The sequence below is a fragment of the Haemaphysalis longicornis genome, unplaced genomic scaffold, assembly GCF_048455015.1.
Source record: "Haemaphysalis longicornis isolate Haplotype H1 unplaced genomic scaffold, Haemaphysalis longicornis Haplotype H1 scaffold_9, whole genome shotgun sequence".
Lineage (NCBI taxonomy): Eukaryota > Metazoa > Arthropoda > Arachnida > Ixodida > Ixodidae > Haemaphysalis > Haemaphysalis longicornis.
In genome coordinates this window covers 45,455,330-45,516,277 of record NW_027526460.1, presented here as the reverse complement: position 1 = coordinate 45,516,277, position 60,948 = coordinate 45,455,330, and the positions used below count along the sequence as shown (strand labels likewise).

The 60,948-nt window shown below is 48.0% G+C and overlaps 3 protein-coding genes, 1 non-coding gene and 1 pseudogene across 16 annotated transcripts in view; 2 read left to right on the top strand and 3 right to left on the bottom strand.

The window, feature by feature from the left end:
* The first annotated feature begins 946 nt into the window (after positions 1-946).
* On the top strand, positions 947-3,390 carry LOC144152178 (uncharacterized). Of its 2 annotated transcripts, XM_077683403.1 has the most exons (5): positions 947-2,000; positions 2,099-2,227; positions 2,963-3,008; positions 3,068-3,200; positions 3,261-3,390. In XM_077683403.1, exons 2-5 carry the CDS (start codon positions 2,191-2,193, stop codon positions 3,372-3,374), a joined length of 330 nt encoding a protein of 109 aa, XP_077539529.1. In that variant the 5' UTR covers positions 947-2,000; positions 2,099-2,190; the 3' UTR covers positions 3,375-3,390. The 2 variants fall into 2 exon arrangements, with proteins under 2 accessions (XP_077539529.1, XP_077539528.1); XM_077683402.1 differs by lacking the exons at positions 947-2,000; positions 2,099-2,227 and adding an exon at positions 2,234-2,709.
* A 2,636-nt stretch (positions 3,391-6,026) lies between these two features.
* On the bottom strand, positions 6,027-31,108 carry LOC144152852 (uncharacterized). Of its 8 annotated transcripts, XR_013319240.1 has the most exons (9): positions 31,019-31,049; positions 28,973-29,134; positions 28,370-28,504; positions 25,791-25,878; positions 25,145-25,263; positions 24,605-24,773; positions 8,551-8,730; positions 8,235-8,395; positions 6,027-6,227 (listed from the first exon to the last, which is right to left on the bottom strand). XR_013319240.1 is itself a non-coding variant. In XM_077684347.1 (8 exons), exons 5-8 carry the CDS (start codon positions 21,962-21,964, stop codon positions 6,211-6,213), a joined length of 354 nt encoding a protein of 117 aa, XP_077540473.1. In that variant the 5' UTR covers positions 21,965-21,983; positions 24,605-24,773; positions 28,370-28,504; positions 28,973-29,134; positions 31,019-31,049; the 3' UTR covers positions 6,027-6,210. The 8 variants fall into 8 exon arrangements, 4 of the variants coding, with proteins under 4 accessions (XP_077540473.1, XP_077540475.1, XP_077540472.1 ...); XR_013319239.1 differs by lacking the exon at positions 25,145-25,263; XM_077684347.1 differs by lacking the exons at positions 25,145-25,263; positions 25,791-25,878 and adding an exon at positions 21,920-21,983 and having other exon boundaries at positions 8,600-8,730.
* Positions 29,747-31,023, bottom strand: LOC144152851 (peptidyl-prolyl cis-trans isomerase pseudogene; annotated as a pseudogene). Its single transcript, XR_013319237.1, has one exon. The product of XR_013319237.1 is annotated as a peptidyl-prolyl cis-trans isomerase pseudogene (transcript).
* A 7,230-nt stretch (positions 31,109-38,338) lies between the features above and the next one.
* LOC144154024 (U1 spliceosomal RNA) lies at positions 38,339-38,500 on the top strand. Its single transcript, XR_013319443.1, has one exon. It is a non-coding gene; the product is annotated as a U1 spliceosomal RNA (small nuclear RNA).
* Positions 38,501-43,647: 5,147 nt separating this feature from the next.
* LOC144153778 (uncharacterized) overlaps positions 43,648-60,948 on the bottom strand; it is a gene marked incomplete in the record, with an annotated part of 404,355 nt that continues 387,054 nt past the window's right edge. For all 4 annotated transcript variants that reach the window (XM_077685504.1, XM_077685505.1, XM_077685506.1 and 1 more), the window contains 4 exon segments: positions 43,648-46,968; positions 49,914-50,144; positions 53,381-53,731; positions 58,581-58,736. In XM_077685504.1, the coding sequence (XP_077541630.1) occupies positions 46,831-46,968; positions 49,914-50,144; positions 53,381-53,731; positions 58,581-58,736 (876 nt within the window).

Sequence of the window (60,948 nt, the reverse complement as noted above, 5' to 3'; positions counted from 1 at the left end):
CGTATTGTGGAAGTAATGTCGCTGTTCAAAGCGACACGAGACGTAGATCCCATGCTCAGGAAGCACCTTCACGAACTGCGAGCCGAATTTGACGCTTACCGCTGGAACCACGACCGGCTTTGCTCGAACGCGCCGCTGTAAACATTCACAACCACGGAGCGGCCTACGGGTGCGTAGTGTTTGCCAGGTGGGCTTTGACGATTGCGTTTGGAATTCTGCTGGGAGTTATCGCGCCACATTCCCTTTACATCATAGCGCTGTAACGAGTGTCCCATCAGCTGATAGGTGGTGCGAAAAGCTTTGGTTTCGCTCGCGTGCGCGTTTGCATTCATTCGCCTTATCGGTGCTCCGGCATGGTAGTTGGAGGCGATCGATGGCAACGCTGCGCAAAAACAAACGAGGGCAAATAAGAAACGAAAGGACAAGCGCACTTTCTTGTCGTTTCTTCCTTGACCTTGTTTGTTTTGCGCAACTTCGCCATCTATAGAAAGCCGCTGCCGCCGCACTGCGCCCTCTAGTTCCAGCTCGTCGAGTAGCTGCGAATACCTCCCGGATGAAGAGCAACTTGCCCGCTTAAAACGCCGACGTGGGGCAGTATTACTTGTTCAGGTTTCTTTCACTTCTAAGTCCGCGCACATAACCGGTTGCCGGCGTGCACGGCTTGGGGGGAGGGGTGCGTGCACGTGGTCCTTACTGATGGCGCCCCCGTTGTGCTGGCGGGAGGTTTAAACGCGACCCGCCGCGGTGGCTCAGTGGCTAAGGCGTTGCGCTGCTGAGCACGAGGTCGCGGGTTCGATTCCCGACCGCGGCGGCCGCTTTTCTGATGGAGGCGAAAAGCAAAAACGCCCGTGTGTACGAGATTTCGGCGCACGTTAAAGATCCCCAGATGGTCAAAATTAATCCGGAGCCCTCCACTACGGCGCGCCTCATCGCCTGCGTTTGCGTTGCGTCGGCGCGTTAACCCTACAATCAATCAATCAATCAGGTTTAAACGCGGACGTCAAACGGCCCAATGCGACTTGTCCGGTTTCCTCTCAGTGATCGAGCTGATTGGGTTGGTGTGTTACACGAACAGTGAGATGCCTACGAAGCGGGAGTCAGCTCCTATAGCTTGTCCGCGAAACTGAACCTTGGATCCTTCCAAGTTTCATTTAGCTAATTGGCTAGGAAGTATGCTCAATCGCTATTTACGAACAAACGTGTTTCCTTTCATGCACTCCGTGGACTGCGACCAGCTTTGCTGGTCATTTTTCTTCACAGAGTGGAAAGGGCACTAATTTTCTTACAGCCACGACTCGTACGCACCCGCCGCGATGGCTCAGTGGCTCAAGCGTTGTGCTGCTGAGAGCGGGGACGCGGGTTTGAGTCCCGGCCGCGGCGGCCGCTTTTCTAGAGGATACGAAGAGCCAAACCGCCCGTGTATATAAGAGATTTCGGCGCATGTTAAAGATCCCAGGTGGTCAAAATCGATCCGGAGCCCTCCACTATACGGCGCGCCTCATCGCCTTCATTTTGTTGGCGCGTTGAACCTTACAATCAATCAATCAATCAATCAATCAATCAATGACTCGTACGCAGTAGCATTTGTGTTCCCGCGCAGTCGACTGTTTCTTCAAGACGTGGCGTTTTTTATTCGGTTTCAAAAGCCGCGGAAGACGGCCGGTAACGGCCGCATGATCGATAGGACCGTGCAATCGCGCCAGCCGAAGCCCCTAGCCGACATGAAGAACCACCAAGCAAGAAGGTTATCTTGCTCCGTGACGCAGCATAAAATGCCTTGTCATGCATGCTCCGGTGGCCGCGCGGCTGCGACTTGATGCGATAACTTTTTCGTTTTGTTTTACAACTGCCAGAATGTTCTGGAAGACGATATCGATGTGAAAGAGTGGAAGGGTAGGCGGTAGCCCACCAATAGCAGCGCTGTGTAATGCCAGGATAAGCGCGTTGTTGCGCATCGGGCGCAGAGTAGCTGGCGGTGCGGTGACGGCGGCGATAGACAGGTGAGTTTTTTTTCCACGCGGTACACTGTCTATTGGGAAAGTTTGGTTCGCGCTAGGTGTTTTAATGCCATAAGTGTTGTCGTTTTCGTTTCCTTCAGTCGTTTTTCGTTGTGCCTGTGCCATCACCGCTCCCAACTGGCTCGCTCGGACAAGCAATACCCACGAGGTCCTCACGGACTTCCTTCGCGGTATGCTGCTTCAGTCTTCACCGACGACTCTTCCAAGTGGTGAGTTCCGTGGCTGAAGGCCCGGTGCGACGTGCGGCGTGCCCACGAAACCGGCTTTCGTATCATTTTTTTCGCAACGCTGAACGTTTGCGTATTTGAATTTTCCTTACCGAGCGCACATTAGCCTCGGAGCCGGACGTTTCCTGGGCCGCCGCGACGCAGGGATTCCGACTGTCGCCAAAGCTTTGCGGTGCGCGTTAGGCTGTAGCTTTCGGGACAGCGGCGCAGTGGCATTGTTGGAGCCCTTCGCCACTGCCTCTAGCGTCGGACTCGGCTCGAAAGCCCCGTTAGATTGTGGTGATAGTCGGTCTTCCTTTCCGAACGCCGCGGTAGCCGAGGTATATGCACTTCGATAATGCCTTCCGCTCGCACGTCCTCGGTTCGCGCGGCGTTCGGAATACAGTCGCCACCTTCAACGAGCATCACTGAAGCACGGAACGCAGCTCTGCGGTCCGCGGCTCCAAATTGGGGTCGTGGCAAAGGCGAGTGATGGAATTGGTGTCCTTGGTTCCTTTTCAGGTTCGCGTCCGGCACCGCCCTCCCCTTTCCCTGACCCTTGCGTCGTGTCTTATTGCACTTGCTCCTTCCCGCAAACATGCACTACTCTTTTGGCTAGGCAGGTACACGTCTCCATCTGTCCTATCTACTGAGCTCGACGACGCGTGTTTTGTACAGAGGTGTTTTCTGGTAATAAAAGTGGTTCTGTCGCTGTTCGTCTGTTACTTTGCCTTTCAGCGTCCCTTCCCGTTCCTGCCAGGCGTAATCATGGTCCCCGCATTCGGTAAGCCGTGATTACTTCGAAATTACAACATTTCTAACGTGCTTTGCCTTTTGTTCCAGACCGCCTCCTGCCTATGCGTACCGGCCACCGCCGAGCAGGACGGGGCCGTCATCGAGACGCCCAGAATGCCGTTCGAGTCGAGCTGTACATGGCTGCTCCTGTCTTGAAATCATTAAACCCTGTTTGCGATCGGTAAGTAATGGTGATCTCCCTAAACGTAACATTTTTAACGTGATTTGCCTCTTGGTGCAGACCGCCTCCTATCTTTGCGTCCTGGTTACCACCTTGGAGGACGGTGCCGTCATCGAGCCTTCACGGATGCCGTTCGAGTCGAGCTGTCCGTCGCTGCGCCTGTCTTGGAATTAAACCCTGTTCGAAACCGGAGTACTGCCTTCGTCGTTTGTACACAGTTGATGCGGCTCGCTGGCTCTGTCGGCTCGAGCGACATCAAGTACTGTGTCGGTCTCTTGTATCTCGTTTCGAACAGTATTTTAGCAAATCCTAGTTGTCATAATGGCGCTCATTAAAGTTGGGAGAGAAAAAAAAAGAGCGAACAAGTTAGTGAGCATAATTCCAAAAATGATTCGCTAGGAGTGCGGTTAGGGACACCCCTTGACCCCATGTGAACGTAGCACCGTTCATGAAGCGAAGTTCTTACTCGGGTACTTTGTCCTCTGGCTGGTGTGAAAGTGTTCATTCTAGGCAACGTGTCCTCCCAGGATTTGGCCCCGGACGGCGAAAAAAGGTAAACGGGCTGTTGTGTAACTTGTACAGGGGAGTTCGGCGTAGCCGCCGGCAAAGTAGCGTGCGGACAGAAGTCTGACCGTTCTTGTCGCCACTCGTAGAGTTGAGTGTAATACTCGGCGTACTGTTTAGTTTTCTCAGTGGCTCTAACTGCACCAATTTGTGCCCAGATAAACCATGGCGTGCCATACCAGAGTGTTGTCAGATGTAGCTGCTCAAAGATTAGCGATTCAGTATCGACAAGTGTTGTACGTAAATGTGCAGTGAAGGGCTCGATTATGCATGGTGGCAATGCGAAAAACTGTCGCAAAGCGCCTCAGTGACGCTAAGCCCCAAGCAGATCGTCACAGAGGAGCCTCGCAGCCCTGCCAGAGTGGTGCATTACCTGTGCGAAGGATGTGAGCCTGTGGGGAACCCCGACTGAGTTTTCACCTCCAGAGGGACGTTTGCTTCAAACTCACCAGAAATAAACATTGTGCGCGCGTTCCGGTGTTCGTAGTGACGGGGGCGTCAGTGTCTGTTGACGCTGCCAAGAGTCAAAAGACGTTTGGTTATGCCTCCCGCCTACTTGCTTGGCCAGCGGGCTCCTTCATTTCGAAAGCAAGTGTGCCCTGGCAGACAATATATTTCCTTCGTGGTCAATAAAAATGCATAAAAATGATTCACGATTGTTGTCCTCCCTTGCTCCACTCCCCAAAGCGTTCAGCACTAATCAGAGGCACCGAAAGCACAGCGGCAAACAAATAATGTTCACATACGGCCATATTTTCGCTTCAAACCAGAGGAGTCCTATTCGACGATAGAAATACATGTACTGAATTAAGTAAAGAAACAGTAATACGATAACAGACCAAGTAAAAGAAATGAAAGAGAAAGGAACAACAGTGAAAAAAATTGCTGAAAAGGTACTGAATCAGGCTTACGGCTTATGCGCGGTGCTCAGTCTCTGACAAGACGACGAAATCTGCCGGCCACTATCACAGAACAGGCCACTATATACCGCAATCACCCTCCACACGTCATTGGCGCAGAGAAACGCCCTCTCACGGACAGACTCCGCCATTAAATGGCTCTAATAATGTTCCCTAATGCGTGTGGAACTAAGCACATGAGTTATTTGCCTGGTCAAGCTAAGGCTGAAAGCTTCAGAACTAGCGCTACTAGCCACGGGTGTACTAATGGGGACGAAATACGTACGTCTCAACTCAGCCCGCATGCAGTCTTTGCCTCAACGGGCGCTTTCTAACCATTCCGACGGCGCCGAAAAGGGCAAGGAAGGCGCCAAGAGGCACGATTTGCGTCGTCGTTATCAGGAAAATCTTTTGCTGATAAGGGGGGTATTTTCAAGCATTCTTTAGCAAAACTTTTCACTCGAAGGTGTAACCTTGGTGTAACATTAGGCTGCGCGAAAAGGTGTACTTTGACTCCCTTGAGGGTGTACGTGCTGACTCTCTTTTGCAGGGCTATACCTACACCCTTTGAGGGAAAAGTTTCGCTAAAGAACACTTGAAAAGACCCCCCTTATCAGCAAAAGATTTTCTTGATAACGGCGACGCAAATCGTGCCTCTTAGCGCCTTTTGGTGCCTTCAGAATGGTTAGACAACGCCCATTCAGGCCAAAGATTTTCGGGACGCTCAAAATATACGCCCCTTCACATCCACACGCCTGCGAAGCTGTAATTAGCCACGCATTACCGAGTTTCGCGTAATTAATTAACGGAGACAGTAATTTAGAAATCCGCGGACCTTTCAGCACACTTGCCGTGTTTTGACCATAGTGCAGAATATTTCGGCTCGAAGGGTGAGAACTTTCATGTTATCGGGCAAATCTTTTGCTGATAAAGGGGGTCTTTTCAAGCGCTCTTTAGTTAAACTTTTCACTGGAACTGTGGAAGTATAAGCCCCGCAGAAGGGTGTCAGTCCTTGCACCCGAGAGAGAAAGAGAGTGAGAAATATGTTTATTGGAGAGGTTGGCCTAGGAAAGTCAGAATTTGCTCCCTTGCGTGCAGCGTAATGTTAGACCTTTTGAGGGAAGCGTTCACATCACGTGTGTAAGTTTTCTCTTTGACGTGAGTTTTCATGTGATCTTATTTATTCGTATTCAGAGGTCTTAGTGAGTGAGGGTTTGTTCTAAAACGTAGTTTCCCATCCAAATTCCCTTTTATATTCATATTTTTAATCTTTTCTTTTCGATTCTGTACATGCACGCCACTGTGCTCAAGCTGGCGTAGCCAGCGAGCTCAGGAGCCTTGATAGAGGCAGCAAATATTTAGAAAACTCTTTTATTTTCGCAATTGAAGCAAGGAGTATGAGCGACATGGAGAGATGCTACGACGTCATGTTTTGGCGGCGTGAAGGATTGCAAGCTTGTACAGAACACGGGCAGGCTTGGACGCGCTTCGGGTTTGGAACTTCCAAGAGGCGTCCTGACTTGTCGAACAAGGCCAGCGCGCTGAAGCTAAGTGAATGCAACATCTGAAAAACAAAGAAGAAGAAAAAGCCAAAGTTACACATATGCAGCAGTCAGGAACGGAAGCAGCTGCGGGCTGGCGACCCCGTTTATTACAGCTCCATAGTAGGGAAGGGAGCAGGCCGATAAGCATCCTTAGGCACCACAGATTACATGAAATTCGTTTTATAGACTTTCAGTCATGCTTCTACGAGGTCGCGGCTTCGATTTCCGGCCGCGGCGGCCGCTTTTCTGATGGAGGCGAAAAGCAAAAACACCCGTGTGTACGAGATTTCGGCGCACGTTAGGCGCACGTTAAAAAAAAATGGCAGCATCTCAACTCTGTGGATAATGGCGAGGGTGCGGAGTACGGGGGCCGTGACATCCAAGTTGCACCCCGAGTAAAATCCGATTTGCGCCCCGACCGTCATTCGATTTTAGTCACTTTGCCTCCGCTTGCCGCGGTTTCGTATTCGGGGAAGCTCGTTGTCTTCGTAGACGTTAGCAGCAGCGTGACGTGTCTTACGTTCGTTTCCGTCCATGGCGGGAAGAGGGTATAGGATTTTCATAGCCCGCTTACATGCATACGCGGTGCACCGCGGCGCCATCTCGTGTTTCCGCGTAGCGCCATTTAGCGTAGTTCGATGCAGTCACTGTGTATTACAACTCGATCACAACCTGACTACACCGGTGCTTTTGCGCGTTTTCTCGTATGGACACCAGGCCATTCTTCCCTCGAGAGAAACGAGGCGGCACACGCCGCTGCCCGCGCTCTTACATTCCGGGCGTTTTCGTCGACGGAAGAGGACCTTTCGGAACCCTCCATCTATCCCCCGGTCTCTCCCCGATACACTGAAATCTTGTATCATTATCGCCAACTGCAGCTTCAATACCCTCCTCCTCACCCATCCCTCAGCACACAGGCGGCTCGCATTTTGCAGACCAACACATTCTACAACACCACGATACTCCACTACATCTCTCCCCCCACTTACCCCTACAACTGCCCTTCTTGCTCCGTCCGAAACACTGCCTACCACGTGGTGTGGGAATGCCCCTACGTGCCAAACCCCCTCCCATCCCCTGAGCAGTGGGAGCGCGAGCTGGCCAGCTCACGGTGCGAGGACCAAGAACGCCTCATCACTCGCGCCCAAGCAGCTGCGCTAGCTCGCGGCTATCTGGACTGAGAAAGCCACCCACTTTTATGCTCAATAAATGTTTTCCAATCCAATCCAATCCAATCTCGTTGCTAGATTATGTTAGTGCCTGTTTTTGAGTATTTTGGAGTGCTCTTGTACCCTTTTAGATAGTTTCCGCACAGATTTTCGCTTAATGGTGGTGTGCGTACGGATTGACGCAGACGGACATTGGGAGGTCCTAAGGTACTCCGCACCCTTACAGGCGAGAGAGTAAGCCGTTTGGCTCTCGGTAACTAACTCACGGTCGTAGCCCAATGGGTAAGACGACTGACACTACCTCTGTCTGGTCTACCAAACACGGGCTCGAATCCTGCCGGTGCCTGTGTGATTTTTTGCGATTTTTAATGTTATGCGCACGGACGCGGACGGACATTGTGAGGTCCTAAGGTGCTCTGCACCTAAAAAACACGCCTCGTCGCCGGCATTGCGTCGGCGTGTTAAGTGATACAATCAATCAAGCTTTACAGCGCAGGGTATACAGAGCAACACTTCGCCTTCCAGCCAACCCCTCTACAATACACTTACTCTCAACTGGCACCGTTAACACGATCCCCCCAGCCCCTCGAAGACCACCGCCTTAGCCAACTTGCTTGTCTATCCACAACCCCCTCAGGTTCGTTCCTCCTGCATTAACTGAACCTCACTGCTCCACTCGACAAGGCCACTGAATTCTCATATGGATGACTTTTGAAATGCACGCTGGCTTTCTCTCATGCTACCTTTTACGGCCCTTACGAAAGAATTTCTTATGTCATTCGGTAAGTTGGCTTTCCGAATACGAGGTTGGTGAGCCTCACTACGTAGGAACTGGAGCGCATGAAAGGAGCATCGTACCTATGCGCCTCCTGGACAACGTCGAGAACGCAGAGAAGGGGCCAGCTGGCAGGCACCTCTGCAGCATCCCAGGAGGCTGTTGATGCGGCGACCAAGTGCCCGGCCTCGCGTGCAGGGCCTTCGCATATCGCAGTCCAAGTCTGACGCCCACGATGGAGAGCCTGTGTGTGCATGATAACCACAGAAAGGTGTTTTACGTAAGCTTTGCCATTGTCGCAACAGTGCCGCAAATGGCTATGAACCAGCCCATCTGGTCCACATCGCGTGCATCTCACAGGGAGTGAACCAGCTGCTGGCAAGGGCAGGGGGTACTCACACCAATGAGCCTTCTCCATTACCAGGCATGTACGGGCTACCAGCACTACCTTCTGGGCCGAGCAGTGAAAAGCCTGCAGTGCTCGCGATCCGACACGTCCGCACACGGGGCTCCCCAGGCACAGAACCTTTGCCCGAAACAGGCAGCAGGTACGCCCAGCTCCAAGCCCTCCAGGCGGCCCTGCGACATGTATATATAGAGCGACTTCAGATGAACCACGGTGTACCCGATTGTGACCAGCCCACATCCCCGGGACCATCGCCATACCTCGACTCTGAAGGTAACCCAAGAGAAAATGTAACTGGTCCCAGGTGGTGTATGGTTAAATTCCCATTTGGGCCCAGCTGGTCCTTGCTGGTCCCAACCGGTACCAGCTAGTTCCAGCTGGGAATTTGACCATAAAACAGTGGTACCAACTATTTTCTCTTGGGAAGGTCACAGTTCTGCAGCAAGAATGAGATTTTTTCATTTAGTTGTTCTTGTCCCAAATGCAAAAGAAAATTTTTGGCATATAAGCATTCTACGCCCGTACAGCAGCTTCCAGTGTAAGGCCAATGGAGCTCATTCTGTGCAGTCTGCATCGAATTTATGCACTTACGTTATAACATAATTTACGTTACTTTAGCCTCTCATTTTCTTTTTAAGATAAGACCTGCCCTACAAATATATGTGTAGCGCAGGTGCTTTGTTAAAAAAAACGACAGGCTATGAATCATGCATACAAGAAGCGCTATATCGCTAGCAATAATTTCAGCAAATACCAACCCTAAACACACAGATATAAGCACAAGAACAGCGCGGTTAATGGCGAAAATTACATGAACATGGCAGGATTACCCCTCACGCAAAGCGGAATAATTCAGCCATCAGTATTTGTCAAGCCATGCCAGTTGTGATTTCCGTTTCTGTTTTGAGTCTCTAACGCAGCCCATCTCGTAGCTTCTATCAGAGCTCTGAGCGAACATGAGAAGCTGGTCGACATTTCAGTACAGCCCAAATGTCGAGTCTGCTGTACTGAGCTTCCTCTTGGTGTTCTGAAATAGTTGCATTATTCTCTGTCAAGTGTTCAATGCTTCGTGCATAAATGCCCTATAGCCTACCTGAAGGCTCGTACTGTACAGTAACTTTTCTGGGGCGGCCATCCCTTTAAGTGTAAGAACCACTCCTGGATAAGGCATAGCAAGCCACTGCTAAGTTCATTATTCAATGCCATATCAAACATTAAATTTAGAAAGATAAAATAATAACACAAAGATGGCGGTGTCTGACCATGCTCTTGCGGTTAGGCATGTCCTGTGCAAGTCGAGCAAAATCTTGCCACATTTGGAATTCTGTCGTAAGATCTGAGGAAGGAATCATAATAAGGTTCTACCAGTTTGGTTTCAAACATTAAAAATGACAAACTTTTTAGCGCACTCATGCACTGCCACTGTTCAGCCGAATACAGACTGCCGGTTTAGTCTTTACAGTGTAAGAGCATGGACGGTTTTGGATTGTATAGGGCGCATAAGAATTTTGTAGTTTAAAAGGTACAAAAGGTACACTATAAAAGGTACATTGGCCGAACACAGAGCTGTTTTTGCTTGCCACAGCGATGATCTTGACCATATCACTGATATGAAGCTCCATGTTTACCTGCTAGCGCGTTGCCCTACAGTCGGAGCTCATACCGGTACGATGCAGAAGGAAAGCAGTTCCTGAAAACTCAGGGGCCCTAGTGAACCATGGCTCTCAAAGGGGAATGTAATGAGCTACAATCAAAGCCATCATCCGTGCCTTGCTCATCGCAGCCAAGCAACCGCTAACTCTACAGCTTCTGTGCGAATTCAAAAAGAGTAAAGGCCAGGAGCTTCCATTCAAACAGTACGGCTTCTGTGGCCCCCTCCGCTTCCTTCTGAGCCTCCCGGATGCTGTACGCTTGACGCGGGTGGGTGGCGAAACCAAGTTCTGTCAGGCCAGTTCTCACAAAGGAAGTCAAGCACATACAGAATTCCTTCAACAGCCAGAAAGAGTTCATACTGTCGGTGAACCACCTGCCAACTACTTTCAGCCCAGCCAACGGCAAGCCCAGCATGCTGAAAACTTTGTCCATGGACAGAAAAAGTGAAAAACGCTCGTGAGCCAGCCACCTACAGGTTCCAAGCCCGTCAACAGCGCCAACCAGCCGCGACCTGTGCAGCAGCCAACGCCCAACTCGAGCCATCTGTGGTACCATAAGAGACCAAGGACAACTTGTTCCGCACCTGGCTGACCACTTCGTGAGTGGCATCGATGTACTTCAGCTGGACAACGCCCATGCCCGAAAGTTTGGCAGCAGCATCGACCATTCAGCATTTGGCTACAAAACGAGCAAGGACTTCCTGCGTAGCAATTGTGGCATACTGTGTGCCACATGCAGCTTCATTTTAGAGGGTGTCGGCAACCTCCTGTCCAAGGACAACTGGCACGCCTTTCACGAACCTCGAAGCTAAGGCTAAGGCCCTTACCACGCTTCAGTGTGCATGAAACTGCCAGTGCAAGGAAGCAGGACAGTGTAGACTCACCTCTGCAGTCAGTGCAGCCACAGCTTAAACGGTACAATGCGTTTATTGGCTGTCTAGCCACCTAAATGACTTGGTGCACGAGTGAAGCGTGCGGCAGTGTTTCCCCCGCGTGTATGAGTGTTGTGCCTGTTGTGGACAATGTGCAGATATTACTGTCCGCGAGACGTGGTCAACCAAAGTGGGGCGGGGTGCGAGCAGCCAGCCTCATGTGCTGTAGTCATTGGGTGATCGCTAGCGTCACCTTCAGTGCCATTACGCCACGCAGCCCCAGGCCCATGCGAGGTCTGGGACACGCTTGCTTGTTTATGCTTCATCTGTGCCTGTTTCCGGTGTGGTCAATCGTGTTGTATAATGTTCAAATAAATGCTTTCCTTTAAATAACTCCCATTCGCCTCGCCATGCCACCTGAATGCCCCAGCCTCCACGCCCAGCCCTCACAGTACTGCATACGGTGCAATTCATGAATTGCGAGGAGGACCAGAGATAGCGCAAATTAAAAGTAATGTGGTTGAATGAACAAAACACAAGTTTTGTTCATTCAAAAGATTGCCTCGTTAGAATCATACTGACACCATTTTTAGTGTAAACTTCGCCCAAATAAGCTACATAATTAGGAAAAAAAAAGGGAATGGCCATGCGACTCACTCGCTCATTTCCCGAAACACAACCTATGATGTCATACTAGCCAGCTCTACGATTGGCGGAGGCCGGCAAAAGCAAACGCAAATTAGGCAGAGCTTATAAGTTGCCGAACGAGCTATTTGCGCTTAAATTTAGGGCATATTCTTTTGAAAACCCTAAGAATGGTGGGACGAACAGTGGAAGTTACGAGAGCACACGTAAACATAGAAGTACCGATGCATACTGCTGTTGGTACTGCACGCACTATGCTTGGGTTTAGCTGCACAGGACTGCAGGGCTTTCGGGTTGTTTCAGATGACACTGGCCGATTGACGCAAGCGCCGATGTCTTACGTTACCGTATTTGTCGAGCGAGCACTATGCTTCACGAAACGATTGTCTCCACGAACAAAACAAGCCAGGTACAACAACGTTCACAAACAAACCAAAGGCAGAAAATGGCTTGCCGCGGTGTGGGGGCGCCATCTAGGTTCACTAATGGTAAACACAGCCCTGTGATGTCATTGCAGAACACGAAACGCACAATTTGGCGGGACAATCAAAATTTTAACTTAAATTAATTTCTCGTTTGCATTCGGACAAGCGCTGGGGGCACTATAAAACACGAAATCTTTCGAATAACACCAACTTGTGTTTTGTCTTCATGGCTCTTTTAAACCTCATCATGATTATGATGATGACGTTTATTATTTTCCAACCCCTTCAGGCGTAAAGGACAAATCTTGGCCCACTCGGGACTACGTTCGATGAATTGGAGAAAATTACTCTTGCTCCCTTGTCCTTGACTGAGCATCCTGCCCACTAACCAGCTCGATTTTACTGCTAAATAATTTTCCCCTTCTCCTCATCCTCCTCTTGAGTGCAGTTTTGCTCTAACACATATCTGAATATTGGGAAGATATGGCTATGGGAAATGCACAGAAATATCCCTTCAGGTCTGAACAAACATAGTGTTACTGTATTTTAAATGCAGAGCATTTCAGTAACTCACGATGTCACCTGCGTTGACGTCCGTAGTCCGCACCGCCGTTGTCCCTACTATATAAAAAAGAAAATACTATCCGGCGCCAGGTTTCGATCCCTCGACCCTACGGGCGGAACGCAATGTACATGGTGCTCTAACCACTGCGCCACAAAGCCGACACAGAATGTGACGCTACTAACGCGCCTTATATTTATGACTCATTCAAATTACTCCTGACGAGCGCTCTCTCGTCAGCAGTTGCCACAAGTGCAACAACATTAACGTAACGCAAACTACTTAACGTCGTGCGCCCCCGGAAATGCTCTGCATTTGATCGTGCCCCTCGCGAGGGGGATGTTTATACAGGAACTCCTACTTCTAGCGGAATCCTGGCGCCCTCTTTCTGCCATTGTAGAGACTATGAGGCGGTCTTCCAAGGGCGCCAAATTTGAATTCTACAAAATCGATTTGACTACTCTGGGTGCGTTTGCGTGTATTTATCACGCACATGACTCGTTTTGCTCAATAAACCTCCATGCTGGTTAGAAGCCTGGTATAAAACCACCATGCGCCTAAAGGGCCCTGAACCTAGAGTTTGCCTTGTAACACTAGCACCATTTTTTTGCCGTAGTGGCGGAAAGCGGAAGTTGTGGGCGGGCGATTGATAATCTCACCCATTGTTGGCAGCGCATTTTTTTTCGCGTGCATGGAAATCCACAATGCGGTGGCTGCCGTGCGGCGTGTGCTCACACAGGCAGTCCCGCTGAATCGACGCTTCATTCGCTCTTGCGGCGACGAACACTTTGTACAGCAGAATCTCAATAAACGGAAATCGCTTAAACGTAACAGTAGCCTGTAAGTTGGTTGGTTCTGTATTCAGATAACGTAAAAAACTTTCGGTAATCAAAACTAAAATTTCGGCGTCTCCGTGTAAATGGAACAAAAAATAGAACTTCTCGTCAGACCCATTGCCATGAGCATCAGCTTCTTTTGGTTCCGGCTGTTTCACTTTTTTAGCCTTCTTGACCTCGTAAAACCAAAACTCGTCTCGTTAGTAGTCAACCGTGTTAGCGCAACGAATGCAACATCGCAGTTCTTGTTCTCGTCGTTCAGTCTCAAATCAAGTCGTCGAGGTTACAGGGCTTAGCTCCTGCCGCCTGGTTCGTGCCATCGTGGTGCTATTTGTGCTCCATTACCAAGTTGCTGTTTTCTAAATTCAGTGGCTCATCAGCACTCGCGAAGTTGAGGCCTCTAGCCTCTGTTGTTGCAATGGCGGCGCAGAAGGCGGCGCAGAAGGAAAGAAGATGGACATCATTCTTGACTTTGAAAGCGGCTCTTACACGAAGACGGCGCTTGGGACGAAGCACGGTGTCCCGAAAAGCAGCTTAACGAGGATCCCGCACAACAAGAAGAAGCTAGGGGATGCCTTCAAAACTCCGCGATTTGGGCACCAAAGGAAGCATCTGCGATGAAGAGGTGGATGTGGAGGATGAGCCGGAAGATGAATCTGAAGAGATTGCTACCGTAGAACATACCATACTTCAAGTATCACAGTCAGCTGTGCAGTATCTCAGAGATTTTTTTCAGAAGGTATGAGGATCTGAAACGTAGTCCAAAGCTTAAGTGTGTGGTAATCCGGCAATAGTGGCGGGGGACAATCCCACGGGATGGACATGTGCCGGCTGAGGATGAGGAGGTGGCGCGAGAGGAGCGACGATAGGACATGGCGGACTCGGCTGGGCGACGTGTGTGCAGCCGGATCGGCTGAGTGGTGTACCTTGGCGTAGCGGGACTCCAAGTAAAGGTGTGATCGAGGGGGCTCAGTGTCCTTTCTTGGGAACCGCGGCCGGGCGCAAGAACCCCGGTACCACATTTGGCGCCCTGAACGTGGGGCCGGCCGTGGTTCCTGGGAAGGGCATTGTGGTCTTCTTCCTCGTTTTGGTGTTCCGCGGCAAATGTGACCGACAGCTCGCTGAAGATGCGGTCAGACACAATCGACCTGGCGGACCAGCCTCTGGTGGTGGACATCTCGGATGCCCTCAGCGAGAGGGACAAGGTCAAGTTCACTGTCCACACCAAGACGACGCTGTCGGACTTCCAGAAGCCGGAGTTCTCTGTGCTTCGGCAGCACGAGGAGTTCACCTGGCTCCATGACGCCCTGGAGGAGAGCGAGGACTACGCCGGGATGATTATTCCCCCGGCCCCTCCGCGGCCAGACTTCGACGCCTCGCGGGAGAAGCTCCAGAAGCTCGGCGAGGGCGAGGGCTCCATGACCAAGGAGGAGTTCGCCAAGATGAAGCAGGAGCTCGAGGCGGACAGCTGCTGACGACTGCGCCGGGCACCACCCCCGCGGAGCAAGGCCCGCGGACAGGACCTTGCCACGTTTGGACCTTCTGCAAGGACCCCCGGGTCTTAGGAGGCCACCTGTGGCACCGGTCTACTGCCATCCGGGCTGAGCCGTGGGAGTCCCTCGAGAGTGCCGACGACTGCAGCCGAGGGCAGCCAGCGTCGGCCTTTTCTTCGGAGGGGGGGAGAGTGTGGTAATCTGGCAATAGTGGCGGGGGACAATCCCACGGGATGGACATGTGCCGGCTGAGGATGAGGAGGTGGCGCGAGAGGAGCGACGATAGGACATGGCGGACTCGGCTGGGCGACGTGTGTGCAGCCGGATCGGCTGAGCGGTGTACCTTGGCGTAGCGGGACTCCAAGTAAAGGTGTGATCGAGGGGGCTCAGTGTCCTTTCTTGGGAACCGCGGCCGGGCGCAAGAACCCCGGTACCACAAGTGTCATGAAAAAACTATCCTAAAGATGCAGTTGCAAGGACTCAAAAAAAAAAAAAAGTGATGCATTTTTTAGTGCACAGTGACTAATTGTTGCCAAATAAACTTTGTGAATGTGGGTAGTGCAGTGGGTAGTGCAGTGGGTAGTGCAGTGTGGCGTCTTCCAAATCTGCTTTAGTAGGTTGGAAGAAAGACTTGTTTCTTTCGAGATTGCCTCTTGACTCTACAATAAAAGACCTTGAGTGAGGTGTACATCCATCGATTGTTTCCGGGATTCATTTTGAGGGACCGATGAATCCCCTGACTTTGGATTCTTCCTTGACTTCCCAAACAGGTCCTGCATAAAAGTTTCCTGACACAGTGCTTTGAGCTTTTCTTTTACATGTTAATGATATCAGGTTTCAGGAGCTCCGTGCTGATTGGTATAGTGTTTGGTTTGACAACTAAAAAGCTTTTGCGTTGGTGACCCAAGCTCTCCATTTCCAGCCACATTGTGTATGTTCAGCAATGTCTCACTTATGTCTGTTCCATCTTTCTCACAGTTCTTTACGATGTTCTTGGCCACTTGCACCGCTCTTTAGGCTAGTCCGTTTGATTGTGGGTGCCTAGTACTTTATGGTTGATGCTCAGATCCCCATTATTTTTCGAACTCTTTGAATTCTTTCTCTGAAAAGCAAGGAACGTTGTCAAACTAGAGCAGCCTAGGTACACCATGTGTTGTGAACCAGCACTTAGTTATTTTTGGTAACATCTGCTGATGTTCTATTTGTTAGCATTTGAAAGTCAATGTAGCCCAAGTAGCTGTCCACTGTGATGAGACTGGTCCTTCCCAAATGGTCAAAGAGATCCACTGCAACTACTTCTGATGAAAGACTTGTTACTTCTTTTTGTAGCACTGGTTTCTTTAAGTGGCTTCTTCTGGCTTGCTTGGCATATTGCACAATGCTCAATGCATTCCCTGATCTGCTGTGATGTTTCTGGCTCTTCCTTCGGCTCTCTTGATGCAACTTCCAATTCCAAGGTGTCCCTTGTCGTGTATCATCTGGAGCAGTTGTTTCGTCCATGTTTTAAAAACGACTTTGCAGTTGCTCTTGAAAAGGTGTCTTCATAAACGGCAACTTTGTTTCGAAATGGCCAAGACAGCTTCACCACATCCAACAGGTAGCATGTTTTTTTCTAGCCAGCCCTTGAGTATTCCTTTGATGACTCCTTGAAGCCGCATATCTTGTAGCACGTCTCTTCCAACACCCCCACGGATTTTGAAGCGATAGGAATGATGGCCAACACTTTTATGCCTTTTGTTGCCAACCCAGCTGTTTCTTTGGGCTTGCAGTCTCAGCTCAAGAGGTCTGCTACAATTAGCTCCTTGCCTTTTTTTTTTTTTGTAGACGACCCTTGGTGTGTAGCGCTGCATGTCAAGCGGCTACCTCTGCAGGCTTGGTGAAGCTTTTTATGGGAAGTTTTGGCTGATTGTTTCTAGAGGCTTGTGGACCATTTTTTTCTATCAGAGCTCTTCCATGTTGGCACTTATTTCAGGAACACCTGATGGCTAATGCCTCTTTCTATATAAGCGGATAGTTTTGTTGCGCAGCAGTTAGTACTACTAAGGCGTGCGCCACTTGTTTCGCATTTTGTAGGAGCACCACACTTAGCGCTGTCAAGCATCTGTCAATGAGACTGTCACGACTCCAGTCGCATTGTAATAAACCAGTGTTTTTGTAGAGCATCTTGGATCTCTTGAATAGCAGAACTCTGTTCCTCAGTTAATAGCTAGCAGACTTGCTTGGCAAATTTTCATAGCGTTGCGGTTTGTTCTACCAGGCTCGAAACAAATTTTTGCAGGCAGTGCAGCATTTCCAGCAATCTCGGTGTTCCACTTTGTCCTAGGGCTCACAAGTCCTTTTGATGGCAATCACCTTTTCGTCGTCAATTCTCAGTCAACCTTGAGGGAGCATGTGACCAGAGAGCTTCACTGTAAGTTGGTCAAACAAACACTTTTCTTCGTTTTTGGGGCTTTCAGTTTTAAAAACTATTTTTTGAGGTCCAGCGGTGTGATTATCTTTGGATACGGGTGATCATTCAGGAGCTTTGAAAGAATAGTGTCTTTTCAGCAGCATGTTGTTCTGTTCAACTGGCCCTAGGCAGATTCTGAGTTCTCCATTCTGCTTAGCTACAACTACTATTTGACTGCAGAACAGCATTGGTTTCATGACTTTCTTTGCTATTTTACATTTTGCCACGAGCTACAACTACTATTTGACTGCAGAACAGCATTGGTTTCATGACTTTCTTTGCTATTTTACATTTTGCCACGGTGCCAAGTTCCTCCTGTTCTGGAACCGATTTTGTTGGCTTTTATTTAAGCTTCTGTGCTGCATCGTCCTCTGTGAATGCCATAAATATAGTCTTTGATGCAGCCTACCATTTAAAAGATGCTGCTGTCAGCTTTTGACATTTCAATCACGCGTATACGCTTTGCCAAGTTCAGCGTTCACATGCTGTCTCTAGAAGAACGGGTGTGACTGGGGCATCCTCAATAATAAATGTCAACGTTCTGTGCCCACTAACTTTACACAATTCTTGGACTGCCTCCACTGCAGGAAGCTTGTGGTGAGTGTAGGAGACAATACTCTTTACTGCTGAAGTTGTCTCCATTGCTTGAGTAGTGGTTTCACTGTGTCCTCCAAAGAACTGTGCTCCTAGGCGGATGAGCCCTTGCATTTTGCAATGGCCACGGATTTACTAAACGTATTGATCTGAATAGGTTCGCCACTGAGCACAATGTAAATATGGAGGCTGAAACTTCACATCCACTCCTGTCGGTACAGATATCGAGGGGCAGTCCCACTGCCTGACGTGGAAAATAGCTTTGCCAATAACGTATAGTTCTACCACCTCTGCTAGTCTGAAGTGTTCGCTAAGGCAATAGCATTATATGGTCCACTCCACAAAAGCTCAGCATCAACGTGATTATGATGGTACCGAAAAATCCCCCTGGCCCACGTCAACATAACCACCCACAATTGTCATTGCGAATGTGCGTACACATTGGGCTAACATCCCCACTGGCCCTGATGCGTCACGTGGCTGCTTGTGCAGGTATCCGCCTGCATGACGTCCTCATCGGCCACCAACGAGGCTTGACTTGACTTGATGTGTGAGGCTTGACTGACAAAAAGTTTGATGTTGCTCGGCGCATCATTGGTGTCAACATTAACGCCACCTAACAGCTGAACATGGGCCTAACACATACTCAGGTGGACTGGCCAGTGACAGTGACAATTGCCATCACCAGCTCACAGCAAATTTTTTTTCACGTAGCTGTATGTCTTTTTGCCACATTTCAATTTCTCCGATCCTTGCATGATGACCTCATGGAAAACATTACCGAAGGCATTTTTTAGATCTAAAGCCATGCCTATGTTCTCAGTGGTGGAACGTTTGCTTCGCATACTCCTGACGTGCTTTTTTTTTGTTTTTTAGGTTGCTGTGCCAGCAAAGCCACCGTATCCATGCAATGGCCACCAAACACAAGCCAAGTGACCAGTTGCTGCTTTAGCCAACAAGCGACGCAGTGTGCAAGTGCGTTGGGGTGGGTGCGCTGTGTCTTGTGAGGGCATGAGTGATGCACCGTCGCGTGTAGTGGCCAGTGTGTCGATCAGAAAAGCCAGCATATACATAGAATACATGGCCCAAGCAAGAGGGAAAAGCTGGTTAACTGGACATCGCCAGGCACACCCTCCACGAGGATATCAACCAGCCACTTCTTTGGAGTCAGGACTTCGCAGAGGAGAATGGCACTTCCGAGGGTCTCAGTGGCGCACTGTTTGCTTTGTGCACTCATGGAGTGCTTCTTTTCTTGTTGTCTTTCAGGTCGCGCCAGCCCAGACGAGCGGGCGAAGGCCATAAACGAGAGGACACCAGCTGTGCAGTGGCCACCCAACACAGGCTGGGTGACCAGCTGCCGCTGCAGCCAACAAGCGACACAGTGTGTGTGTGTGTGTGCGCACCTCGTGGGTGTGTGGGGACTAAGGCCACAGTGCGCCTTGTGGGTGTGTTGGGACTCGTGGGGACGCCACTGGTGCACACTCGTGTGTGCAGTGTGTGATGTGTGTGGCGCAAGCAGTGGGGGCAGACGGACAGCTGGACAATGCCAGGATCACCACCTACAAGGACATTGTGATAAGGTAGAGAACAGGGGTGGTGTGTGCCTCAGAAGCCGTCGAAGACAAGAAAGTTTCTGGAGAAGATAAGATCGCAGAACGGGGACAATTACCCTCTGTAGATATATATGTGCCACCAAGATGCCGCCAGAAGGAAACCGGCAAAATAGCCCCAGGCATAGACGTGACCGGGAAAGAAGAGGAAGAGGAGATCGTGGCTGGGGAGGAAACAGGAGTGGAATCAGAGGAGCAAGGCTTCTTAGGGCTGCCCACAAGATGCGGTAGCCATGGTCTGCCAAGGCTGTTGTTGAGGACGCCCAGAGACCCAGCCAGGTTACAGCGCCAGCAACATCCAGCTGCTGCTCAACAGCCGCTCATTAAATCGCGGCTTCGACTGGGCAGCGTGGTCATACCGTGCCGAGCTACTAACAGATGCCGCGTTGAGGACATTCGATTGGCTTCGCATCAAGTGCGCCAGAGCATATGAGACGTTTTTAATTACCAGTTTATTTTTGAACTGAACTTGGACTTGTTAGTTTTTCTGATTTTTCCAAACTTTGTTCCCTCAGGATAGAGGCTATTATACCATTCTGTTTGTAACTGTACATTCTTATCGTCAACTCGTCTCGTTCAGATAAAAGTTCGTCCCCATCTTTTACGACCGTCTCAAGCGCCTGTCTCACTGCTGCGAAGCGAATCCCGAGGTCTAGCCACCAATACCACCACAGACATCAACCAGCCACTTCTCCCCGGTGGATCCAGGACTTCGTGGAGGGGAACGGCACTTCAAAGGGTTTCAGTGGTGCACTGTTTGCTTAGTGGACTCATAAAATGCTACTTTTCTCGTCTTTCAGGTTGCTCCATTGGACCAGCTGCTGCTACAGCAAACAAGAGACCCAGTGTGCGAGTGCGTCGTGGTGGGTGTTGCAGTGTTGCAGTGTCTGTTGCAGTGTGTGTAGTGTGTGATGCCCAGAAGAGCCAGCGTTTCCATGAAACATGGCCCAAGCAAGTGGGCGAAGCTGGACAATGCCAGGCATGCAGTGGCCACCTAATGCAAGCCAGGAATCCACCAGCCACGTCGTCCAGTGGATCCAGGACTTCACAAAGGAGAATTCCACTATCAAGGGTCTCTTTCAGAAATGTTTGCCGTATGTGCTCACAGTGTTTTTTTTTTCCCCTTTTTTTTTCCAGTGCCAGAAGAGCCTCCAGTTGCATAGAATTTAGCACAGACAAGCGGACGAAGCCAGCCAACCAGTCGACACCAAGCATTGTGGGGACCCTTGTTTCCCTAAGCCTCGCGTGCACATGTTTTTGCCACCTGGGAGCTGCCATTTTGGGCAGCCATCGCGTCACGTGAGTCGTGGCCTCTTCGTGACCCCATGCGATGCGCCAAACCGGCGCGCCGTGAACATATGCGCGAAGGCGCGGGGGAAGGAGGACCTCACCTTCCTTCACGCCACCCTCTCCTCGACCAGGGGGAGACTCCTCTCCCCCCGAGCCGACCTGCGGGACGAACGAGCCTTTCACCGGAAGTCGACTGGGTGATTTTGTCGGAATCGGTTGGCTCAGTTGTGCCTACTACGAATGCTCCACGACGGCGACCCCAGTTGGCTCCACGGGACTCTGCTGAGAGATTCTGCCCTGATCGGTCGCAAGGGATGCCTCCCCTGCTCCCGCGGCCATAATGACGGATATCGAGGTCTGAGTCTCGCGGCTTGAGTGAGCGAATGGCGCCACTATCTCCCCGCAAGCGATAGTTGTGTTGTCTGGTATATGCCCTGTATCTGCCAGGCAATAAAGCCTCACTTTGGATTGCCGGAACCTGTCTACCGCATATGAGTACCCGAGCCCATGTGCGAGTCTTCGGATTCCGCAGGGGCTAGCGTACGGTGCGTAGCACTTTCTCTAGCGAAGCTAGCCGGGGTCCTCTGCTATCCCGTACGTTAGCCCACAGCATGCAGCAGCCACCTAACACAAGCCAGGCGACCAGCTGCAGCTCCAGCCACAAGGGATCCAGCAGTGTGTGCGTGTGTGTGGCGTGTGTCCGGCTGGTGGTGGCCAGAAGAAGAGGCGGTAAGCCTTTGGAACATGGCCCAAGCAAGTGAGCGAAGCTGGACAACTGGATGACACCGGGTATACAACGGTCACATACCCATCCAGGGATCAGGATCAGGCCTTCACAAACACTCTTGCACTACCAGTGACTGCAAGAGTTTGTTCGCCTCTGCCAACACCGCAATGATAACAAAATCGTCTCACAGAAGAAGAAATGTCTCACTAGTAGCATGGTTTTGGTGTTCCCGTTGATAGCTGCAGATATCATAGGCAGCGACGAACTGGAACTAGAAAATTGGGCAGTTGTGAGACATGTTTCATTCTTTCAAAGAATACTGCTATCAAGTCCACATTTCCTTTTTGGGATCTTGATTCATACAAATTTTCATCTATGAATTAATAAAGAATTTGTCGAACTGAGAACATAAAGGCGGGGCATGCAAAGTATGACAAACAATGTTTGCACATGCTGGAACTCCCATAAACAATGTGCGGTTGCCATTTAATCCTTGCACACACAACATACCATAAACTTAAAACAACACAAACATAAACACAAAACAAAAGGTTGCACTAAATATGAACCAACTAAATGCACGTAGGCTTCAAGTAGCAATTGAGGTCACTCATCCCAAAAACAAAAACAGAATATTTGTAGGTTTTTAATTGAAATATAGCATGAACTGATTTTATTAAAATAATTAAACGGGTTCAGCTTCATAAATAGTCGCTGCCATGAGAAATTGTTTTCACGCCATACAAGTGCCAAAGTGAGCAGGTTCACAGAACATCTTGGCCATCTCAAGAGCCATCTTGCACACTAGTTTCGGGTGTTGAGTTTGAAACCGGCATGGCAAACTCTGTCGCATTTCAGGGGGTGATTGGTCATTCAGACTATTTACAGCCATTATCATAGTGTCTGTGCAATGTGGTACAATAAAGGAAATAAAATAACCAATAACAAAGATGGTCTGGCGATAACTGCTAGTAATGATTGATCCCATTTTATTAATCAAATGCACAATTCTCAGCTAATTTCTTCATGCAAGTGTGGAATGGTATAATCTTCGTGCGGTGAAACTTTAGTGCTAGTACTCCCTTAAAGGAAAGTGATGCAGCTTACAAACTAAGGGAAATGTAGACCTCAGCAAATACACACTGACAGGGGGGCAACAGCCAAAATTAGATATTTGGAGTAATAAAATCGTGGTTTTGGAGCAGTAAAATCTAATTTTGGAGCAGGTTATGACAAAAATATACCTTAACTTTGGAGCACCATATCCCAAACTTGGAGTAATTTAATACAAATGATGTGCAAACAAAGTCAGTTCATACATGCTTTAGCTTCAGTTGGCAAGGTCCTGCAATTGTGATTAGGTAACAAATTCTGCAGAAAGCCTACAAAATCTGCATATCAGGTTTATCAATATCAGTAAAGAAAACAAAACAAAAGAGAATGCTATAAAAGCTGCCAATGATACTTTTAGTCGTACTCTAAAGTAGTCCCTTTTAAATGACCAGCCCTAACCTAATTGCATAACAAGAAGCTCTTCCGCCTGAGCAGCATCTGGCTACACTAGATATAGATAAGGAAAAACTGTTTTTCAATACCACCAGAAGCTATCAGCAGATACATGACTAGTGCAGATGACATTAGTATGACATCAATGCTTTCCCTTGAACATTTTTGAGTTCGCAAAGCTATTGAAGAGCTTCCAAATTGCGTGCTAGTTTCGTGCAGCGTGTCGCCTACAAAGCTCACACTGTCACCGCAAGGGCGTTTGCCGTGTGTGCTGTACCAGTGCATTTGCCATGGGAGAATTACTCAGCCCCCCTGGGACATGACCGCGTGCACGGATACAGCGAGCTGCTTTCGTTACTGCAAGCGACACACACCCCATGTCTCCGCGGTCTGCTTGACAGTCATGCACAAAGAGGCAGCAGCGACCTCCACGTTTCGGTTGTCTCCGATTATCCGCACGCAGTACGTTTACAGCAGCACCAAGAGCGCTATGACACGCTCTTCCGAACTGATAGCTGAGGATGCTTATCGAAACTGGGTTGTCGGCGATAAGACGCATTGATGCGCTCATTAATGCCCGCTATCATGCCTCAGTCCTTTTCTCGTACTCTTAAGTACAGGGGTACCTGTGCCAAAACTAGTCACCCCACGCTTTAGAGCGAGTTTAGTTTCGGCATAGGTACAGTGGACTAGAAGAGGCATAACTGGCATAGGGTATGGACTGTTTATGGCTGTCTGCACAACTGGATTGGATTGGATGACATACAAACCTCAGGTTGCCAAGGCGTTCTTTATCCTTCGTAGCGAAACTGAGAAATTTCGCATCTAGTCGGGCATTTTGGCGCAATGTGAATTTAAACGAACTTCATGCTTTTTGGCGCAGCTTGGCTCAAAAATATAAAATTGTATCAAAATGGCGCAAATGGCACAGTTGTTGCACCCCTGCCTGAATATCTCTCAAGAACAAGGTATCTCTGCAGTACCTGTTATAGGAGTGGCACAATTTGCGAACTAAAGTACTCCTGTGTGCCCCCTCCGCAGGTTCTGGGACGCCGAAAGAGCAAGAAGCAAAACCAACTGTGCTACATGATTCAACGCGCTGGTCGCACCACTCATTTTGGGCGAGCTTTAACTCAACAGAGGCAGAACAAGGGTCTTACTGATGTGCAAGAGGAAACCGGATTAGGCAGCGAAATTTTAAGGAGCTTAGATATTTCTGCCCAGAAAGTAAACACTGCTTCTCACTATCACCCAAAAATATTATTTCCGTGATATGCTCAAAAGTTATCATCGTTTCCAGAATTTTTGTGATTCAGAATTGGAAAATTGTGCGACGCAATTGTCACACTACACCGGAATGTAGCGAAGGGGCAGCTGTGAGCATACCTTAAAGTTGGGATTCCTCCAAGATGCGGTCCACACACTATCTGATCTCCTTAGGACGTAGACAAGCTGAGGATGATGAATGGTTGGTTGATGGCTTGGCCCCAGCTTGAGCAAATGATGATGACAAACTGCCATGTGTGCTGGTAGAATTCGGAACTTGTTCTTCACACTAGACGAATAAGAGGATGAAACTCTATTTCATTTGGGGTAGACAAAACAATTTTACCACCTGGGCCCTTAGCCAAGGGGCGAAAATAGAGCCATGCACAATACTGTTACGCTGGCACAAACGACAGACCAAATCTGTGAATCAATAATTTTACGGGCTTCAGTCATCTTTGATATTTGAAGGATGAAACTGCAATCAAGACACATGATTAAAACTGACTTGTAATACTAGGTACAAAAGAGCCAACCTATGGAACCCCAACACTGACGCTTACCCTTTAATTATTGTCTTAAATGCTTCCATTGCTCGCTGAGGTAAAGCCCTTGAACGTTTCACTAAACGGGAGAGGGGGCTTGGAATCACCTACTCACATTTTTGCCACTTTGGGTCAACTTGAAAAGTAATGCAACCAACCAGAAGTTCATGCGTCTTTTGTTCACCCAAAATCTTTCTATTCTGGAAATTACCAAGCTGGCCTGAACATCAACGACTGGTAAAAGAAAAAGAAAGCAATTGTTCCAGAAATGAGTGCGCTCTCCCCAGGTAAGCCACACATTTCAGAAGGCACCTAGAACAATAACCTTGCAGGGAAGGACAGGCATGTACTCATTACTGCATGTGGCACATTGTGTCCATTACTCCCCTGTGTCGCCCTCTGCCACGAGCCCTTACAGGGGTACTGACACGAAATTATCATGTTACGTTTTTTTCACCACTACAGGTGCCTACCAGCCCAGTGATGGTAGAATGACACGTTAGATGGCCGAATGCAGTGTAAATAATTATTTACAGCCTAGTTTATTCTCTGCACTTTCAGTTTCGATGAAACGAACACTGAGGCAGTTGCCATGACAGGACAGCGCTGTTGACGGCCCTATTCTCATTGCACCATGGCCACTCTGGAATCATGCACAAGAGCGAGCAAGTGCGTCCAGACCGGCCGTGGTCTCACGCCCTCGGCAGCATAACATCAGTCCTGAAACTGTTACATGGTACACAAGGCGGAGCAGAACGCACCAACAGCAGCCAGCACCTTGACGGGAGCCCCGACGTCAGCAGTTTGGGGAGAGGTGCACCGCAAGGCACTCAACAGGTCATGCTGACGCTGAAAGGGTACCCGTTTTGAGCTTTCTCGTGCGTGCAAAAACTAAAACTGATTTAAAATATGTTATAGTGAACTGTTACAGTTGAAACTTCTAGGAAGATATCACCTACAAAAGGAAGATTTTTACTTAGTTATCTCAGTTTTGAGTTTAAAGGAGACCTAGAGTTTAAAGGGACAGATAACCGATTTTTGTCACGTATATGTTCTCTAGCTCATATGAAAGCCAGCGTTTCATATAGCCCGGTAACCACAAGCAATTTATAAACAAATTGGCAGAAACAATTTTAATTTGGCAGCAAACTTTCTGAAATCGGAAGGGTGGCGGTTCGTAGTGTCGAAACTTGACACTACAATATGTGTCCCGGTCATGTGACATGCAAACCTAGCAGCCACTGTAACTGCTGAAACGTTTATTCACTTATTTAAAATCTTTTAACAGAAGTATTCGTACAAGTTTAAATTGTATATGTATTTTTAAACATTATTTTGAAAATTTTTAAGACATGCCGCCCGCCGCCACTGGGATGCTCGCAGTGTTGCTAACTGAGCCTCCATGCCCAGAATCAATGTCGGCGTTTAGTAAACAGACCCAGTGAAGGAGCTTTGACGATTCTGCTTAAGTCAGGGGCATTTGTTCTGCTAAAACATTCGATTTCAGTTTCGAAATACGCAAATGGCAGCTTAAAAAAAAAAAAAAAAGGAAGCGCCGGAGAGAATCGAACTTCCGACCTCCACAAAGTAAAACCAGATTTTACCTGTAGTCCATCCCAACAGATGGTACCTTCGTGCAAAAGAGACTAGTTAATTAAAAAATGACACACAAAGGAATAAGAAAGCCTGCGATTCACACATTTTTTAGCTGGGGACAAGTTTTTAAATACAACTTTTCATTTCGCCAGCAGACAAAAGTATGTTGCCGCGCTACTGTATGAGCATTATTTTTGGGAGGACACATACAGCTCGCAGATCTAAAAATTTCAATTTAAAAAGTTCTAGGGCGTTCTCAGCAAAACCATTTCTCATGAAGGAGCTTTAAGTAATGCCCTTTCATTTGGGATAGAGAATGTACACTCGACAAAAATCGGTTGTCTGTCCCTTTAAGGGAGATCTTTGCACCTATTACAGATGGAGTGCCACTTTCCTGCACGGGCTCACATGGACAACATGTCGCCTGTATTGCCTCCAGCTGGCCACAGATCTTTTGGCATGTTCTCACTCAACAAAACACAGGCTTCTTGAAAGCAGAGGCAAACATGAAAAAAAAAGTAACAAAGCTTCACGATCACTTAAATGTGCATGCCACCCTTATCTTCAACACTTCGAGCCTCTGTCAAGTGTACGGCATTAGAAATGAGCTCAGCTGACCCTCCCACAGAGTCAGTGTTCACTGTTGCCTCAACGATCTCACGAGCTGACCCACTGAGTTGCACTGTCGCCGGTGTTTCGGCACAGAGTTTTAGGAAGCTGTGTGCCACCCACATCACAGCCAAACGGTCAGATTGAGTCATGGCACTTTTGCATCATGACTCTATCTGCACCCCTACTTCAGTGAACCGCTTCAAACCTCAGAGTTCAATGACCACAAGGCAATGCAGTGACCCTCGCATACATAAGTTTCACGTCCATGCGTCATGAAAACTCTGACACACAAACATACCGCTTTCCAGCTGGCAAAAAGAGCAACCACAAATTGCCCTCAATGCATGGCCCGCAAGCAGCCACTGATCATACACGTGCAGCGGAAAGGGCAGCCGATCTAACAAATACCAGCCCAATCGTGACCAACATTTTTTCCAAATGTTCGCCAAGGGTAGAAATTGTTGATCCGGCCAACACACTATTGCAGTTGGTTTGTACAAGACTGTCAGGCATGTAAAGTACACAGAGTCAGGAAGCCTTCAAGAGTGAGCCCAGCCGCTAGCTCAGCAGTCATATACACAGATGACGCTGAAAATCATCGGACAACAGTTAAAATACCGATCCAGCAAGCTTGAAAGGGTAAAAAAGAAACGTTCATCAGGATATTGCTAACGTGCAAAGCAGTTTGATACCAACCGGAGCACTCCAATTTTTTTTTCTTTTTGTTCAGGAATAATTTTCTGCCCTGCCATTCTTTTACCTCTTTTGCAATTATAACTGAGGGTAGCACAGAAGGTATATAAAATATTGATTGATTGTAGGGTTTAACGAGCCGACGCAACGCAGGCGATGAGGCGTGCCGTAGTGGAGGGCTCCGGATTAATGTTGACCACCTGGTGCGCCGAAATCTCAAGCACATGGGTGTTTTTGCTATTCGCCTCCATCAGAAAAGCGGCTGCCGCGGCCGGGAATCGAACCCACGACCTCGTGCTTAGCAGCACAACGCCCCAGCCACTACTGAGCCACCAAGGCTCAGTAGTGGCTGAGGCGTTGCGCTGCTAAGCACGAGGTCGTATATAGAATAACAAAAGTTATTCTAAAAGTTATTAACAAATAGAATAACAAAAGTTACCATGAACTCGTCCCACACGCACAAGTGCTACGAGACAAGGCTGGGTAGGTCCATGGTCTCCATAGTTCCTCAGGGCCGCAACTATGCCTCCTGGCTTCCTCAGCAGCATCTCTTCAATCCCCTCAGACATTCAACCTGCAAAATGAATGGGAACGCATAAACTGATAAACTCCACACTCCAGATGAAACTGCCACATTTATGAAATGCGAGCTAAATGTTTTATATTTTCTGCAAAGGGGAATAGCAGTCACGACGGTAGTTGATCGTGGGGGTTTATTCAAGGTGTAGCGTAAGGCAACAGGCCGAGCGCAGGTCCAGCTAGTACGAGCTCGTGGGCATAAACGTCCGAGTTGGGCCTAGGTCGCACTTCAGCATCTACTATTGTTGTGCCGCATTAACTCTTTGTTTCATTTCATACAAAAGTTAACTTAAAATTGAAAGCTGGATATTAGATTGCCAATGAAGGGGCCTTTTGTGCTGCATTCATGCCCTAGTTGTAGCTGAAGCTGCTGATGTTTCTCATGAATCAGCTATTCGGAAGGGCCAATGCAACATTCACAGATATGGCTGTCTGTAAAAGATGTTGCCGCCTGCTTACGTACCTTTTTCGCCTCTAGCTCTAACATCCAAGGCCGGAACACGTGGGTGTTGGGAATTGGTTGAGGATCCATCCTTTCAATCACTGAAGTTATTCTAAAGCAAAAAGTTCTAAGCAACTGCCTACTTCAAATCTCTGGACTGAAATCGCCTGATCATCCTGAGCCCTGCAGTAAATGGAGAGGCAGTTTTGGCGGAAACAAAAAAAATTTTGCATCAATAATCTAAATGATGAAAACCATTCGGCCAATGCACATCTTGTTTGGTCTTTATAGCATTTTCCAATACTCCAGTGCAGTTATGTGATACTCAGGGTATGTTATGCAGTGCTAGGCTTGAAAAACAGTGTAGTATTCACTTTCAAATGACACGCATATTCAAGGACAGAGATATGAACCCACACATAAAAGGTGCACATCAACTGAGCCTCAGTAGGCACCGAATGAACAAATACTCACTTTTCTTGTTGTGGTAGGCCCTTAGTCACTTCTAGATGTAGGCCACAGCTTAAGTTGAGTTCTTTTTAAGGCTAATCAGCTCTGTTGCCAGAGCATGCTAGATTGATAATGAAGGAAAAAGACTTAAGGCTGTAGGCCAATTGACAACTAAGAGAATATAAAATGTCAATTGCCATGGTAATGAAGGGGTTCCAACACGTCTAGGATCAAGATGCACCTTGATACTAATATCTCAAGCAGTTACAAAGTACTGACTGCAGCGGAGGTCTGTTGCAAGACGAAAAGCCTGTTTTTATGGATTTCAAATAGAAGAGGCAAGGATAATTTTAAACTCTGGTGTTTATTTGGTCTGTGTACGCCGAACTTTAAGACAAAACATAAGAAACGCAAATAAACGAACACAGAAAGGGTCGACAAAAATGTATCGCCACAGGAAACCTTCACAGGAAACCTTGAAAAAACAATCAAAAGGGCAGTGAGGAAAACAGAAATGAAACTGGAAATGAAAAAAAAAACGAAAGTGAATGCAACTTTAACTGCAAAGTGAAACAGACAGGAAATGCAAAAACAAAACGTAGCACAACAGCAAAGCAAAACAGGAAAAACACTGACCTTTACAGCGCAGTAAAATAAAGGAAATGAAAAATAAAAAAATAACTCGATATGCTAACTGAAGAGATGTAACACTCAAAACCGTGAGAAGCCGCCAACAGAAAGAAAAGGGGCAAGGAACAAATAAGTCTACACCACAGTACAGCCAAACGGGGAACGAACGAACAAAAAAAAAAAAAAACACCAGAGTGGCTAGCGGCGCTCTGAGTTCTCGAGCATCTTCACAGCTGGCCGCAGTCGCAGATGGTGATCTTCTTGGAGGTCTTGCCGGACTGTGAGCCGTAGGAGTCGACCTTCTTGACGACGTCCATGCCCTCGACGACGCTGCCGAAGACCACGTGCTTGCCGTCGAGCCAGCTCGTCTTGGCCGTGGTGAGGAAGAACTGCGACCCGTTGGTGTTGGGCCCCGCGTTCGCCATGGACAGCATGCCGGGGCCAGTGTGCTTCAGCTGGAAGTTTTCGTCCTCAAACTTGCCCCCATAGATGGACTTGCCGCCGGTGCCGTTGTGGTTGGTAAAGTCGCCGCCCTGGCACATGAAGTTCGGGATCACTCGGTGGAAGGTGGATCCCTTGTAGCCGAAGCCCTTCTCCCCCGTGCACAGTGCCCGAAAGTTCTCTGCTGTCCTCGGCACCACGTCGGCGCGCAATTCCATCACGATGCGGCCCAGCTTCTGGCCGCCAGCGTCGATGTCGAAGAAGACCTTAGGGTTGACCATCTCTGCGCCCGCTCTGTCAAGCCTACCTCGTTGACGGAATTCCGCGTTGCGCTCTTCGAAGCGGTCGGCTAAGGCGACGTGGACAATCGCGTTCGATCGCTGCTGCTCGCTCTCAGCACACTGGCCGAATCTGAAGCGTTCGAAGGCCCGAGGCTATGCGGGAGGGTTCGTGGAAGGAGGCGGGCTCGTGGAGTGGCCAGGGAAAATGGTTTTGAACCCGTGCAACGGCCGTGCAACACAAAGAAAGCACAAAGATGATAATTACCTGTCATGGTTGCTAGTGGATTTCCGCCATCATGTTTACAAATTATGATGTATTTATTAAATAAAACAAAGCCATTGTAATAAATAAAAAAAACTGCGTTATATAATGTATTTATCTATTTTAAAAACATTTGTGCTTGTATGAAAGTGCGATAAGCGGAAAGCCCAAAACAAAGGCGTTGCGTTCTGAACACAAGTTTCAGTTTCGATTTCGTTTCCAAGCGGAGTGGAATTCTGGGGCCACACGGTGATTGTTTTTCCACAAACGAAATAAACATTGCCTTGCACTGTCACTGTAGTTGTTTGTTATTGACCTGTTTATTTGCCATTATTTGCTATTAGCCTGTCTAAAGTAAAATCCCACGCAGCAACAAAGTGTTTGCGATCGGGTTCGCAATCTGGAGCTCGCAATTGTCACTCTCATGGAATGAAAGCCGCGATAAATAGACTTTACGGTAATTGCTGAAACTAAGCAGTTAAAGTTGCCTAGACTCTTTCGTGAATTTTTTTGAACTTGTTCCGTACTCCTCTGTGAACATTACACGTACTGGCACAAAGCGGGCTCCGACGGGCATGCCGATAAGATAGTCTTTCTTGGGCTTAACGCAGTAATTTTGGTCTGTCTGTATGTCCGCCTGTCTGCCTGTGACTCGATTCTGCCACCCGGCCAAAGTGAAACAGAAACTGCGCAGTAGTCTTGTATATTAACTGCAAAATCTAAACGTCAAGTCCGGTGTTAATGTTTATACTTGTCAACACTGTTGAACAAGAACAAAACATTACGCAAATAAGGCAGAAAATCAATACATAAGTGATATTTGCAGTGTTCCTTTATTAAACAATTCACGGATGCTTGGTTTTGCGATAGCAAATAAAATACTATATCAACTAGAAAACCATTGTCTGCTGTTGCCCGAGCTACCTCCTGGCGTCGATAGGGTTCCGCTTGGAGCGCTCAGTAGGGCAACTACAGTAGTTGTATAAACGTTGTAGTAGGGTGCCGAATTCATTCACGCGCGTCTCTGAGAGCCGTGCGGCAGCTCTGGAATCGGAGCACCAGACCATAGAGTTTCCAACCTCTATGCACCAGACTTTAGAGCAGTGGAACGCGGTAAATTTAAATTTATTTATGCAAACCCCTTCCGTGTTATCTTGGGAGGAGCGAGACGGAAGAGGAACAGCATGAGAGGCGAGCGGGAAAGAGAAGGGAAACATTTAGTTGCCAGGGGCGCCAGTCGACTATCGTCTTCCGTCGACATTTGCAACGAAAAGAGCAGATCTGCGGCCTTTTTTTTTTCTACGTTGTGTACGTTTTTGCGTGTTGGTGGCTTACACGTTTTGTGACTTTTGGCAAACTCGTACAAATCCTACTGCTTAGCCGCCACGCCTGCGCCTTATGTACGTAGATTACGTACATTACGAAAACCATAAAGTTACCCTTCACCTGCCTACCTGGGCACTTACAACGCCATTGTGAAGTTCCTTGAAACACAACGGACGACACGAGTTCGTCGCCATCAACTCAAGGCAACAGGACGATACATACTCGGTCTTCTGGGACAATAGTCCAAGACAAGCCCCACCCGATACACAATTCTAAATGCCCACAACTTTGCATCGCCTCTATGCCGAGGCACGTGCACCAAACTCACAACAAGGGCGGAAGACCTGGCCCGTATGCGAACGCTACAAAGAGGACATGGCAGAGGCCCACGCGCCCGATATACATCGCGCGCAACATGACCGCCGCACCACTATTGTGGCCGTCGCCTCCACGAGCACCACGACGACTGCTGCCAAGAACAGGGGCATCGGAACAGGGGGTGCATGGGGAGCGACGGCTTCCCGTAATGTACAAATGGGGGAGCACGGCTCCCCCAGTCAAGGGGCACCTGAAGACTTCTGCTGAGCCTCAGAAGGCTCCAGCAAAGTTAGGTTTATTTGTTGAAGGCAAAATGGCTAATGATCAGAGGATATTTCTCGCGCTTATGAGTGGCCTCAAATCGAAAGAATAGTGAGTTCGGCGTTACCCGTTTTCCGAATATTTATAGTTGAAAAGCCTTCGTATGAAGCATTTGAAAAGCTACTCTCCCCGAACAAATATTCGATGCCTGCGGTATAAAAGGATCAATAGTATATTGGCTTTGCGTTTTGCATTCGGCTCGTACATTCGTGATACTAGCCAGCTCCACTGAACAGTATGACCAATAATTTTTTACGCTAACCAGTTCAGATTTGTTATAAAACCATGGTTCTCCAAGCGCCTCGCGCCAATAGCATAAAAACTCACAGTTTAACAAGTTTTCAGTAGAGATATCCGCAGTGCGACTATATAGTATTACGAAATATGAATGCATCCTTATCATACTACCGAAATTTTCTTAAAATAATGGTGCACCAGACAATCAGAAATACTCGGAACAAAATTAAAACAGATCCGTTGTGCATCCACGTATCCTGATAATAACACGCACATGGTTCAATCTACATGTACATGTAACGCATACCGTAACTTCTTTCTTCAACTGACCTGTACATTTACCTCGCTTGCTTTTGTCAATATTCTTCGTGTAAGCCTTCATTTCTTAGCATGAATGTGCAGGTCTCGTAGTATATTCGCGGTTAGGACGCATGTATGAATGTGCTGTACGCGTTTCTTTTGCAAATTTTATTTTTTATTTATTTAGATGTACAGGACTCTTTTGCATTGATAAATGAAAAGGTACGGAATCGTGGTTGCAGGGCACAGTCGTCGTGATTCAGTGAATATTTTACTGGGTTGGATTTATTTTATGTTGATGGGTTAATTGCGATTATTTATGCATACTATTCATTGTAGCAGCACTGTAGGCCCTGCAGAGATACTCAAAGAAAATAAATGACGAGGTATTTAAAAAGCAACTATAATGTTAATATAATTGATGATGATGGTGATGATGATGATGTTTAAGGTAGCATAATTTTGGCTCCCCCAGGAAAAAAATAGTTCCGACGCCACTGGCCAAGAATGATGACCATGTTTACCACTACCGCTGAATCTACCGCCATAGCTCACGCTGCACCGCAGTCAACATCTCTTCACGAGTGTTACCGTCCCTCTCTCTAGGCCTGCATACACTGCTGTCAAAGACAAGCTCTTCTTGCAGTAATCCAGCTTCCGCAAAAACTTCCTCCTCAGACACCACCTGAGATCGGTTTGGACGGTTGAGGGAAAATCGAGACAGATGGCTTCACCACCGTGCGTTATAAGCTTTAATTTTTACCAAACCGCCCCAGCCGCTACCGCTCACTGACAAGCCAGAATCACTGAAGTAGGGTTGATATCAAGCGAAAAAAAAATATCTCCCAAAGTGTCCAAACCCATTTCCAAAAGCAGTGGAAGGGCTGCAGATGGCCACATCCGGCCCGGAGGATCAGCTGCCGCCACAGCTGGCTGCTGTTCGTGCACAGGACACATTCTAAACTGTGAACGTGAGTGAACGGCTCTACCATCTTCCATTTTGCTCTAGATATAGGCTCATTTCTCCTCCTCCTTGAATGCCAGGCTGTCGGCTAATGTCGTCGTTCCTGATGTTCGTCGTTTAGCGTTGGACATTCGTGTATCAATGCTGTATCGTCTCTCTCTCTGCGCTCCGCACAGCCGACACGTTGGGTCCGCGCCGAATAGCTCGTGTCGCCTTTGCTGCGTGAGCAGGGATCCTTGCGTGCCTGGAACAGTAAGGTGCTGTCTCTGTCGTGCACGGTAATATGGAATCGGCGCTGATTCTTCCTTATGTTTGTGGTACTCGGCGAGGCTTTGCTTTCTGGAGACCGCTATGCGCCAGGTTAATTTGCTCGCGCTTGCTAGCTCTTTATTGACGATCTGTTGCAACTTTTGTTCAGATTTTGCTTCACGTTTTGTCGAATTTTGGCTGTACTTCATTTCGAGGCTGGTGAGTCTTTTTATCCAGTCAGTTTTCAAATTTCTGTATCGAAGGTGCATGTATATATGCGTTTGCTGTAGTTTGTGGGCGACATGAATCTGATCCTGCCAGCGTAGTGTAGTTTTGCCCTCGCCTCTCTGACTTCGTAGGGGGACCAGCCCATTTCGCCTGTGATGGCGGAGTTTGGGGTCGCACAGTTTCCTCCAAGCAGCCACCGGCACAGCTCGTTTTGGTGTTGTTCCATGCATTTTAGCGTTGGTCTGGAGTAGCCCAGCACATAATCTGCGTATGTTACGGCTGGTACTCCGAGTGCCTTCCACAGTGTGCGCCCTACAGTGTAGGAGCCCTATAGATGGCGCCGCCATAGCGTGGCAAGCAGTTTTCTGCTTTTGTTTTTGACCGTATTTAAACCTGGCTTGTTTTAAGTGCGAATGCACTTCTTAAGCGAGCCTGAATCGCCCGCCGCCGTAGTCCGCATAGCAACAGCTGCGGGTGCGCGCGCTCCTCGTCTTCCTCCTCGTCATCCCTAGCAACGGGGGGAGATGGGCGCGCGCTACTCTCCTCCTCCTCTCTCCGCTCAGTGACTGCGGGTGTTGGGCGCCTCCTCTCCACTTCGGTTCGGGCGGGAGAGCTCTCGCTCGCGTAGCGGGCGCTCCGCATTCCGACGCGTGAGCGCGCTCGTGTAGCCCTCGCCGTAACGGCGGGCGCTACTCTCCTCCTCCTCTCTCCGCTCAGTGACTGCGGGTGTTGGGCGCCTCCTCTCCACTCCAAGATCACGATATCCACCGTAATCGCGCAATCAACAACCGTGCATTCGCACTTACACACTATCCCCCTCGGGGAAGTGCGAGGGAATTTTTTTTTGTTCAGGGAGAAAATAATCGTTTCGTGAAACATAGTGCTCGCTCGACAAATATGGTCACGTAAAACACCGTTGCTTGCGTTAAACGGTTAGTGTCGTCCGAGACAACCCCAAAGCCCTGCAGTCCTGTGCAGCTAAACCAAGCATTGCGCGCAGTACCAACAGCAGTACGCATTGTTACTTCTATGTTTACGTCTGCTTTCGTAACTTCCACTGTTTGTACCACCATTCTTACGGCTTTCAAAAGAATGTGCCCTAAATTTAAGCGCAAATAGTTCGTTTGGCAAGCTTATAAGCTCTGCCTAATTTGCGTTTGCTTTTGCCGCCGTCCACCAATCGCAGAGCTGGCTGGTATGACATCATGGGTTCTGTTGCGGGGAATGAGCTAGTGGGTCGCATGGCCATTCTCTTTTTCCTAATTATGTAGCTTATTTGAGGGAAGTTTACGTTAAAAGTGGTGTCTGAATGATTCTAACGAGGCAATCTTTTGAATGATCCAAACTTGTGTTTTCTCTTCATGGCTCCTTTAAGGATGCCTCTTGCAATAAATGTCACCACTACTTTTTTTTTTTAGAGCTGAGGGCTACAAAGAGGAAGGCGTTGCAGTGAAGACCAGGCAGATAATGTGGTCACCCGAAGGACCGAAGTCCTAGTTTGATGACGTGACTGCAAATCTAAAGATATTTGAACTACCAGCTTTATTTTCTGTATATGCGCTCAGTGCTTTTTAAATTTTATCAAGAAAAGAAAAAAAAAACAATTTTCTCTTGAACAACAACACTTTAGTTGCCTGACGACCGTATTAGATGACATGCCTGTAAGTCGTGAATTACTTGCAGCACAAGCACAATTTTTCGTTTGTTAGCTCAAAGAGTCCAAATTTTGGCAAAACAACAAACAAAAAAAGTTCGAAATAAAAAAAAAACTTAAGGCCGAAAAGGTTAAACAAGACACGTGTCAACTTGTGCAGGCATCAATACTCAGTACACTTACGCATGGCCCTCCCTACGTTTAACTCCGACTACAAGTACACTCCAAGTTAGATGCTCTCATCCGTCGAAATTACAAGATAGCCCTCGGACTTCTGGATATCTCCCCCACCAATAGGCCCATTCAAACGTGGCCTACGTAATTCACTCTCCGTACTGGCAGAAGCTGAAAGAACCAGCCAACTCTCTCTCCTTACGCTCAACCCTACAGGCCGCACAGAATTTAGGTCGTCCTATAGCAGGTCCCCATGAAGCATTACAGCCAATACCACCTCTTATACAGGCCAACATCAAAGTCACCCCAATGCCTAAACACATGCATCCCGACTCCAACAAAGGACATCGCAGCACTCGCGTTCACCAACTGCACCGGAAACACTCACTGGCCAATGACACCCGCTACACCGACATCGCTTACTCACCCATCCATACAATTCTAGAGGTAACCGACACCAACGGCACCATCTATACACTGCAGCCATATACCGCCACCTATCTCCATCTACAGCGGAAGCTACGGCCCTCGCACCGCATACAACCATCTCCGACTATCTCACGATTATCACCGACTCAAAGCAAGTCTGTCGAAGATACCTCCTAGAAAGAGTTCCCCTACCTGACCTCAAGCTTCTACAAGCCCTAACATCCCTTCCTAACATCGTCATTGCCTCCCTCGCCGGGAACGACGCAGCTCGCGCTGCGGCCCGCGAACTCCCCTTCCGGGCACTTCCGAAGATTACGCCCACGATAGACCCGCTACGCCGATTATCACCCATCGATTTGCATATCTTGTCGCACTACTGACACACCCGCCTAGAATACCCTCCTCCGCACCCTACACTCACCAACGAAGAATCCCGCATATGGCGACGTCTCCAAAAAGTAATACATACTACGACGGCGCCATCCTGTCTCGCACCTCCCCCAGCCGCTTCACCTGCAACGGCCCTGACTGCCACACTCCAGCCACTACCCCCTCCCCCCCTCCCCCCGTATTCTTCAGCCCACGCCCCCATCCCCCCTCCATCTACTCCCGAGCAGTAGGAATGCGCGCTGACCAGCTTGGATCTGCAGGACCAGCAAAACCTCGTCCGGCGGGCCACCCGAGCAGTGAAAAAAACCCGCGGCTACCTGAACTAAGGCGGCCACCCGCCTGCTCTAAATTAAAAAAAAAAAATAAAAAAAAACAACAGAAAAAAAACGTTCATTTTTTTCCCTTCTTCATAGTAATTTTCGGTAGAATTTTTTGTTTGCATGTTAACCGAATGACCCCGACGTGCGTGTGGCGCTGCCATCGTTTCACTGACTAAACGTAAAAACGGGCCGTATTGTTGGTAAACTAAGTTAAGCACGTGCCGCAAAGACTAAATCTACTGTATGCGTTGACTAGCAGATACTTGCGCACCCCAAAATTACGTCGTGCGTTTGCGTTCTTTTTTACGGTTCATGACTCATTTATGAGCATTTTTACCTTTTCTTGCAGACGCCACCGGCGCTTCATGAGTGCACGTGGCAAGTGGGGTCCGCGTGCAAAGTGCTGGGCTGGCATACTTACCTGGTGCTGGGCTGTTCGGTGGTCATGATGGCCGGCGCCTCAAGTGGAGGCCGGCCATTGCACTGCGGTCGGCTGAAGCTTGCCACTTCCCCAAACTGGGGTAGATGGAGCATGCAATTTTGGTAGTGGGGCTAGGCGTTCGCGCCAGCCCCTTCCCTATGAAAACCCAAAATCAGACTTGAGGAGATGCTGGTTGTGCTGGTGCGCTGGTACTATGCAGAAAAGACTGCGTCCGCGCTAGCTTGCAAGCCGTCGCTTGCTTGGCGCTGAGCCTGACGGCGCTGAGCTGCTGAGCACGTCGTTAGGCTTGGGTGTCTGTGGCCCCTTCACCGGGGGGAGGGCGGAATTCTGAGTTTGACTGTTTCAAAAATGTCCATTTCGCGGCCGTCTCAACCGTGACGTATATTGCACCTGCGAGACCTCTGACCAATGACGTGAACAGAAACCGACTCCCCGCATTGCTTGAGCTGCGTCACGTCCGGGTCATCTGCTTTCAGCCAGTCAGGGCTCGCTCGAAACGTACACTTTGAAGCGGACATGAAAGGGGCAAAACTGAGAATTCCGCCCCAGGTCTTGCTAATAGTGCGGTGGCTTGATAACTCAACACGTCTAGGGAAGCCTTTCACGGGGCGAGGCCCATACATGCATCAGTCTCTGCTCGACGAATCTCTCTCTCTCTCTCTCTCTCTCTCTCTCTCTCTCTCTCTCTCTCTCTCTCTCTCTCTGCCATTTAAGCCCGAATTAGTACCGCTTCATCATAGTCGTAATCATCATCCTTATCTTCTGGATGTCTATTGAGGATACGTAGTAAAAGAAACGAGATTTTGTTACCCCTTGTTTGGAGCCTTACCGTATACGTAATTACTAATCAGCTGCCATGAGCATCGGCAGGACGTTGTCTTGATGAGGGAGGGGGGGGGGCAAACTGGTTGCATCACGGGCAAAAAGAGAGTGCGGGGGGGGGGGGGGGTGGGGGGGATATGCGGCAAGCGCTGGCGTGGCTTGGGGGTGCAAGTTCCCCTTTTCCACCCCCTGCCGGCGCCCATGGCAACTGCTGAAACAATGCATTCGTTGGATTGGTCATGTGTTTCGACATGTCTTTATTTACAGCGGAAATGATTTTTGCTCAACTAGGCACCTTGATGGTTAATACACACATGTAGACGATGGTCGCTGGCATTGGTTGAGGAAGACTTAAGGGCTCAGTCTGTCCACGAAGAGGGGATATCGCAGGATCGTGCCGGCTCGCTCCAGAGATCTCCGTGAGTTGAGACGCGCCGGTGAGCTGCTGTCCGTTGAGTGGGAAGATCCGAGGCCTTCTTGATGAACTTTCGTAAACTTTCCTTATGCGGACGGCTCTGCCTTAAAGGTGTTGTGCCACCAAATTTGTTGCTTGTGCATTCTTTGTTGCAAACGTTTTATATTTCATTAGAAAGCATGATACATGCTCTCACATGCACATATTCTGAGTAAAAAATTTATTATCGCACGATTCATGTGAACAGGATTCGGTTTCGGTTTCTGGGCGCCGATTCAAGCAGTGACGTCAAAGCGTTGCGCCATAGCCTCCTTTAGTAGGTTATATAGGAGGCTATGGTTGCGCGGACGCTCTGCCACGCGTGTCTACCATGCGGCGCTGCGGTACGTTGCGACTTTACTGCGGCGTCTGCTCCCCCACATACGTGTTTCACCACGGAAGTAAACACGCCGACTCGTCACGTTAAGTCGCGACAGCTCCGACACGGATTCTTTGTCTGCATCCTCGGATGCAGACAAATGAAAACCATGGATATGCAAACCATAAAAATGCTAAAAAGAACGCAAAAAAAAAAAAAAAAAAGTAACCCTCCCCGCGAATCGAACTCTCAACGTTGACCGGGCGGTCGCGACGCGCGAAACCACTGAGCCACCGAACAACCGGCTTGCCAATGCGATATAGCAGGTGTACTAGATGGAGGCCCATCATTGGAGTCGCACGTCGGTGTTTACTAGCTAGTTTACAGAATTCCTGACTTGTAAACTCAAATTTCTTAAATAGCGCTTGCGCAACAAGGTTTTGCGAAGCCCCCGCAACAGCTTATCGCCATCAACTCTGCTATTTTGCGAAAGCGCTCGCAAAAATAAGTGTGCCCGGCTGCGACTGCGATTTTGCACTAAAGGGATAGTGCTTGCCGTACTTTGGTTTTACGTTTTACGTTAAAAACCTTTGCCGATACTGATCTCTTATTACCCAAATTACCCTACGTAACTCTTCTTCTGCACGAAACTATTTTCTGCAGGCGAGCCGATCGCACACGCATTCCGGGGTAGCGGCGTCGCCGAAGAGCACGGCCGAAGCGTCGAACGCCAAAATACGGATCGCATTAGCGCTAGTGTTGAGTTGTATGGGCTTCATGGAACTTACTGAGTTTATTACCCTCCAGAAACTAACAAAATAGAGCCGCGTTCATTGCGGCACGAATGTTGTCGGGGCGCAGTTTTCGCTTCTCGGTCGATTGACGACGCGTCGTGCGACCAGTCAGGCGACCGGTTTTGTTGGCGTCTTCGGTCGGCGAGTCAGTCACACTACGGCGACTTTCCATCGGCCTACGTGTTTGTGTTGCCGTCGGCGTGGTGTGACAACGCGGTCTGGCAATTCGGCAGTTGGCCGATGTTTTAACGACTCGTCGGCGTCGCGTCGTCGTCGCCGTCGTATCGGTATAGTGTGTCGATACGACCAAGCGACCAAACAAACTGTGGTAACTGGAGTTCACGTTCACGTCGCTCGAGTCGCTAGCGTTGTATGACGTCACAAACTTTGCTGCGCTGGCAATTCACTGACGTCATGGTTAGTGGCGCTAGCGATGGGTCCCGATTTCCAGAAGAGCATTTAGGTAATTTTTAGAAGCGAATTAAAATATATATTAAGCGCTTGCTGTACCCAGCACTTCGTGTTGAGGGTCGTTGCATGCAGAGGAAGCCTACAGCAGGCTTTTTACAGACTTAAAATTTGGTGGCACAACACCTTTAAGGCGTGCTTGGTGGAAAAGGAAAGTAGGAGCTGTTGGATGCATATACGGATGGGATATCGTGTAGATAAACGTATTGAGGTCTTTAAATTGTTAGCCATGCGGCGCTTCGAATGGAAACAAGTACCGCCGCGTTTAAGTGTGGGTGTACGAAGGATTCATTCAATGATACAAGGACATGCACCCTCGTGACGGTCACGGTTACCCTCGGGACGGGTTATACCCCTGTCAAACGTGCCTATCCGCCGAGTGCACTCGGGCTTCCCAAGTGACACTTAGGCTGCGCGCTGCTAAACGACGAAATAAAGTGCCCTTGGCCGTGATGTCAGTGACGATAGCCGGCGTAAATATTACGCAAAATTACTTGAAATCCCCCCTATTTATCACGTGAGGAATATTGTAAACAATTCGTTGGGTTTGAATTGTTTAAAATCGCAATCGGCGCATCGCACAAGACCACAAAAACAGAGTCGGGACGGCGACTGAACACCGGCGCTTTTATCTTCAGTGTTATTCACTGCGCAGTGAATGACAGCTGCATTATTGTTCGGGGGAAATTATCTGAAAGCGTTGAATACAACGGAAATAGGCTCAAACACGAACACAATCACAGGGCCACAAGAAACCACCTACGAGAACGCCGCAGAGAACGGCTGCCATGGAGCAAAACACCCACCAGGCGGCGCTGGCACGTTGTTGAGAGAGAGGTTATTTTCTTATTTTTCGTCGCTGCTTCAATTTTTGTAAAAGTAAATAAGCAATATATCTATAATTAACTTTTACGTTACTTATTATCATCTAAACGCTCGCGGTTTTACGTTAATTTTTCCGATTTTCGGACTTCTGTTCACGAGATTACTCACTCGGCGAGCTGGCCCCGGTAAAGTGTGTTTGGGGACCACACTCAGCTTAAAGTGCGTTCCTTGTAAAGTGTCATTTGCGTTTGCCGTTTAGCTGCTCCCGAATGACATTTTATCCAAGTGCACTCCGTGTAAGTGCACTTAAATAGGCACGTTTGACAGGGGTATTACTCCTCGATGTCAAAGGAATGATACTTTACTCTGGAGAGAAGGGGGTCTTTAGTCTTCGGTCTGCTTGCATTTTATCAGAGGCATGGTGTCCTTTTGACTTCAGGAGAGACCACAGGAAGCTTTATAAGCCCCACCACGAGTGGATATTACCTTGGTATATTCAGTTCTATGCAAATACTTGCTGCACATAAAGCGTGCACAGATTTAGTTCGATTCTTGACTCGTTCCACATGGCGACACAAGTAATGGTGGGGCATCCCTAGGGAAAGGTAGACCATAAAAATCTACTGTGGCCTTCATGATGACTATTATAGTGCGACTTGGATGATGAGTGTTGGCCACTAGTTGCTCGAATAGTGTAATCTACGGTTGGTTTTACGCACATGCGGGACGCCACACGGTAACAAAAGGAGAGAGAGAAACAGTTTGGCTTATATCGGATGTTTTCTGTGCCTAGTTTATCAAGTGTTTTCCATCTAGTGGCCACGGAATTTTATTAAACTAGAAAATGACAGGTCAAAACGGATGTCGCCCCCTCAGATCATTGACGGTTAAAAATTTGCGACATCGGATTAGTGTATTTTGTAACATGGCTAGTTAACAATTACCTACCCATCACGATTATTAAAGAGGAGCTGTTACAGGCTAACTCCTCCCTCCTTTTTTTGCATCCGTAGGACGAGAAAAGCCGCTCCCCCCCTCATTTGGACCGATGCCACCTGTTCGCGTCCGGCACTTTATATTTTGATGTGATGGGGCGGATATTGTCCCACAAAATGTCTTCCCAGCAACGCATGTGTGTTTAGAAGTCAAGCCGATTTTTAGAAGATCGGTGTAGCTTGCTTTTCGTAAGCTGTCTTTCCCATAATGTCTGCTGCACGGTGTGGCCTACTCCCAGTCCGGCTGAACGGCGCTGTGTGAGCGGGAGTTTGTGGCCAGCCCATAACACAAACAGCTCCGCTCATCATCCACCTACACACACAACAAAAAATTGCACTGATTTTTTTACCTTAAAATGTCCGATCTGCTCATTACAGACGTTGCCTCGTTCAGACCTGACATTATGCAAACAATACACGCATTCAAAATAAGTTCAATCACGTGCTCCCTCCACCGCTTCCATGGGGCTGAACGCTGCGTGCCTGAAACCGGAATCTTATCGCTGATTTCTTCAAACTTCCCAACGCTTTGGTGGAAATGCAGCGTCAGGTAAGGCACCCAAACAAGGCGTCAATGCTATCCTGGGAATGGATACAAAGCTCTGTATTTGAAAACAACTTTTATTGTTCGGTATAATGTATATACAATGTGCGCGAGAAGAAAAAAAAATATCTCGTAAGACCACCAGCAGTATAGTAGTTATGCGAACGTAGCAGGAGAGCTGTTAAGCCTTTTCTTTGTTTATTAGTTTTCTCTGTAGGTGAAGCAGGAGGCATCTGGGTAGACCCACCAGGACCTCTCCTGCCTAAAAAATTTGCACTTCGTGATGAGCAAACGCTTGGAGGGTTAAGGGATGATCAAGATAGCCTTAACATGCATGTTCTAAAGGCCGCTCACGATAACCAGCACCATAAATAAGTGAGCAGTTAGGTTCGTAGCACCAGTGAGGGCAATGTTGTCTCTGAAATGCTACTTTACGTTCTGAGCCGTTCTCGTATTAGCACCACGGTATCTCGTAAGAAATGGTCGAACTTAGCAGTTAGAGGAAGGTTTTCTGAAATAGTGCATTCATCATTATAGTTCTTCCACGCCTGAGTTAGTAAATGAATGGAATGATTTACAACACACCAGCTTTAATACTGTGATGATGACGTCGTTTCTAACTTGGTAGAAGAAAATGCATGCTTGTAATCGTAATTTCCCTGTGAGATGTTGGTTACACGATGCGAAAAGCAGAAAAGGAGCGGAGAGGATTCATTTTTTTTTTTTTTTGCTGAGCTACGAAAGCTTTAGGGGTGCGCTTGGGAGTTGATAGAATGAAAGTTACTATTTTTCTCGTAAGCGAATTACAAAGATGACGGAAGGAAATACGTGAGGAGTAAACGCATAAGGCACTTAGCTTCCTCGTACGGCAGGCGGTGTTTAGAAATAAACCAAACAACGTTCGTGGCGCAACAATAGAAAGCTGTCAATAAATATTGAAAATAAAAAACTACATAACCAGTTCTACAACTACTCACGAAAGCGCAGATACTGTTGTAGCAGAAGTGAACATACCAGAGCATGGCAGGAAAGTTGAAAGAAGGAGCTATCAGCCTGAGGACGTATAAGTTCTACCCGTTGTTGATAGAAAGGTGCATCTAGGCATGTTACGTTCTAACATGGGCCCTTGCTATAGGGGATCCTCAAGTGGTGTTATCTCCGGAGCATATCAATGCACATTTTTTGCCTTTCGAAACCAACTTCGGGAACGCGCGACAAAAAATGTCAAATAAATATCGAAACGCACCGCGGCAATAAAATTCGAAAGAGAAGACAGAAATGCATCGAAGACATCAGCAGCTGCTAACGGACACTCAATGGAAAAGTTCGTCCAGTGGTTCGGTAGGATCGAATGTGCGATTGAAGATTGGACATGTGTGAAAGGAATAGCACGTGACGTTTCAGACTTTGCTATTTCCACGTAAGACATCAAGATATCGACAAACAATTCTGTGAACTGAGTGGGGGAGAAAACAGTTACGACGATTCGTATTTTTTATTGTATGTACTTTAAAAAATTGGAAAAAAAAAGGAAGAGAAAAAAAGTACGCACAACGGACGCTAGAACTGACACACAAGCACGATCGAGTGTATCCTGAGTTGAACACTGCTGCGTGTCGCTGTATACTTCTTTGAAGTATCTACCGTGCCGATTCGGACACGAATATGGCCTCGCACCAGCGGTCATCAAATAGCTACGTTTCAATTTCGCGAGTAAAGTTGGCAAATCAAGGAAGGCACGTACACACACACAGATACACACGCACACGCATAAAACTCACTGACATTTTAAATACCCCCTAAAGCACTCTGACACGCGATCCGCTATGCAAAATTGAAGTTTTCACCGATGCCTCGACAAAGTTAAAAAGTGTAGAGGTCGCATAGTCAAACTCAAAATATCTCCTCTCAGCCGGAGACGTATAGCCGAATATTTTGCAGTGTGCTCGATGCCTAACAGGCAGGTCGCAGTCTTATCGCCTGCGTTTAAATTAGCCGCGTATATATTCAGCCTGGCGATTTAAATTGGACGTGTACCCATAGCGAATAAATGTGTAAGTACCGATAAAGTCTTCATGTCCAACTTAGGAAATATTGTAACGATATCATCGCATGCGCGCACGATATGTGGTAACATCACGAGAGACTAAAATACAACGTTCGTGAGTAAGTTCGGTACAGTACTACAGAGGCCACATGTGTTGCAGCACGAACCATTCTGGTTAGATACTGTCAATCCGAACGCTGACCGCGCAGTGATACTGTGCAGCTAACTGGCAGTGAGCGGACGTCTCAAGAGCGCGAAGATTGCAGCACTCTGCGGCAGTATTGGCTTACGGGGCACACACACGACGACTGCTTGAAGATAGGAAACGCTCACAACACAACGTGACATGGAAGTACGGTTACAGGGTCGTTGCAGGTACTTGCATCAACGGTCTCTCGATCAGTCGGCGGCTGGGCAGCGGCGACTCCATTGGCTTATTGAGCATCAATACATTCCCTCGATGAAAATGTTTGTGGTAAATGGGCTGTAAACGTCTTTAAATATTATGTGCAGGGTCTTCAACAAGTACCCCTTTCTCCGCTACAAACATTTAACAAACACGAGCTCCGAGAAGGTCGGCCCTAACAAAAGCTGTCACATTGGACCACACTATAGGCTGGGACGTTGCCACGTGGTTTTGATTCTGAGCAACAAACGCGAGGCACGAGCTACACTCCCGGTTATGTCCAAAGCTTAATGTTACCTCCATGAAATTTAAAGTATTGTCGAAACAGTAGCTTCATAACAGCATCAATCGAGGTCTCCACGCGCATTCAGCGTTATGATGTTGACAGTAATGTCCCCAACGCCGTGATATTCACCGAATCTTGAGCGAAAAGAGAGGTTTTAGTGGGAGCACTCTGCCATTAAAATTCGATTCAGTAGGTGACAAGCTATCACGGCAGTGAAGCTGTAACGCGAAGAGTGTGCCTTTCATGAACATGGGTGTTTTGAAAATAAGAGCACCTGTGATACCCACTTTACCGTCGCGAGCGGGCGTGTCTGTAGCCTGCCTCGGCGATGCGCATGCGTTCCTGATACGGAGGACGTCAGCGCTGTTCCCGCAATGCGTCGCACGCGGTGTCGCGGACAGCGCAGTTACTACCGAGATGTGACGTGTCTCGAAACGCACACCGGCCTCGTGTGCCGGAAGAGCGGACCTATTCGCGCGTTTACTAATGGGAACTGGGCGAGCTTAGAAGCCGAATTCGCTGCATTCCACGTTGTACCACCAGTCGCATACACCCCTCCTCTCGTTGAAGATGGTTCCGTTGGGGCAGAGGAAGCTGTGTCTCGCCCCCAGGTTGGGAACACCCGTGCACATGTGCCACACCTGCGAAAAGCGGAAGCGAGAGAATAGACACGGGGCTCGAAATGCGGCAGACCTAGAAAGTCAGGGAGAGGGAATCTATCAGTTGAAAAATTCCCCGCATTTCCCCGAGGGGAAGAATGTGAAAGTGCGAATGCACGAGTTGAATTTGCGCGGTTCGGTAATGTTCGCGAAAGAGAGATCACACACACACACACACAACTACAAAGAAAGAAAGATGCATTTATTCACAGACACCTATTTGTGTTGTCGTTGTACTTGATTGCTAGAGCGGATCTCAGCTTTGAAATTTCGTGTCAGTACTCCTTTAAGCAGGTGCATTACCCCTTCTCACGCCCGATTCCTGGCCAATCCCCCACGTGGGTATGTGCCATGTCAGCGGCCAGGCAGCGCGCGCCCATCTCCCCCCGTTGCCAAGGAAGACGAGGAGATTCCTGGCCAATCCCCCACGTGGGTATGCTATGCGGACATCGCCGGTGGACGCAGGTTCAGGGTCGCTTAAGAAGTGCATTGGCACTTAAAACACAGAGAGGTCTGCCGTTATGTCTACACCGACATGCGACTCTGTGGTGATGAGAAGAGAAAAAAAATCAGGGAAGCTTGCACTCATGCACAAGACTTGAATGGCGAAGCTGTTGTGGGTGATCATTGACGGACACTCAGTTTTAGTTTTTTTGTGGCCAATGTTGGCCACTCTCCCTTATTGGGTATACTTGACTTGACGAACGTGCGCTCGAGGCACGCGCGCACGAGCGCTCGGCATTTTCTTGGTATTTTTAATTGCGGACACCATACACAAACGATTTGCTCAACTGCTGTTTCGCTGTTAAAAACGCTCTCGAGGTAGCAGGGCATATAGAAGAACAAAAACGAACAGGAGTAAAATGAACTGGCGGAGCATTTAGTTTAAATGCGCCACGTGCACAGCCCGGATAGCCACGCTGGGAAGATGGCCACATTGTCTTATCTCAACATAACTATTGTGTTATCTCAGTCACTCCAATACCTTGTAGACAAGCAAAAAATGGGCGGATCTTTTATGAATGGCAATCGACGTAAAGCGAAGTTTCACACTTGTTCTGGTGCACGGACATCATACCCTGGATACTTTTACACTGGACCTAGACTTCCTCGTTGTCGAACGCTATTCAGATGCCACCAGCACCAGGAAAACCGGGAGGCAAGCCAAAGCAAGTTTCGTCGATGCTGATTTGCGCTGAGACAAAGGAGATGTGCACGAACAAAGACAATTAATAAACTTCGGAGTTTACCGGTCCTGGAATGAGGCACTCGAATTTCATGATCGGGGACCAAACAGTCGCGGTGACCAGTAGTCGTAGCAATTGTTGTGTGACAAACATGAAAGAGTCCCGACGCCAAGAGCGGTGCTTTGAGACGCAACTGAGTAAAATGAGGAGGGGGGGGGGGTACCAGAGGCGGTTTTGTGGCCTCAGGGAATACCTCTTCATAGAGGAAGATTAACGTTTCGCCCACAAAGATCTCCCTCACATTCTGCATTTGTAGGCCTCTGGGAGTTCTATGCGTTGGGTCATAGAACGAAATGAATAATTTTTGAGTCAGAAAGAAAGTGGTGAAAAAATTCCCACCGGGTGAGATCCGAACCCACGACCTCCAGAATACCGGTCTGGATCCCAGTTAAAGAAAAAAAAAAACTTTGTATGCTTCACCACAATGCACCTGAGTGACCAATTGTTGCCTCCAAGAGCAAAAGGATTTGCTGACGGGCCAGTTGGTACATTGTTTGAGCCTCCAAAAGGTTAAATATGGGGAATAGCGAGGCTCGGCATCCGATTTGGCTAAGAAATTTGATCTGCACATGATGATGATGATGAACCCGGGTCTGGTAGGTCAACGTCTTACCCACTCGGCTACGACTGTGAGTTAGTACTCGAGAGTCAAACGGCTAACTCACTTCGCTGTGACTGTGTGGAGAGGAATTACGCCACCTGATCTTACAGAGCACGTGATAGCTAGGTACACGTTGCTGCGGGTGCCTAGTTTAAGTGTGCGCGTTCGGTTCGTTCGTTCTGCTTCTTCGATTTGATCCTTCGCCGTTATAGCAACAAAGATGGAGTAAGGGTCGTTGCGGCAGCGAATAAGAAGAAAATAGGCTGCATTCGGGGACTTAAACCGTCGTGATGGTCGTGAAGGTTGCGTACAGCTTCGCTACCTTCAAATCTTATGCGTTAGTGTGAGCTTCCTCCTTCATTTTTTTTTTTTCAGACGGTGACCGCTCGTCTATTGTATTGCCCTTCAAAAGCGTAAAAGTGCATTAAACGGTTGTTGCACGGTCACCTTCAGTGTCTCCTAGGAGGCCCCGCTTCCGATATTAAGCGACGAACTTACGACAAAAAGAAGCTCGGATTGTCGTATCGCACAGAAGAGCGATCGTAACCTAAACCCCAATGAGCAGTTCCATGGCCCTCTCACATTAGACACAACAATGACTGATTTTAGGTTTAACGCTCCGACGCAGCGCAGGCGATAAGGCGCGCCGTAGTGGAGGGATTCGGATTAATTTGGACCGCCTGGGGATCTTTAACGTGCGCCGAAATCTCGTACACACGGGCGTTTTTGCTTTTCGCTTCCATCAGACAAGCTGCCGCCGCAGCTGAATGTAACCCGCGTCCTCGTGCTCAGCAGCGTAACGTTTTAGCCACTGAGCCACCGCAGCGGGTACATTAGACACAACGCTTGCATTTAATTATTGCAGTGTGCTGATGAGATGCGCCGTATTGGCCTAGCAAAGGAAGGAACAGCGCACATTTTCATCCGCCCTTCATCAAAATGTGATCTGTTTCTTCCTTTGCATCTGACCACCAACTAGCCCAACATGGTACCCTTTTGGACCTAACAACTTCGAATCGAAAAGGGAGGCCACGTTGCTTCCAGGGAAATAGGTTCAAAATTGGCGCGCCGCCACCGACCTGACAGCCAGCGTCCGTGTCGGCGTACATTCCCGGGAACTGCTTTTCGTTGCAGTCGAAGCCCGTGGAAGGGATGCGGTGGAAGTTGGGGTAGTCGATGCCCGGGATGCCCTTGCGCGGACCGCGGCTGTGGCTGACGCGCTGCACGTTCTTGCGCGTGTTCGTATCCTGGTACTTGCGCACCTTCCGGAAGTGACCGTCGTCGTCGTAGTCGTTCGTCAGTGGCTTACTCTGTCGCGGGCAGGGACAGCGAACAAGGGATACAGTCAGTCAGAAAAGGCGCGCATTGGTGACGCCAAAAATGGGGAATTTTATGCCAAATATCCCGGGATATGTAAATCAATGCTTACTCATTTTCTTCCAAAAACAAAACAAAAAACAGAAACAAACAAAAAACAGCAAATTCGTTTTCAATCATGTCAGCGGATAATTTCTGAAATATTTGAGCAAAAAAAAAAAAAAGTAAGATGACTGCCCTCTTTAAAATTTTGGCGTCGAAGCTGGACTAAACCGCAGTTGAATGTTCTTGGAAACAAAAAAAAAATGCAACCGCATAAACTTAAACATGCTTTTTCAATAATGTGCTGTAGCTTTCGCTTCATCACCTTTGTTTAAAGTACTTGCTTTTGTTGGGATTTTACCGGTAAACAAACTACTGCGTCAGACTACACATCCATTTGTATTAAACTGCAGTCGGTCTTCGGGTTATCTTGGCTACAATAAAATGATGTCTGCTCAAATGTTCCCTCTTTTTCTTTTTCGGATAGAGTGCCATAAGGGTTGCAAAACGTAAAACAATTTCTCTTGGAAACGATTCTTGAATCTACTATTGTGACTGCAATGTAGCCGGATTAAGATGGCAAGGCCCTAGTAATAAAAAGTAATATTTGGGATTGCTCGGTAAAAAGATGGACCTTTATTATTACAGACCATAAATTTTCATTAGCGTAAATTACTTAAATAAGATAAAGTAAGATAAAAAATTGACCGCGCATCTGCTCGTTCCGCTGCAAATGTCGTCGAAAGAAGATGGTCTTCTGCCACGTAAATGCCTCTCTTATCTCCCCCGCACACCTCTCATGCTCTTCCCCTCCCTTTCAATCCTCCCGCGATAAACACGGAGAAGACTTGCTAAAGTCAGTTCAATTTTCCCGCTTTCCACTGTTCGCTCCACCCACTGGAACCCTTTGTTGCTGTTGAACTTGGACCACCACCACGAGGCCCAGGATCACGCGAGCTCTTTTTGTATTTTTGTATAGAAATATTGTTTTCAGCTCGTATATTTTATTTGCTGTCGCATATATTAAACGTACATTTATTCTATAAAAAAAGAACAGTGCGAGTACCAGCCGTGCATTGATGTCTTGCCTCAAATAGGCCTAATTATTTCTTCTTGCTCGGCAATGTTGACAACTATGAAGTATGTTTCCAGATTCAGTGGTTCGGAAAGGTTTCGACTATATAAACTTGTCGTTACAATTAAGACTTTTCTCTCTCCCTCAGGAATTATCTTTACTTCTGGCCCTGGAGGGACAACAAGTAAGACTTTTTTTCTCTCTCCCTCAGGAATTATCTTTACTTCTGGCCCTAGAGGGACAGACACACAGAGAGACCCAAATTTTTTGTGTTTAAGTAGCCCAGGAAGGATTACGGTCTTTAAAAATTCGAACCGGTTAACGTGGCCCGTGAAGCCGCCTTGGTCTTTCACTGCATAGCACGCAAGCTCCGCCGGCAAGACAGCTTAACTATGGCTGGCAGCGGAAGCGCAACGGGCGCGCCGCAATCATGAAGGCATCTAGTCTCCTCGCTGCATAACACACAAGCTCTGCCGGAAAGGCGACCCAAAACAATAATTTAGAACTGAAGTGGATAGCGCGCGCCGTATTCACCCCGATCCTTTACTGCATAGAACTTAGAAGAGCCATGAAGAGAAAATACAACTTCGTTTAATTTGAAAGAACGAGGATTCAGTATCTCACTCAGCTCCATTAGAGCCACAAAAGATGTTTTTTTAACGAAAAAAAGCAAGAAGTATTTAAAAACTTTCAAATTTTGCGCCACAGTGACGTGTTATGAGGAAGAATGACGTCATACGGGCCAACAATAAAACATAATTTTCAGTGCGTTAACTGCACGTTAGCATTCAAGTGATGCGGTAAAATGGAACTACAGGCCCCATTACAGACGTCCAGTCATAAGTCGTCGAGACAGGTCTCTTAGGCGGCCGCCAATCGCACAAACAAGGTTCCGTGACGTCATAGAAAAGTTGCGGGAAATTGGCTAGGGGGTCGCGACTGCTTCAAACGTTTTCTTTAATATCTCCGTTATTTGTTCGAATATCGCGATGATATTGGTACCATTGTTATCGGGACTAAGAAGTCTTTCTAATAAACCCAACTTGTATTTTGTCTTCATGGCTCCTTTAAGCTCCGCTGGCAAGGTGACACAAAACAACCACTACCAGTCGAATCGGAGCGAATACGCGATAATTTGTGATACGTTTTTGTTCCTTCACCGCCGAACATTTCTACTTAGCCGGCAACGTGACAAAAAACAATCACTTGTAGATGAAGGGGAATCACTTTGTGATTTTTTTCATTTTATAGCAGACAAGCTTCGCAATAAAAAAAACATGAAAACCACTGGCAGGGGAAGCGGATGGCGCCCAGTAATCATTAACATAATTTTTGGCAGTTCGATCAGGAGTAGAGCACACTTATCTTTATGTTACAATTGCATTTCTTTCCAGTTTCTTTATTAACGACTACAAGACGACAGCTAAACAGCCAACGCGAAACTTTTTTTTTTTTTGCGATGGTCTGAAAAGAGTTCCATATGAAACTTTTACATGCCTAAGCGTATCGAATAACCGTGGTATCCAGTAACTTTTCATAAAAAAAAAAAAAAGAACTGTGGAAGAGTGCGAATCCTGAACATACTTGTCCACGATCAACATTTTTGCATCACTCCACCTCGCCACAACACATTTCTCAGGTCGCTTTCTGAATATAATGTCAGATTTCAACATTAAGGTGCACTAACGCGGTAACTTCCAGAAGAATAAACTTATTATACAATAAATATAATAATTACATGATGGCTCTAACCGTGCGCTCTGGGAGGCGCCTTATGAGTGGAAGGTAACAGTCGAAATGATTGCCTCATGCATCACTACAAAGATGTCACCGTTATTTTCTCACCACGCTCGCAGCTGACGGAGATGTAGCATATGAGATGTAGCATACTTTAGCATGGCTACAACAGTTAATTTCAAGAAGACCGCAACAGATTCACTCAGCATGAGCGCGTACCATTGACCACATTGTGCAGCTGTTTGGTGTAGCTTCGGGAAGCCACTCATCAGCTACCCATGCAAAGAAATACGGAGAAGCCATCATTACGGCGACTACGTCATCGGCATCCGCGGAAATCTGTGCGGCTCGCCGAAGTGGAGGGTAATGCGGTACCTTGCTCCGCTTGGATCCGAAGCGTGGTACCGAGCTCTTGCGGAAGGGCGCCTCGGTGGTGGCGTACTGCTTGCGGATGTGCAGTGGCGCCTCGGTGGAGCTGACGCGGATGATGGACGGCTTGGGCACGAAGCCGTCCAGCGAGTACGCGGGCGGCCGCGTGGGCTTGGGCTGGCGCAGCTTGAGCAGCGGCCTCGCCGTGGACGGCGCCGGCAGCGCGTTGGGCCGGAACCGCCGCGAGGCCGGCCGCCGCGGAACGGGCCACGCCACCGCGGGGCTGAAGTCGGACGACGAGAGCTCGAAGATGTCCGCCTGCTTCAGCACCGTGTCCAGCACCGCCTGCCGCTTCACCTGCGGGGAGGCCAGACCCTCGTCTATAACGAAATCCTCGGCAGAGAAAACTGACTTCGTTGTAAGCGATACCTCGTTAAAAGCAGAGATGGTTTAATCTCTACATGCTGCAATGGTCATGCCATGCTCTTGAGTCACAGAATGACGTTATCCCCATGACACAACGCACGCTATGGCGCGTTGCGCCCTAGCGCTGACGTCATCACACTTTCTAGCGGCGCACGCGAGCGGTGAGACGATTCCGCTATACGCCTCGAGGGCGGCCTGTAGGGGCGCCACTGAAATCCCCCTAGCGGCCCGTTTCGAAAGCAGCCGCGGGAGTCGCCGGCCCGCTCCCCACTGTCACCGTTGCTTTCGGGGCCCGTTCACGACGGATATTTGCCGTTTGTAGGCGCTGGAAATACATATTTATGTGGAGCAGTCACTCTGCTCGCAAAGATGGTGTATTTACGAGAGTGTAAATGTGTGTGACGCGATCTTAGTCTGGCACATTCGGTCTGTACAAGCGCCAGGTGTGCGTCACAGGTCGGCGTCGCGAAACAGGGATATGCATATGGAGATGATTGTGATTCCACTGCTCTCAAATTTACTAACAGTGTCTCCGTAAGCATAATTTCCCCAGATGGTCATGCCATGGCTATACATTACGATGTAAATCATTTTTGTGCGCTTATGTAACCTAGTGGAGCGCTCATACCTGACAGCACGCCAGTTATGCTTGCCAATATCATACCTCAGATATTGATCACTACCCTGGACATAAATTTCCCGAACATTCTACGAATTAAGTACGATGGATAATCCAAAATTATACCCGGGATCAGCGCACCACAAAAAAGAAAAATAATGCTGGGGCGTCTTGTCGTGAGCTGAGCCCCCGCAAACATTCATATATGTTACATATATCCTCCGCGAGCAGGCCGGAGAAGGGCTTCTACAGTAATGCCCATTCGCGACTAAACGTTTCTTCGAAGCATAGTCATATGACGCAGGGAGCCTGCAGAATCTAGCACAAACGGAAATCAGGCCTTATCGGATATCCCACTCCTCTAACGACACCTTTTATCAGTTTTGAACTTGTATAACTCAAAAAATGCGTTCGCCGAGGGATCAGCTGTTAGTTGAAGTCTAAAAACTAGAGTGACGTGAACGAGTAGCTTGTGTGTGTGATTACTAAAACGTTCTTTCTTTGATTTCGCTCCGCAATCGTACACAACAATACGTAAGCGTCCCCCTCCCCCTCCCCATGTCTCGCGAAATAGAAGTGCATTTCGCACACTAGTTGGTCTCGCAAGTCCTACCCGGGTTACGTTTATACGAACGTCTTTAGCATTTCAGAAGCTGCACTGAGTTTTTTTTTTTTTTTTTTCATTTCTGTACGAGCTATTTTGCTTCTTCCGGGCTTGCAGACAATTCATTTTTCAGTGGTTAATTCACTTTTCTTGGTTCTTGCTATAAGGCATGAGTGCACATCTTTCACGACGCAGAGCCTTGGAATATACTCAACATTTTCGCGTGGCTTATGTTCTTATGAAAGGCACAAGTTTTCAGGTATGGGTAATAGCGTCCCCGATATATATATTTTTCTACGACGCATATATTCGTAATGAGGCCGCATTCGTTGTCCGGGCAACAAAACAAAACACACCTCTCATTGTGCCAGTATCAGGTTTAAACGAGGCGACAATAAAATTCACTTGTGCCGGACGCATTCGGAGGTGACAGCGGTGGTATGCTGCTGCCGTCGCCGACAGCCGTAACAGCGGCCGAGAAGGACGCAGAGCCGCGTTACCGGATAGCTACTGTTGGTGTTTGAGCACCCTACCAAGACGCAGCGGCTTTTGAAGTGGCCTAAGCGTACTGTTTACTTGTAGACGTCACCATAACAAGTTTTTTAGCACTTGGAAGGGCAAAAAGAAGCGAAAGAGAACCAAAACATTGCATGAGCCCCTATGGGCCGCGCAGCGCTAATCCCGTTAACTCCGCGGAGAAGCGGCAGCAGGCGGCGCAGCGATCGCAAAGCTCGAGGCGTATAGTGCCTAGAAGGCACTATAATTCCGCTGCTGTTCGTGCTCCATTATTGGGGAAGCGCCTTACGATGCCGGGGGTTTTAGTAGACGCTGGAAGATGGCGCTACGGGATTTTTTCCTCGTACCGATTTTTCGCTCCCGGTCAACGCCACCGACAACGCCGGCTTTTCTGCGATACGGGACTCTTAACGCCACACGTGAATAACACAATATTTCGAATAAAGCGATTTTTACATTAAAAGGGTTTACTGTACTTGACTGTATACTCCGCTTCTTTATTCGCTGCACAAAAGCGCATGTATAGCTCATATGGGGCTTCCGCTGGCTATTTGGTGTCCTACATCGGTAACCCAGCAGGATACGTGGAAGGGGAATACATTGGCGAAGACAAGGGACACGTAGTCACTTCCCTAAAGTACGGTACAGTGCGCACAGAGCCTCACGCTTCACACGAATAAGGGAGCCCTAGAAGAAAACGCTATAGCATTTACAATCCCTTTCTGATCGCCTAAAAACTCTACCAGGTTTCTCAACCGTCGATCATCGCAACACTGTCCATTTTGCCCAAGCAGATACTTTCGCAAGCCCACTAGGTGTTTCGGACACATATTGTTGAGGAACACTGTGTTAGTGCGTGGAAAGTATCAAGGTTTGTATTTATTAAACCAAAAGATGTTTCACACGTTTTCTAGCTTTCGCATGCAAAATATAAAAATCCCATACTGTATGACCAGCCCCATTCGTTCCCTGTTATCTAAAAGAATTTCAGTCATACCGAGGCACTCGTTAGCATTCAGCTGTATCCCCGCATTGCAGAAAATCACATATTGAAAATTTTTGTTTTCAAATATTTTTTTGTCGAGTGCCTGAGATCCCACAAAAAAAAAAAGCCTTGTATGCTTCCCCACAATGCAACTGAGTGACCAATTGTTGCCTCCAAGAGGTTCAATTTGGTGAATTGCGAGGCCCGACATCGGATTTGTCTAAGAAATTTGACTTGCACTTTGCACATGAGGTGTAGGAGGGAATAGGATGGGGCTGAGGAGGAGGAGGAGGAGGAGGAGGAGGAGGAGAAGAAGAAGAAGAAGAAGAAGAAGAAGAAGAAGAAGAAGAAGAAGAAGAAGAAGAAGAAGAAGAAGAAGAAGAAGAAGAAGAAGAACTTTTATTTTAGGGCATCTGAGCGCGAAACGTGATGGGTGATGGGTAAGAGCGGCTCCCTTTCACGAGATTACATAGGCTGTCTTCGACCATTCGCCTTTGGCAACCAGCCGTAGCTGACCCTAGAAGAAGGAGCTGTTCAGCAAGGTGTCTTATCGTTCGCTAGAGTGAAGGGTGTGGTTACTAGGGGAGGAAATGGGGATGGGTGGTGGGTGTTTTTTGTTGAAATCGCACTCTCCTATCATGTGGCGAAGAGTACCTAGCTGGCTACACAATGGGCAGCTGTTGTCGTGCTGACTGGGGAACAGGGCATTGAGTAAGCGGGAGTTTATTGTATCTGTCGACACGCTACTTGCAGCTCCCGCATGAGTTCTGGGCGGGAAGTGTGTGCCTATCCTCTCTTTAGTAGGTCGCTGTCCCCCTGTAAGCGACCATAGGTTGACTTCTAGCACCATCCGCGCCCGCTGCCCTTGATAAAACATGCTTGCATTGCGTAAAATCAAGGTGCGAACCAGAACTCATAAGCTGGTTTTTTCACTGTCCTATTTTTGCCTCTGTGATCGCCGTAATTGTACATTCCAGTGATTTGCAATGTGGCAGACGCAAAGGGGCTTTTAGGAGCGTACTATACTAGCACTGAGGCACGGTTTGTCATTTTCCATTTGGTATCAGTTTCATTCCATATTGATCAACTGTGAAGTGGTTCTTTCCTGTCATGTCTTCCATAAAGCTTCACCCGTCTGCAGGAGAAAAAAAAAAAAAAAAACCGAGACGTATGCAAGTGTTTCGATCAAAATAATTTTATGAAAGAATAGATAGTAAAGCAACTAAGTCCGTTTTCTCTTAAATGTGACAATTCGCCACGTGGTAAATGGAATATTCTTGCTTCCATTTCAAACATAAGTAAATAAATGAATACCTTTAGAACAATAAAATTTAGCTTTTCAGGTTCGCAGTCAGTCTAAATTTAGTAGCAACGAAATTGCGCAGTAGGGGACAAACTTCTTGATTGCATTTCCCAAAAAATTTTTTTGCTGTGCGCCTGCTCTGCAATCCCACCCCTTTGATAACTAAGCCAAGTTTCAAGAGAGAGAGAGAGAGAGAGAGAGAGAGAGAGAGAGAGAGAGAGAGAGAGAGAGAGAGAGAGAGAGAGAGAGAGAGAGCAAGATAAATATATATAGATATAGATATATATAGCGAATCAGAATGGGAAATGCGGTGCTCGTTGAATTACGACAGAAATAAGGGTTGGCAGCCAAGAAAACCTCGGAAACCAAAGGGGAGAATGTGGTAGGTAATTGAAACAGATAAAGAATTCCGAAAGACAGAAAGTACAAAAAAAAATCCCAGCCATTTTCTCTACTTTCTGTCTTTCGAAATTATTTATCTATTGAAACGACGCTGCAACGTTGGCAACAATCGTGGTTTCTACCTGGTTCGAAGTTTTCTTTTCTTATATATATATATATATATATATATATATATATATATATATATATATATATATATATATATATATATATATATATATATATATATATATATATATATATATATATATATATATATATATATATATATAGAGAGAGAGAGAGAGAGAGAGAGAGAGAGAGAGAGAGATTTATCCCAATCTGTTGGGGTATCTACAGGACACACCGCACCTGCAGGTTCTCCTGTCTCGGCGTCGTGGGCGGGGGCGTGGGGGCCCTGGTGGTGGTCCTCAGCTTGGGCCGCATGATGGGGAACTTGTCGCTCCTGCGCGGGCTGAACAGGTACGCCCCCTTGGCCGTCTCGTTCACCACGTGGGGCGCCGGGGGCTGCAATGGGGGACCTCGATTTCAGCAAGTCACAGTACAAGTGGCAGAGACGTCGATCAACATTCACTGCTGTCACAGCCCTTTTCTTTCCGGCATACCTAACGATGCGATACAAACTTGGCCTGACTCGAGTTGTCAGGCTTAGCTGGTCTTAGTCCCCTATGAACCGCATCGCAAAGGCATTGCGCAATAATGCGAGCACTCAGCCTACAGCATTATAACATACATAAACGGGTTTTTCTTGTAAAAAATAACCCAATTAGCTATAGATTCTCGTCCCAGTTGGCGCTCACTTCAACAAAAGAAATTATGGTGATGTAAAAAAGCTTCAGCTTCCAAATCAAGGAAGCTCAAATAACGTTCCATCACCGCGTGAACCAATGTCATGTCGCTGCATGGTAGCTGAAGACGTTGCTCAGTCATTTCCTTGGAACGTACTAGGCCGCACACAGTGCAATGTCGTTTATCTCTGAACGGCTGAACAAAAAATTCCGGACGATCTCCACTAACGTGAAATCTGGGGAGGGGCGAAGCAAGCAGTGTATAAGTGTATTCTTGGCCCCTAGGCGTTTTTTCCAACGGAGATGAAACCTTTGTGGGGTAGAGGTGTACAGTTTTGCTGTAAAAGTCTCGTGTCTTTGAAGCACGAAGCGTTCTAGCTCGAGACGTAAACGAGTGTCGCAGTGTTTTTTTAGTACAGTTTTCGTTCAAGGGCAAGGCGTAAACGAGTTTCCTGGTGTTTTAGTACCATGACGACATGAGACGACGATCACGACGATAACAAGAGATGCCAACAGCCCCAGCCTCTAAGGGGCTTCGCCTCTAAAATTTGCAACTTCGCTCAAAACTGGAAGACTACCGAGGACAGGCGACACGATTAAACGCCCACGTGATTCCGCCATGGAGAAGTGGCACTGCCGAATCAATCCACCATAAGTCGTAGCCACAAACAAACAAACAAAAAAAAAAGGGCTGCAGATCAGCGTATGAAGTGAATCGCTTTGCGCTGCCTCGTAATACGAGCCCTTTCGGCGCAACTAGATACACCCGGAGCCATTTACGAAGCCCCCTGTGGCATTATTTCAATGCCAGCCGGAGAGCATTCTCGCATGATCAGAGATCTCAGCGTGATGTGGAAAAACCAGTCATATTCCATTAATCAAAGCGAACGTAATGTCGATCCCGTTGCCACGTCTTCCGAGGAACTACGCGAGCCTTTTAGTAATTTCATCTCGAAGGACGCTCCGTTTCGCCGTTAGCTCAAGCCGTATCCCCATACGCGAGAAAGCAAGCTGGTATAATGTAAACCAATAGTGTTTGGAAATGGGTTCACAGTACGCCCTCTCAATCACTATTGGGAGAAACCGTACAATTATCTCTTTAACAGCCTAGTTTTAAAAATTTTTGATGGTTTTCCAGGGAATGCGGAGCATATAACAAATAACTCGCGCGAAGACACTTTCCCTGAGTGATAGTTGGTCTCGTTTGACAAAACAAGTCTGTGTGATATGACCAGTATTGCTTTATTCCCACGAGCTTCATCCTACGTCGAGTCGTTGGACCGAATGAATGACGACGCATGAGCAAGCTGAATTCCATCAAACGGAAGAATGACCGTAGCTACGCAAAGCATTGAACCGTGTGCCACCACCACTGGAGGCAGCGCTGCGGACCACGCAGTTTTTACAATCCGCCGCGGTGGCTCAGTGGCTAAGGCGTTGCGTTGCTGAGCACGAGGTCGCGGGTTCGATTCCCGGCCGCGGCGGCCGCTGTCCTGACGGAGGCGAAAAGCAAAAAAAAAAAAAACGCCCATGTGTAAGAGGTTTCGGCGCACGTTAAAGATCCCCAGGTGGTCAAAATTAATCCGGAGCCCTCCACTATGGCGCGCCTCGTCGCCTGCGTTGCGTCGGCGCGTTAAACCCTACAATCAATCTATCAAAGTTTGGGCTACATCAGCAGCGCCCCTCATGCAAGCAGCGGCAGCGTATGGAAGTTTCTACATTCCTATTTCGTGCTCAAATAAATCGACCAGGTGGGGTTTACCGAATGTGTGCAGTTTAAACTAGCATACACAGCGAGAGCAGTGAATTTGTTTCTTTTGCTTCTATCTCCCCTATTTTGGCCGCCGCGTCTAACCCAGTTTTTTAACTGTTTACGTAAAAACCAATCCAACGTCTATTTTTCATTCCAAGAGCACTGATACTCTCGGCTT

What these genes read in the sequence shown, in the direction of transcription:
- LOC144152178 (XM_077683402.1), top strand. Translation starts at nt 2,583, where the DNA reads ATGCCTTCCGCTCGCACGTCCTCGGTTCGCGCGGCGTTCGGAATACAG. An exon ending in AATCATGGTCCCCGCATTCG is followed by an intron (nt 3,009 to 3,067) that starts GTAAGCCGTGAT and finishes CTTTTGTTCCAG; the next exon opens with ACCGCCTCCTGCCTATGCGT. An exon ending in TTAAACCCTGTTTGCGATCG is followed by an intron (nt 3,201 to 3,260) that starts GTAAGTAATGGT and finishes CTCTTGGTGCAG; the next exon opens with ACCGCCTCCTATCTTTGCGT.
- LOC144152852 (XM_077684346.1), bottom strand. Translation starts at nt 24,739, where the DNA reads ATGGCAGTTTGTCATCATCATTTGCTCAAGCTGGGGCCAAGCCATCAA. An exon ending in GGAGGAATCCCAACTTTAAG is followed by an intron (nt 8,731 to 24,604) that starts GTATGCTCACAG and finishes TACATGTCGCAG; the next exon opens with GGCCGCCTGGAGGGCTTGGA. An exon ending in TTCACTGCTCGGCCCAGAAG is followed by an intron (nt 8,396 to 8,599) that starts GTAGTGCTGGTA and finishes ATGCACACACAG; the next exon opens with GCTCTCCATCGTGGGCGTCA.